This window comes from Diabrotica virgifera, chromosome 1, assembly GCF_917563875.1.
Source record: "Diabrotica virgifera virgifera chromosome 1, PGI_DIABVI_V3a".
NCBI lineage: Eukaryota > Metazoa > Arthropoda > Insecta > Coleoptera > Chrysomelidae > Diabrotica > Diabrotica virgifera.
This window is the reverse complement of record NC_065443.1, coordinates 249,350,910-249,422,998: the sequence shown is the minus strand read 5'-3', so window position 1 is coordinate 249,422,998 and position 72,089 is coordinate 249,350,910. Positions and strand designations below refer to the sequence as shown.

General features: G+C 33.4%; 2 protein-coding genes across 3 annotated transcripts; both read left to right on the top strand.

The window, feature by feature from the left end:
• Positions 1-13,265: 13,265 nt before the first annotated feature.
• Positions 13,266-39,879, top strand: LOC114329567 (bifunctional purine biosynthesis protein ATIC). The gene is made up of 8 exons (XM_028278718.2): positions 13,266-13,461; positions 22,934-23,150; positions 25,376-25,651; positions 29,365-29,701; positions 29,794-30,042; positions 32,393-32,792; positions 39,295-39,455; positions 39,699-39,879. Exons 1-8 carry the CDS (start codon positions 13,431-13,433, stop codon positions 39,816-39,818), a joined length of 1,791 nt encoding a protein of 596 aa, XP_028134519.1. The 5' UTR covers positions 13,266-13,430; the 3' UTR covers positions 39,819-39,879.
• Positions 39,880-45,093: 5,214 nt separating this feature from the next.
• On the top strand, positions 45,094-54,230 carry LOC114329569 (SUMO-conjugating enzyme UBC9-B). Of its 2 annotated transcripts, none has more exons than XM_028278719.2 (3): positions 45,094-45,259; positions 46,091-46,359; positions 53,928-54,230. In XM_028278719.2, the coding sequence occupies exons 2-3, from the start codon at positions 46,092-46,094 to the stop codon at positions 54,140-54,142; spliced, it is 483 nt and encodes a 160-aa protein (XP_028134520.1). In that variant the 5' UTR covers positions 45,094-45,259; position 46,091; the 3' UTR covers positions 54,143-54,230. The 2 variants fall into 2 exon arrangements, with proteins under 2 accessions (XP_028134520.1, XP_028134521.1); XM_028278720.2 differs by having other exon boundaries at positions 45,125-45,415.
• Positions 54,231-72,089: the final 17,859 nt, after the last annotated feature.

The following is a 72,089-nucleotide window of genomic DNA, read 5'->3' as shown; positions in this document are numbered from 1 at the left end:
ACGGAACACCCTGTATCTTACTAGTCTATCGCGTAGAAAATGTACTTAGCTTTCAATTTGTACTAGGGTTTCCTATACCTATCTTTTTACAGGGCGGTCAAAATATTAGATTGTTCTATTAACAAATTCAAGCTGTAATAACTTACTTATTTTAAATGGAACACCCTGTATCTTACTAGTCTATCGAGTAGAAAATTTACTTAGCTTTCAATTCTTATTAGGGTTTCCTATACCTATCTCCCTTCATTTTTTAAATATTTAAAGATTTCCTAATTTGTAAGCTTTAAAAATTAGAATTACATAAGTACCTATGTCGTGTTTATGTACAACACATCACCAACACCGGCAATATACTTAGACAAGATACTGTCATTAATGAAATTTTCAGTGTTATCATGTAGTCACACAGAGTGTTGTATTATTTTAGTTGATTTTGGCCTGCATGTGAAATTGAATAATACGTTTATTTTAAACTGCATATCCTATATTATTAGATGCCGTATTCTGGAAGATATTTAAATTATATTTCATTCCGTATAAGTATTTTCCATATCTTAACCCAACGGTTATTAAGTAAATTTAAGAACGCCACTTTTTGTTTGAATCTTTAAATCGCAATTACAAACAATTAAATGTAATGGCTATTTTGACGAAAATGAGCCTATTGTACAAAAATATGTAAAAATGGGTATTTACACAATAACATGGGAATTTATATCTACAGAATAACATGTGTATTGAGAATGTTAACATGGAATTGAAGAGATTTTAAATATCTTCCATTATAAAGAATAGAATATTGAGTATGTCATTTAAAATAAGAACACTCTGTGTGATTAAATGATAAAAATGTGAATTTTATTAATGAAACTATCTTGACTAAGATATTTAAGTATATTGCCGGTGTTGGTGATATGTTGTACATAACCACGACATAGGTACTTAATTCTAATTTTTAAAGCTTACAAATTAGGAAATCTTTAAATATTTAAAAAATGAAGGGAGATAGGTATAGGAAACCCTAATAAGAATTGAAAGCTAAGTAAATTTTCTACTCGATAGACTAGTAAGATACAGGGTGTTCCATTTAAAATAAGTAAGTTATTACAGCTTGAATTTGTTAATAGAACAATCTAATATTTTGACCACCCTGTAAAAATATAGGTATAGAAAACCCTAGTACAAATTGAAAGCTAAGTAAATTTTCTACGCGATAGACTAGTAAGATACAGGGTGTTCCATTTAAAATAAGTAAGTTATTACAGCTTGAATTTGTTAATAGAACAATCTCATATTTTGACAACCCTGTAAGAAATTTTGTTGCAATAAGCATCGGTTTAAGTATGCTAAATAATCTATTATTAAGATCCAAGAAAGAATTTGTTACTGCCTCTTAGATTCGTAGATATTTATTTTTTTCTAAAACCTTACATTTTTATAAAAATCGAAATAAATCAAAACACCCTGTATTTAGGTATAGGGAACCCTTATGAAAGTATAGCTTATTTTTTAAGGTCAATTCAATATTGTCATCAGATATAGGGCATTCCATAAGAAAAAATATAACTTTGATATACCACTCTTTTTTGGAACACCCTGTATAATTCACATTATTTTTAGGTTATAGTATTAAAGGCCCTATATATTTCTGTGAAGAAATTTTTTTAAAATATCAAGTGGTTTTCTGTACAGAGACCGAGGCGAATAAGATGAACCACCCTGTATATATATATATATATATATATATATATATATATATATATATTGTTGTGATCTGCTTCTTATTTATTTTATATTGATTATTATTTATTTAATTAATCATTTAATTGTCGCAAATCATATATCAAAATTGAATAAAAAATCTCAGGGTGCCTTTTAATATATAAAAAAAACCAAATTATCTTACGTTATATTTTTCTTCTCTCGTGGGTTCAGTATCTCTGAATTGATCCTAATCGGGATAAAATAGGGAAAAGAAATAAAGCAAACTATTAAAATAAAAATACAGAATTGTCTTTTATTTATCAAATTAATACTCTGAAAACTATCGAATCTAAAAAAACCTGTGGACACAGATGTCCGAATGAAATTTATACCACTTAAAATTATTATCTTTACAAAAAAACAATTTATCGGTTTGTTCCCGATGACTTTGGTAAAACAAATTAATCCAAACAAATTTATGTCTTCGCAAGGTTACCTATATTTACTATTTATATTTTGAATATATTGGAACTTTAATTCATATGCTTTTTACTCAAAAATTTATTTCCCGAACATAAAAATCTCTTTCACATAAATTGACTGACCTTTTGCTTCCCTCACTCGGATGTCTTCTCGTGACCCCAAACAGCTCTCCCTCGTTGATTATGTTAAAGGCTACTCATCAAAGCCTCTCTCCGTTGTCCAGCTTCAAAACTGTCAGCATACCAGCACTAATTCTCCAACAAACCGTGTTTCTTTGACACGTTCTCGATTCACAACAAAACTCCAAAAATTCTCTGCTCTCCTTCTCACAATACTACAGAATCAAAGAGGTATTTCGTCTCGATTTGATTTGTCTCTCGTTCCACTTTTCAACACTATTCTCCACTATCAACCAGCCACTGATATATGCTAACTATCTACTCCACTGAACACATCGAAACCGCTCTTTCTCGCTGCCAACAACATAATGAATAATTTTTCAACCTCTCTCAATCATCCAATCCATCTTTTCCCCTTCCACATTCCAAGAATCAGAACATTGACTTTTCCATTTGACAAACAACAGTCACCCTCAAATTTGTTCCGACAATCCTAATTACTTTCGGAGAAACTCTCCCACATATACTCGTATTGAAATGAAGATATTAAAATTCCAACTTTCTTTTCAATTATCAATTTCGAGAAATTGATAATCACCTATACAGTAAACAATTTTTTTTCCATTTTAAATCTAAATACATAGTTCTTTTCACTTTAATTATTCACAAAAGTCTTTAATGGTTCCTCGGAAAGCTCGTTAAAAGAGAAATCTATTTACATCCTAACTAAATTCTAATAAATTTTAAAATAGCTCAATATACAGGGTGTATCAAATTTATGTGCCCGCGTTATTAAAAAAATTTAATTTAATTTTTATTTTGCTTTTGATTGATAAAATGCAAACACAATAATATATATATATATATATATATATATATATATATATATATATATATATATATATATATATATATATATATATATATTGTAAGAAAGTATGTATTGAAAGAATTGTCACAGCAAAAATTAAAATGGAAAAGCAAGATCTGAACATCATCGGAGTATACGGCCCAGAAAATAACAAACAACAAATATCAAACATTAAACAACAAGGTAAATCTTTTATGACGAATTACAAGTAGTAGATCAAGTTAGAAGGAAGATGATAATACTGGGGGATTTTAACGCTCGAATAGGTAAAAAAGTAATACCCGGAAATAAGGCCATCAGTACATAATTCGCAAATATTTTACGGGTATCCTTACTTTTTCTGTCTTTACACGGTAAATTACGTGTAGTAAAATTCACACTGGTATGGATATGTAAACATTACTAGAATGTCATTCTACTTGAAAATGCCATCATTAATTTAAAGAGATGGCTTTTGAATGTTCTTGGATAACTGTTATTTTTATAATTGCATATTATTAATTCAGTTAATAAATGTGATAATTTTTTCACTAACTATGTATTCAGTGATTGTAATAATTTATATGTACAACAAAAACTAAAACTCAATCCAGAAAAGAGGAAAAGTGTTAAAGTGATTTTTTAATAATATATTGTTACTATGGAACGCTTGCAATTTTGAACATCTTTAACAACAAAATACTTGGATCACAGAATATATTATCCTGATGTATTCTGTGTTTGGATCTTCCACAAATAATACACAATAAATAACTTTTTATTAAGTTCACGTCTTAAATCAATTATTTATCAAATACACTATATATCAATATTATTTAATCAACAACTCAAAATATTCCCGATGCCATGTCAAATATTTAAAATTGTCACTGTCTGACTGACAGTATGCTGACAATATTCTATTCAACTGAGTGCGTTGTATGACAAAGACAGATTTCTAAATATTACCACGGACATTGTGTTCATTTTTTTCGAATCCTGAAAAACCAATAAATATTTTTGAAAAATTTAAACGCAGAATGAAAGACTATATTATTACCGAGGGCCGAAAGTCCCTTAGAATAAATAAAAAGTTTATTTTGAATGAGATATTTTAAATTAAATATCACACTAAATTTTCTCTTAGGTTTTCACCCCTGTAACTTATTAAAATCAACATTATAAAAATTCTCAAGGATTTTCGGCCCTCGCCAATAACGTAATCTTTCATTCTGAGTTTAAATTTTTCAAAAATACTTATTAGTTTTCTCAGGATTCGAAAAAAATGAATCCCCATTTGAATAGCATTGCAGCCGAAAATACGTACCCATCCTCTTAAAAATGAAAATGGAGAACTGATGATAAACTTCTGCACGAATAACGAACTTAGAATAAACAACACATTTTTTTGACCACAAAGACCAACACAAATATACATTCAATAACATCCGTGGACAAAGATCTATGATAGATTATGTTGTAACCAACAGAGATATACATCCATCAAAAATAATTGACGTAAGATGCCTCAACTCAGCAGATGTGGGTAGCGACCATAGCCTAGTATTATATAAAATAGGAATCATTATGAAATACTTCACACCCAAGAGGGCAGCACCAACACAAACAAAAATCAAAGTAGTAGGACTAAATACGGAATCCACGGAATACTTATACAGGAAAAGAATATCAGAGAAGATTGCTGAGAATGGAATATTAGAAAACGATAACATCGATGAAAGCTGGCAAAAACTCAAAGATAACATAATCAACGCTGCAACAGAATCACTTGGAGAGAGAAAAGTAACGAATACGTTACTTTACGTAATATTAAAGAAGAAAACCCCGTGGTTTAGAGAGGAAGTGAAGATAAAATGTGAAGAAAAGAAGAAAGCATTTTTACAATACAGAACAAAACAAACACAACAGGCATACAACCACTATACAAACCAATCAGAAACGAAACGAATACTTTAGTGAAACAAATAAAAAGGGAGCACTGGCAGAGTTTCTCAAAACAGATGGAACACGACTTCTACGGAACACAAAAAGAAGTATGCAGAATGATCAGAGGACAAAGAAAGGAGATGAACGAATTAATAAAAGCGAAAGACATTAAGAAGGAAACACGGGAAGACTACTTCCGATTTCTATTTACTAAAGGCGACGATAATGAACCACCAACACCTGAAGTTACGACAAAGAAGAAATAAACATCGAAGAGGAAGAGGTAAAGGAAGCATTCATAAAATTAAAAAATAGAAAATCTCCAGGAGAGGACAGAATCAAACGAACTCCTAAAGTACGGAGGACAAGATCTGACTAAACAACTATTAAAACTAACACAAAAAATAATAGAACAAAACAGAATACCACAAAAATGGAGATCAAGCATTCTAATACATCTCTTCAAAAAAGGAGACAAGTCGGAATTAAACACATTAAAATTAACAACCAAAGTGATAACAAACAATTTGAATGAAATTATACCATTAGCAGAAGGGGCATAGGTAAATTGAGTCCCATATACAGTCGGAAAAATGAAAGAATACCCATGAACGAACATATAAAACACGCTGTATTTTCCTGTCACCGTGTCACAAAGAAAATTGCCCAGTGCAAGTACATGTAATAATAATTATTACATGTATTTGCGTTGGTCAATTTTTTGTGTGACACGGTGACAGGAAAATACAGCGTGTTTTATATGTTCGTTCATGGGTATTCTTACATTTTTCCTACTGTACCTGAATTAAGAAGGGTCAAAATATTTAGATGGTCGAATTGAGTCCCGGGCATCGTAATCCTTCTAATTACCTTTTAATAGCTTTCTAATTTGTAAGTACTTTCTAATTTGTACTTAAACATATTTAGAAACATTGTTATTACCTGGAATAACAATAGAGGAATAAAATGATTTTATTGGTTATGCATTTATGGTCATCAATTATAAAAAGCAATATCCTACAAAATATTTAGTATGGTGCGATCTATCTGTATACGATACGGTGTTAAGTTGATTGCCAAAATGAGTTCAGTGAAAATTGTTCTTCGTGAAAAAGGAAAACAATTGATTGTGTTAAATGGCTTCAAATATCGTTTTCACAAATATTTAAAGAATAAAGACAAGCGTTGGATGTGTTGTGCGCAGACGAGAGAAAAATGTAAAGCATTTTTAAAAACCCAAGGTGACAACGTAGTGACGGAAATTCGGGATGAACACAACCATAGCGAATTAAACGAAGATGCACTTAACCGTCAAATGTTAAGTAACTCCTTAAAACAAAAGGCCGTAGAAGACATGGGTGAAAAACCTATGAAAATTTTGCAAAAGGAATTACGAAATGGAGATATATAGTACCTTGACTACCAAAGACGTGGCATTGGTTCGAAAAAATATGTATAACGCCCGACGATCTCTTCTGCCTAAATTACCAAAAAGTATGGAGGAAACTAGGAAACTCATGATGTATTAAAAACATTTCCAGTGAAAACCAACAAAAACGAGGATTTTCTAATGGTGAACGATATAGAAAACCAAATTATTATATTTTCCTGTAGCAGCAATTTAGGATTTTTAGCAGATTTGGACACCATTTATATAGATGGAACTTTTGAATATTGCCCAAAGTTTTTTAAGCAAATGTTCTCCATCCATGGTCTAAAAGAAGATATTATATACCTTTGGTTTTCTTCTTATTGCCAAATAAACAAAAACATACATATACACTGGCACTTAAATACCTAACAGAACAAGTTGAGAAATGCAATAAAAACTTGCTTTAAGAACGGTATTTGCAGATTTTGAAGAAGCAATTCAGCAAAGTGTCACTGAAGTTTGGACTAATGTTTCATTGAAGGGCTGCCGATTCCATTTAGGACAATCCTGGTAAGTAGTCATATTTGAATCCTTTTTTGAATGATGATGATGTGTATGTGTGCTTTTTGTTTTTTGGTTTTTTTTTTGTACTGATTTCCCATATGCCACGCTGTTGTAATTTTCCTGGTCCTGATAAGTAGTTATATTTGACATATTTGAATCTTTTTTTTTATGATGATGATGATGATGATGTGTATGTAAACTTTTTGTTTTTTGGTGTTTTTTACTGATTTCCCACATGCCACGTTGTTGTAATTTTCCTGGTCCTGATAAGTAGTCATATTTAACATACGAGTACTTGAATTGTATTTTTGATGATGATGATGTGTATATATGCTTTTTGTTTTCCGGTGTTTTTTACTTATTTTCCATATGTCATACTGTTGTAATTCTAATGATGTTTTTTTCTTTTTTCAGGTGGCGCAAAATTCAGGCACTAGGTTTAACATCCTTATACAAAGACAAAGAAAGTGATGTAGGAAAATATTTAACATACTGCTTTGGAATGTCATTTCTCAACCCAGAAGATGTAGGAGATTGTTTTGTTGAAGCTTTTTCATCAATACAGCCGTAAAATCATAGAATAGTAGAATTTGCGGACTATCTGGTCGATAATTATGTCTCAGAATCGGCTAAGTTTCCGCCAGAAATATAGGCGGAGATGTCAAGCAGTTTACAACGGACGACGAACGCATGTGAGAGTTTTCATTCCAGGTTTAACTGGTCATTTTATTTTGCTCATCCTCATATTTTTCAATTTTTAACAGTTTTAATAGACTTTCAAAGTGAAACGTATGTTAAAATTAGAAGTGTACAAAAAAAAGTAAAAAAAAAATTATTCTGCACAAACCCTTACATCAAAAAAATTTGTAGATGAACAAATTTTAAAATTAAATAATAGATTAATATCAAAATTTGATTACCTCAAAAGTGTAGGTGAAAAATTTAGAATAGTTAAATAAATGAATTAGCATGTAATTCTAACTTATATTGCTTTTTGTAAATACTGTAGGTATACATTTTTGTAATAAAATTATATGCTCTAAAATAAATTATTGTTTTCCTAATTCCTAGAAATCATTACGTACACCGACTAAGCCCCAGGTAGACACGGGACTCAATTTACCCATCTTCGGGACTCAACTTGGCTATTAGAAATACGGATTATAAATTCTGGGACTCAACTAGGTTACTCCGAGCAGAAGAACAACAAGGTTTTAGGTCAGGAAGGTCATGCACTGACGCTATATTTGTAATGAGGCAAGTTCAAAGAAATCGTTGGAACACAACAAGCCGGCATATTTATGTTTCGTGGACCTTAAGAAAGCATTTGACAGGGTCAAATTAAAGGACGTTATCCATTAGTTATACTCGAGAGAGGTACCTCTAGGAATAATTAAAACGATCGAAAACATCTACCAGAACAACACAATAAAAGTAAAAGTGGAAGACGAACTAACTGACCCAATTGAAGCCGGCAATGGGATAAGACAGGGGGATTCCTTGAGTCCTTTATTGTTCAACCTGATCATGGACGAAATAATAAAAAAAGTAAGAACTAAAAAAGTATACCAAATGGGAGAAAAACAACTTAAAATAATCTGATATGCAGACGATGCAATATTAATATCTCAAAGTGAAGATGATTTATAACGTATGCTGCACCAATTTAACATAACCGCCAAAAAATTTAACATGTTAATTTCCCCAAAAAAGACAAAATGCATGCTTATAACAGCAAATCCAATAAGATGTAAATTGGAGCTGGTCAGATAATAGAACAAATGATGGAGTTTAAATACCTAGGTATCACACTATCTAGCTACTGAAGAAGTGGAAGATCAAGTGAATGGAGCAAACAGAGCCGCAGGTTGCGTGAATGACACAATATGTAGAAATAAAAATATCGGAAAAGAAATGAAAGGCAGAATTTACAAAACAGTCATCAAACCAATAATGACATACGCGGCAGAAACACGACCCGACACAGAGAGGACAAAAGATTGCTCGAAACAGCGGAGATGAAAACCCTTCGAAAAATCGATGGTAACACTCTATGGGACAGAGCTAGAAGTACAGATATATGACGGAGATGCAAGGTGGATAACATTAATAACTGGGTAAGAAACATAAGAATAGAATGGAATGACCACATAAGCCGAATGACAAAAATAGAGTAGTTAGGACGGCGAGAGACGGTTCCCTAATAAAAAGACCATAAATGGAAAGACCACAAAAACGATGGAACGACAGCTTACTAGAGGCACATTGAAAAAACAGACAGAGTTATGTCTATACAAAAAGAAGAAGAAGAAGAAACTTATTTCATATCCGTGAAATATTACTAAGAAGAAAACTCTTTCCGGCACGAATAGGTGTGAATGATCCTCTTCAACTTCAACTAAAGAGATAATTCTTGCACGGTCCAACTCAGAAATGAAATTACGATTCATTATAAATCATGTTTTCACAAATTTTACCAGAATAATTTTTTCAAAAATGTTTACCTATTAGGTAGGTACCTACACCTTGGCAAAACCAAATCAATTAAGTGGGCATTTAAATAAAATAAAAAAACCAAAAAAGGTGTATTTTATATGAAAAAGGTATATCAAAAATCAATATTTTCTGACACACTCATAAAATTACCATATACAGGGTGTTTCATTAATAATTGTCCATATAGTAACTGGAGAAACCTTAGCACAAAATACGAAGATTTAACCTAAAACACTTAAATAAAATGTGGTTCCTTACTGAGTTACAGGGTGTTTTATCTAAAATTTTAAAAACTATTTTTGCTCAGCATTTTAAATCTATTCGACGTATCCTTTTCATACTTGGCAGGAGATATAGGTACTGTACAAACTACTAAATTATGTCAAACAAACGTTTCTGGTCATTACCAGAGGCGTACGACGGGGGAAAGTGGATGGTTGACCCTTTCCAAATTCTACACCACTGGCTAAATTGCTATTTTCCAATACTTTCTCTGAAAATAATATACTCCTTAGTCGTAACGATAAAGTCATTAGTTTTCGAGATCTTTGAAGTTAAAAATTAAACGACCCTGTTATTTTGATAAGTGTATTATGTCGCTTCACTTTGAATTTCAAATATCTCGAAAACTAATAATTTGATCGTTACTAATGAAGAGTATATCCCAAGCAACCAAACGACGTTTTTATAACGTAGATAACACGTCATAAAAATGACCAATTGACGTGTTTCTATGACGTAGTACTGACGTTGAAAATGACGTGTATTTGTCTCATCGATTTGACGTCATAATGGTGACGATTTTAAAACGTAATCGTATCTACGTTTTTTCACGTCGAGATCGTGACGATTTTCCAACGTCAAAAAGATGACGACCTTTATACGTCGATAAAATCACGTCTTTAATACTTTCAAAAAGTGACGTCTTTTAGATGTTTCAAAATAGTATAAAAATAGGTAACATAAAACCTATAGGCCTACTTCCCATGTGTCAAAGATATACTACCACTTGTTTAAGATCGCTTGTGCGCTAGAAGCAACATTGATTCTGCATGATTGTACCAGCCCTCAAATTATAGAACTTTCACTAGTTATATATACCTACTTACTGTGTCAAAACTGAAACAACATATATATGAAACTAATAAATAATTTATGATTAATTATTTATATGGGAAATAAGCCACAATTAAAATGAAAAAAATAATTTTATTAACGTTTCGACGCCCAAATCGGGTGCCGTTGTCAAAATACAAAATATTACTAAAATAAACTAAAGTGTTGTTGCTAAGCAAAAAAATTCTTCTAATAATTTATTTAATCTCACTCATTTATATTGGCAATTCAGACATATATTATACATTTTAAAGTAGAAGACTTTAAAATGATATTGCCAATATTTATGAGTTGCGTTCCTGGGACGACTTACTGAAAGATAGTTCATTCGATTACATGAAATTAACCCCAACTCAAGAATATCCGTCATAAAAAATTATAGCATGTGATATGTCTTTAAAAAGACAACCAAATGCAACGACAGTAAAATTCTCGCGTTAGAGACTTCATAGTAAATCACAAGGGAAAACCAGGAAAAACCTGTGATACTATCCTTATTGTATTATTTATTATCTATTATTTATTATCCTTAAATTGTGGCTTATTTCCCATATAAATAATTAATCATAAAAATGCCACAAGGAAATAGCTTCAGAACAACATTAATAAATAATTTATTAACAAATTATCCTAAGTTTTAAGTACCTAGTAAAATTTTACTATTTTAAGTAAAGCAATAGTTTTAAGTACCTAGGATCGGTATTACAGAGTAATGGAGAAATAGATGGAGATGCATGCAGTAGAATTAGGGCTGGATGGATGAAGTGGAAAGAAGCGAGTGGTGTGTTGTGTGACAGAAAAATTCCAATGAAGCTGAAGGGAAAATTCTATAAAACAGCCATAAGACCGGCTATGATGTACGGAACTGAATGTTGGGCAGTGAAAAAGAAAGAGGAACAACGAATGCATGTGGCGGAAATGAGAATGCTTAGATGGATGAGTGGAGTGACAAAGAAGGATAAAATTAGAAATGAGTATATTAGGGGAAGTCTAGGTGTGGCACCAATTGATGCCAAAATGAGAGAGCATAGGTTAAGATGGTTCGGTCATGTTCAACGTCGAGACGTTAATCACCCAATACGAAGAATAGCTGAAGTGCAGATTCCTGGAAGGAGTAGGAGAGGAAGACCAAAGAAGACCTGGGGGGAGGCGATAAGGCAGGACATGTTGGTAAAGGGGATTAACATTGATATGACCCAAGACAGAATTGTGTGGAGAAATGCAATTAGGGAAGCCGACCCCGCATAGGGATAAGGCAAAGAGAATGATGATGATGATGATGAATTAACAAATTATCCAGAATACTTAATACCTTAATTTAACGGTGTCTTAATATCTTCATTTAACGCTTAATTAAAAACAAATAAACATAACCTCAAATAGTTGTCAAGAAGAATTACTGCATTAAACTACCTCACTGAGCAAAAACGCATAAACATCTCTTAATTAACACGTTTCTTCAACTAAATATCTAAATGAAAAGTCTTATTTTATCACAAGACACAAACCGCATAAACAATAAATGAGAAATTTCTTATAAGTTATGAACATTTAGCGAAATTGTTAGAATATACCTAAACGAAATTTGTTTTGAGTCAATACAAACAAGCAATCTAGCTCCTCCCAATTTTGTGACGTCAGACTAACGCTGTCTGAAATTAAAACGTTTTTTAAACGTAATTTTAACGTCATTAATCTTACGTATTTAAAATCACCTACAAAAGACGTCTATATGACGTAATGTTCAAACACGTGTTATATTCAACCAAAAACTGACGTTTCCTCAACGTTATATGACGTCACTTCGTTGCCTGGGATTATTTACAAAAAACTATTTCAAAATCAAAAAATTACACTAAAATAACAATTTCGTTAGTGGCGTAGAATTTGGGAAGGGTTAACCAGCCACTATCCCCTGTCGTGCGCCTCTGGTAGTAGCTAGAAACGTTTATTTATCTTAATTTAGTAGGGTGTACAGTACCTACACTTTCTGCCAAGTATGATAAGGATACGCCAAATAGTTTTAAAGTACTGGGTACAAAGAATTTTTAAATCTTAATCATATGAATCATATCATAAATTAATCAAAATTACTGTGCCGTTTCATGTTTAACTTCAAATATCTCGAAAACTCATGATTTTATCGTTACCAATGAAGAGTACATTATTTACGAAGAAAGTATTGGAGAATCTAAAACTGGCACTAAAATAGTAATTCCTCCAGTGGCGTAGAATTTGAGAAGGATCAACCATTTACCATCCCCTGTCGTACGCCTCTGGTAGTAGCTAGAAACGTTTGTTTATCATAATTTAGTAGTGTGTCTAGTAGTCGCACTTTCTGCCAAGTATGAAAAGGATACGTCGAATAGTTTTAAAATGCTAAGCAAAAATGGCTTTTAAATTTTTAGATAAAACACCCTGTAACTCAGTAAGGAACCACATTTTATTTAAGTGTTTTAGGTTAAATCTTCGTATTTTGTGCTAAGGTTTCTCCAGTTACTATATGGACAATTATTAATGAAACACCCTGTATATTATTATTAAAAACAAGCTGTGACGTTTATCCTGTACTGTTTATCGTTACGTGAGTACGTATCTCTAGCTATTTCCTAACATGTTTATTTCAAAAAGTGAAAAAGTTATCTCGTGTGACCTCTTGTAAGGGACTATAATAATTATAGAATTTTCTAATCTTCATAAAGAGTTATTTAAACTGTACCAGTGTTAAAATAAGCTACTCTTAAATTATTTATTAGTTAAGTGAGTCTCACTGTTTACAATGGCAACAGGTAGTGGAAAAGGAAAAATCGGTAAGTTGAGCAACAGGTAGCATACTTAACCTCATTTTTTTAATTAATTCGCACAAAATTTATTCAATTTGTTTGTTATATTTTCTACTTTGATTAAATGTGTTTAAATTAATTAGAAAGTATGGTAGCAGAAGGTTATTTCTGTGCCAAAAAAGTACTTTTTCGTCATAGTTAAAACACGCGGCAAATTTTTTGGATGTGTCTACGTTACCACCATACGGTTAATTTGACTGTATTAATTTAAAACATGGTTGGGTGTAAAATAATATTGGAACTGGTAATATAATTAAGAATAAAACAAGGGATAATCTTATTTTGTTAGCTTTTGTTTATCACGGTGACGAATGACATTTTGAAAAAGGATAAAAGGTTACTGTGCCTGACATACAAAAATCTTTTTGCCTCTTAACTTGTTGCAAACAAAAAAATAAAAATTGATTACCTGTCTGTATGTGAGGGATATCAGATACATAAATGACCTAGTAGAAACCCTACAAATGAAAGGGCCTCGATTGTGTCAAATTTTGTTTTTGTTTGTCAATGTTTTAGTTCTATTTCTACACATAGAACCTAAAGACATGAAATTAAAGCCTTTTATATATTCGTAGTGGAATGCGTCAAACAAAGATTACTATGCTAACAACAGATTGAAGACATCAAAATTATTAAACATAAAAAGCAAAATGACTATCTACAGAACCTTAATTAGAACCATAGTAACCTTTGATTGTGAAGCTTGTGCAGTGACAAAAAATATTGTTCGTCCGCTATAACTTTTCCCATGCGTCGCGATTCATTTTTAAACAAATTAAGTCAAAACATAAAGTGAAACGTACGCCGTTGTACTTTATGTTTTGACTTAATTTGTTTGAAAATGAATCGTGACCAATGAACTCAATGAACTGTCAACACGGATGGAATGGGCATGAAGCGAATTGAATGCGGCCAGGATGAGAGAGCAATAGCCAGGGAAAGAGGGAAGATAATCGCCATCTTTCGTAAACAAACAAATTGATACTGGTAGTCAGAGTTGCCAGATTGGGGTGTTTTCCTACAATTTTGGAGTAATTTAAAAGCGTCTATGGGAATTTTTCTAAGCAGAAATGGTTGGGGGATTTTTTGGGGGGGAGAGTTATGGAAGATTATAAGGGGTCATTATAACTGTATAATAACTGCGTTCGCGGGTGCCTGTCGGCCACTAGTCGGCGACAAATTAGCAGCAAAACGCATGCGCACTTTAAAATGATATAAATAATATCGTTAATAGATAAATATACAAGGTATATTTACCTAGTATAATTTAATAATTAGTTATTAATATTAATTAAAAGTAAATATACCTTGTATATTTATCTATTAACGGTATTATTTATATTAAGTGAGGTTAGAAATTGTCGGCGACAATTTGTCAACTGTACCCGCGAACGCACCTATTATACTCTCATATAATCGAAGAAGATAGGACCTATGAATTATTTCCAGGGACCTCTGTTGATAAGTAGTATAATTTTGGTTTACTGTTCTCTACATTTGACTACTAATTTATTAAAATGCGGAAAACATTTTAATTTGGGTGAATTGAGCTTAATTTGAGAGAATTTCAGTTTCTAAGTGGGGGATTTATAAAATCACATCTGGCAAATCTGGTGGTAGTTGTAGCAAATTTTCCCTGGCATGCTCTGTCTCTCTCTCTAGGACCTCTCACTTGCATGTTGGCCGCAATCTCGCTTCACTATTTGAATGGGACTGGGCCATTCCATCCGTGTTGACAGTTGATCGTGACGCATGGGAAAAGTTATAGCGAACGAACAATATGAAACCTAACTCAAGACATTCCAGAGAAAGTTACTGACGACACATAGAGAATCAGCAGAAACTACGAAATTCATAAATTAAATGAAGGGTACATTATAAGATTTGTGAAAAGTCAAAGACTCTCATGGCAGTGACATGTCCAGAAACAAGAAAATATAAGAACTACAAAGAAAACATTACAATGGACGGCGATAGGAAGACCAAAAAAAAAATGAAGACCCAGAGCGAGATGGTTGGATGACGTGGAAGACGACCTGAAACCTGTGAATATAAGACAATGGAGGAGAAGGGTACAAAAGAGGAATGAATGGAAGGGCATAGCCAGAGGCAAAGACCCATCCAGAGTTATGATGCCAAAATAAGAACCATTACCGTAGTGTTCGATTTCTAGGAGTAATTACCTGCATATTTATAAGGTAATAACGAGAAAAATATTCTGAGATCTAAAATATTGTAACCTCTAAATAATTTGATATATTAACCTAACTCTCACATCGACGACATATGTTTGACCTTAGACATAATAATACATAGACTGCGACGTGCAATCTAAAATTATTGTTCCCCCAGTGCGACAGAGAAAACTGTTGTAAGCAGGGTATACATCTCTGTCTAATCGAGTACGTGATTTTCTCACTGCCGCCGATTAGAAAGAGATACATACCCTGTTTACAAACATTTTTCTCTGTCGCATTGGGGGAATAGTTTTAGATTGCAGCGCGCAATCTAGGTATTATATTATGTCTATGATTAACTAAAACCTTTTGATTTAATTTAGATAAATTGAATTACGACACATGGGCAAAGATTCGCCGGATCAAGTATAATCCTATTAGGAGTGAAAAACTATATTTAAAAATAATTATATCATAATTCTGATAACCTTCGTGTTCCTCATGTTTAGTTAGAAAAACAATTTCTATTGATTCCAAAAAGATCTACAAAGTCATTTAACATTTTTAAAAACTTGTTTCATTACCTCTCTATTCTCTTCTTTCTTTTTTAAGCAAAAGTAGTCTATTTAATGATCGTCTTACTGCTTTTACTAATAAGATTTTTATAAAATTCTTGTTTCTTGCACATTTTTTTCTTGAAACTATGGCAACGTGTGTAGCGACTAAATATTGAAACTTTTAATATCGCTTTACAAAAATGTTTATTGGCACTTTTTGTGTACAATGAACCATTTCTTAGAAATAACGCAAGGCGACCGGCGACCTTGAATATCAGTTACTTTTTTTTGATCAGAGTGTCCTATCGACAAAAATCAAACTGCGTTTTAAAGGTGAAGAATGCAAGTTTCGTCGACAAGTTTGCATTTTGCCGCATATGAAGTTCGTGTCTATAAAGCTTTTAAATAAATAAGCATTGCGCGATTTGCGGTTTTTACCATTTTTTACGATTCTTATGAATGGTTGGATTTTTCTAAAATCCAAAATCTGAAATTTTGATCAATTACCTAACCCTAGGAAACATATATAAAAACTTGTTGTAACAAATGCAGCATTACTTGGTGTTCTTTTTTCATGTCACTTAGTATATAAATAAATAAGCAATTCACTTTTATATCTAAATCACCGAGATGTGCGCCTTTCACCAAATATACGCAACTTGCATTACAGTATGAAACCAATTTTTGATCACGCCAGCTTGAGATATTGTTCTCCATATAAAAAAGAACATTTTTCCTAACTCTGTGTAAATTTTCAGGAAGTAGTACAGGAAGTATCAAACATAAAAACAGGTAAAGCTGGAGGGGATGAGACATAGACCCGGAAATTTGAGAAGGGATATAATATACAAAATTATTGAAAATATACAAAGAGGCATGAGAAAAGCAGCAAATCCCAAAAGACTGGCAAAGTAACCTTGTAATGCCAATATACAAAAAGGGAGAACACTTCAACTGCGAAAATTATAGAGCAATATGTTTATCATCGGTATGTTTTAAAATATACACAAAAATAATAGAGAAGAGGCCAAGACAAGAGGTAGAAAAAGAACTGGAAGAAGAACAAGCAGCGTTTAGACCAGAAAGACAGACAAATGATAACATTTACATACATCATTCGACTCTACAGAAAGAAAAATTATATGACAACGCGTGAAGAACGTGAAAGTACCAATTATACTGGTAAAAATAATTTAAAGTATATACAGAGTAGTAAAAGGACGTGTACAGATAGGAGAAGAAAGATCTGAAGAATTCAATTCTGAAAGAGGTATCAAACAAGGAGACAGTCTTAGCCCGCTATATTATATACCGATAAATGCAATGGAGATAAGACATCTACGAGCTATAGCCGGAAAGACCAAATGGGATAGAATAAGAAATGCGGCAATAAGAGGGATAACCAATAATAAACAAAATAATAAAGAGACAATTAAACTGGTATATACATCTGATGAGAATAAAACCTAGTAGACTAACAAGAAAAATTCACGAAACAAGGTACATATATTACAAAAAAAAAAGAAAAAAGATAGACCGAAAAAAAAGGGATATAGCAAATTTTAGATGCGGGAAACAGAAATTGTTTTTTTGAAGAAATGAAATTAATAGCACAAGACAACAGAATGGAAGAGATGGGTAAATATGTAGTTAAACTTAACCCAAATCCGACACCTGAAAGAGTATAAGCAAGGGGATAAAGAAAGAAAGTATAAGTTTTCACGTCAAAATTATTGATGTGATGATAATGATGAAATATCCTAAGATTATCAATACTCGTAAGCTTCTACGACAAATGCATTCACAATAATATAGTTGTCGTAATTACATTTTTTGTAAATATTTATAATAACTGAACTGATAATATTGTGGGGGTATTTTGTAATTTTGATAGTTATTTTTAAAAATAATGACACAGATTTATCAAAAATATTAAGGACTACAAGAACAAAACAAGTTTCACAAGAGATTAGACGTTTCTTGATTGTTAAATATGTACATTTAGCTTTTCTAAGAAACAGTAAACAAGACATTTTAGCAAATATCGTGTTTGGTTGCTATAGTGACAAAAAACATGGAATATTACATCAGAAATTATGAAAATATGATAACTCACATGTGATAATTCTGTTGTAATCAAACATCATAATACAATAATACAATTAAAGAGTTTAAATATGTTAACTTATCTAGAAATGTTTAAAAATGTTTTCTCGTGTATTGGAAGTGCAAAACTATCTTTTTTACTTTTGACCAACTTTACAGTAATCTTCTACAATTTTTTCTCAACATTGGAAACCGTGACAATAAACATAATACCTAATTGAGAAAGAAGGGATATATTTCATTTACTTTAAAAGCCCTTGAAGATGGAGCCCTTAGACAATGGAAGAATAAGTGCAATGGAATGGGACTATCGATAGGAAATACGATACTCTACACGCTGCACTATGCACATGACCAAATTGTAATTGCACAGGACAATGAAGATATTGCATACATATATGGCAAGAAAACTAATAGGATATAGAAAATGGAGGTGAATACCAAAAAAAAAACAAAATATCTATGCTTAGGAAGGGAAGAAACGGAGAACCTGAACCTGGAACAGGAGACAATTACAAGCGGCAATGAATACATATATCTGGGAATAAAACTAACTAGTACAGAACGAAACGAAGAAAATATTCAAGAAAGGAAAGTAAAGGGAAAACAGGTGATAGCAGCAATGATAGCTGAATTCGGTACTGTGGCAAAAAATATAAGAACAGAAAATAAAAAACGAATTTACAACACAATATTAAAACCAGTGTTATCCTACGGAACTGAATCTGGCAATTAACCAAAAAATATAAGCTAACCAAAAAGATAAATTACTAGCCACTGAGATGGATTTTTGGAGAAGGTCGGCAAGAAGATTTAGACTAGGGTACATAAGAAACGACGGCATTCGACAACAAATGAAAATAGAAAGAACAATCATAGATGACATCAAAAAACAACAGCGATTACGGTACCCCTACAAAAAAAAATCGAAAACGGGAAAGAACAGCAACGACATGGATAAAGGGCATCTCCAAGGTGATGTCGGAAAGAAATTAAATTTAAGAGAGGAAGACTGTCACAATAGAAAGGAGTGGAACTCGATTTAATAATTATATACTTTAAAAAGACTACATTATTATTAAGACACGCTTTAATATTTTTTGGGAGTTACTTCATCTTCAACCACTTCTCAGTAAAATTCTAAAATACTAAAGATGCGCGGCATTGGTTCCTCGTAGCTGGTGATTACTTGTTACATTAAAAACGCCTACAATGCATAATGAGTTGCCTAGTCATAAGGCCTGTTATTAACATACTGCCATTTATATTAAGTCACTTTACACAAATTGAGTCACAAATAGGGTTCTAAACGAACCCTATTTATTCCCAGAGGTTGTGAACGCCAACAGGCGTTCAGTGGCACCTGACTCAAGTAGCACAAAACTCCTTTTGCGACAGTGTCAGTGAATGTGTTAAATTTCACTAACCGAAGAAAGAAATTTTGAGTCAAGGTCGCTGTAGTTTTCGGTCAAGGATTTTCTTATGTTATATCATTCTTTTAATAACACTACTCGATGTGTTTGATTTTAAAACACCAATCGGTAGAAGTATAGTGACAACCTTCCATAGAGGTATTAATCCGTCAGTGAACAAGCAGAATTGCTTACAAAGAGGAAGAAGAAGTTCAATTGTTAATATTCCAATTCGTACTACCGCACTAAGCACATGCACTCCAAGCAACCTGATAAAATATTAGAGTACATTAAAGCAAACAACACAATGTCTCGTTAACGCTAACAACTTTTGCACTGCGACTAATGTCTTTGAGTTTAAATTTTTGAACAACACATCAATGAATGTTGGATCAATTTGAGTTCAATGCTAAGCAACTGGAACTCTATTATTTACTATCTACGCTTTGTTTTTAAACTAGGAGGAGTAAACTAAAAAGACAGATTCACACCCAAGAAAGTCACTAGAAAAATCACCAAATACATCTTCTTTTTGGTTGATCATGTCGTCCTGCGACGGTAATCCATAAATATTAAATTATACTAATACGTCGCTAGAGAGTTCTAATAACAACTGTTTTTTATATAAAAACAGACTAAAAATTTAAAAATTAAAGGAATAGGTAACGCAGAATCGCGGAAAACACGAAAAATGACCGATATAACATAATTAACCTATGACATGCCAATAGTGTCAAAATTCCATATAAATGTCAATAATGTCAACATTTCATAATAGTGAAGTAAACTTGCCTGAGGTTGGACCAATAGGGAACTTGCAAAAATTTTTAAATATTAAAATGATATTAAAAAACATAAGGTAACATGATCTTAAAACGCTTGCATGCGAAAAAAACAAATATTTTTAACCCGTACGCTAATTACGACGTTTTGAAAATGCTATAAAATTCAAATATCTTAGGAGGCTCTTGAACGTCCTTCTATTGGTTCGACGTCACCGGCCACGGTGAACCGGCGGAAACAACGCGATTAAGGTAGGTATCACGGGTATATTACATTTTAATCGTCTTTAATGAAAAATTCCTAGGTATTATTTATGTTCATCTTATATATTGTAATAAGTAGTTCCCCAATCAGCTTAGTTTTAAACTGAAATTGATAAAGTTGAGTGCTACCTTGTAAAGAGTTTAAAACGCATAATATGACGGACGAGGGTTTTTCAAAAGGTCAATCTGACTAACTTACCTACCGTTGATGTCTTCATCGTGGCAACTTTTATAAAAAGTACTAAAAGCTATTCTATTGGAGAAATGCGAGGTGTCAAGGCAAATAAGTAAGAGTTATTAATAAGCATATTTAAACCGTTTATAACAATAGTTTGGTACCATTATATTATAGTACTTATACGGTTTACCCCGTGGGTTTGATCTACCTACCTCTAATCGAAGGATTTCGTATATCCTGGAAAAGATTACGGTGTAATTTGCATTATAATAAAGATTATATTTTATTGTAATGTTTATTAGTACCTACTGGAGCCTTTCATTATTGTGTTCAAAGCCTTCTGAGAAAATATTATGGTGATTAGCAGCAACAAAATCCTTCTTTACAAAGTTAATAATACGCATAAATAAGAAGAATCATTATTGTAATTTTACAAGTTAATATCTTTATCATCTCAGCTTATACTTACACCGCATCCCTCGGTAGACCGCAAGCTATAGTAGAAACCCGACTATAGACCGCATACTATAGTAGCACCAATACTTTTTAGTTACTCTTACTTTTATTACTAAAAGTTTTGTTTATTTTTAAATTACTTGTTTCTTCTTTGTTCTTCAACACAAGAAACGAACAAAGTAATTTCATAAAAAAGAACTTTTTGATACATGTCAACAGAGATAAAATGTTAATATTTTGCCTGTCACAGAAAAAATCATTTTTGCCACAGTAAAACAAGATATTTCAACTATATTATTTATCTATGGGCAAACTGCATTAAATGCAATGGCCCACCCCGAACGGACAAACGATACGAGTGGTCTGTGACGTCAGACCACAGGTCTCGCTTTTGAAGTTGTTTAAAACGGAAATTTTAGGCGCGGAACTTTGATTAGATGTTGTACGTACACTATTCATTGTTAAGACGTAATATTTTGAATATAACATTTTAAAACATAAATTAACAATTTTATGCAAAAAAAATTTTTAGTGCAAGTTCCCTATTACACACAAATATGATGGCGCTGGAAATTTAAATTATTCCTCCTGGTTTAAAAACAGAGTATAATGCATTCCAATAAAAAATGTTGTAAAGTGTCTAGTCTAAACTGTCACTGATTTGTATTTATTCCTTCCAATAAGACGTAAATTGGAGCTGGAAGGTCAGATAATGGAACAAGTGATGGAGTTTAAATACCTTTGCATCACACTATCTAGCTACGGAAGGCTCGAAACAGAAGTGAAAGATCAAGTCAATAGAGCAAACAGAGCCGCAAGTTGCCTGAATGACACAATATGAAGAAATAAAAATATCTGAAAAGAAATAAAAGGCAGAATTTACAAAACAGTCATCAGACCAATAATGACATACGCGGCAGAAACACGACCCGACACAGAGATTACAAAAAGATTGCTCGAAACAGCGGAGATGAAAAATCGATGGTAAGACTGTATGGGACAGAGCTAGAAGTACAGATATACGACGGAGATGCAAGGTGGATAACATTAATAATTGGGTAAGAAACACAAGAATAGAATGGAATGAACCACATAAGCCGAATGACAAAAAATAGGGTAGTCAGGACAGCGAGAGACCGTTCCCCAATAGGAAGACATCCAGTGGGAAGACCACGAAAACGATGGAACGACAACTTACTAGAGGCACATTGAAAAAACAGACAGAGTCATGTCTATACAAAAAGAAGAAGAAGAAGAATCTAAATAAATGTACTGCAATCCTGCAATTTCCACTCCTCATACGACAACTTTGTTGTCTTCTATTGCTGCTTTATATTCGCAAACATCAAGTGAATATTTGAACATAATCGTCCCAAAACCAACAATAACCACTCTACATTGTTTACAAAACGATCTGTGGCTAATGGATTAAGCCCGAAGCCAACCCCCTCTCTACACACACACACACACACACACAATTATTTACAAATCTTTTTTTTTGTTTTAGCATTATTATCAGTATCAAACAAACTAGGCCTTGTTGAGTTCGGTAAAAACTTACACAGTCTTGGATTCACATTGGTTGGTAGTGGAGGCACAGCTGCCATTCTTCGAGATGCCGGTCTCAAAATCAAAGATGTCTCAGACGTGTCAGGAGCCCCAGAAATTCTCGGAGGAAGAGTGAAGACTCTACACCCTGTTGTCCATGGTGGAATTCTAGCTAGGTAAATAAACATAAACATTTCGGGCATATAAGGGGGCACGTGATGAAGATTCATTGTAGATTCTCCTATTGTCTGCTATTTATCAGCCTGTAGCTTTATAAATCTCTAAAAAGCTCAGGCAACAGATATAGCCCAGTAAATGAACGAGAAATACGGCGATACCGTGTAATTTTCAGGGGCAACTCCGAATTGCATGAAAATTTGGATTTAGGTTCTACTTACCCTCCACTTCAAAGTTGAAATTGTGCCGTTGGTTGCTTTTACTTGGGGGTTGACAGTCACCCCTTCTCGGGGGTGAAAAAACATACGTTCAAGATAAGACCGGAAATGGATAAATTGACTAATTTTATGCAACTTTTGTTCTATTCAGTTTTTTATGTAAGTCAATACTTTTCGAGTTATTTGCGATTGAAAATGTTTAAATATGTTTTCAGACGGTTTTTCGCAAATAACTCAAAAAAATATTTTATCGAAAAAAATATCCTTAGCAAAAATGTAGCATATAAAAAACCAAAAAACATGCTGTATCAGAAAAGTCTATCAATCGAGTAAAAACAAAGTTGTAGCTCATGAAAAATATGTTCTTATTCGTCTAATATCAAATCTAATATTTCAAGGTGAAATCACCGGAAAATTAAGCACTTTTCGGGAAAAAGCCATTCCAACTTTTTTAAAGTGTTTACAAAAAGATTTATTTTAGTTGTTTATAAAAGTTACTAGCATCAAAAATAAGCGAGTTACGCTCAAAATAACATTGCCTTCTGTTTTTTGGTAAAAAAAATCATGAAAATCTCCCCGTGTTTAGCTCCCCAAATGAAATTAATCGCTACCGCTTTACAAACAATTTACTTACTAATCTATTTTTTATATGATCTGTCAGTCTCACCGGTCTAAAGTGCTTATTTTTGAAAGGGTTATAGTTGAAAAAGCTTGAACGGGTCACTAATCACGAGTGAATGCAAATTTTGAACAGCCGTATCTTAACTAATTTTTGTCTTACGGAAAAATAAAATGAAACTAACATATTTATAATAGAAAAACTTACATTTTTTTACTCTTTAAGATTTTTCTTATCACTAATACTTTTTAAGTTATTTTGAAAAAAAGAAATTTTTAAAAAAATTCAGAAATTTTTTTTTACTATAAAACCAATTTTTTTTTAAATAAGCACTTCAAACTAATTAAACTTACAGATAATATAAACAATACACATACAGTTAAAATAAATGGTGAAGCGGTTACGATTAATTTTATTTAGGGTGCTAAATAAAGGGAGGTTTTCACGATTTTTCTTACCAAAAAAGGGGCAAACTTTTTTTTCAGTGTAACTCGTTTATTTTTGATGCTAGAAACTTTTGTAAAAAACAGATTTTTAGATACTTTAAAAATGTTAATAAGCTTTTCCCGAAAATTGCTTAATTTTTAGGTGATTTCGCGTTGAATTATTCGATTTGGAATTAGACGAATAAGAACGTATTTTTCATGAGCTACAACTTTGCTTTTACTCAAATTATAGACTTTACTGATACACCATTTTTTTTTGGTTTTTTTTTTTATAAGCTACACTTTTGTGATTTCGCGTTGAATTATTCGATTTGGAATTAGACGAATAAGAACGTATTTTTCATGAGCTACAACTTTGCTTTTACTCAAATTATAGACTTTACTGATTACACCATTTTTTTCGTTTTTTTTTTATAAGCTACACTTTTGCTAAGAATATTTTTTCGATACAGTATTTACTTTTTGAGTTATTTGCGAAAAACAGTCTGAAAACGTAGTTTTTTGTCGAAAAATTAATATTTTCAATCGCGAATAACTCGAAAAGTATTGACTTAGGTAAAAAACTTTATAGAAAGAATGTTGATTATAATCTGTCAATTTATCCATTTCCGGGCTTATTTCAAACACGCGTTTTTCAACCCCGAGAAGGGGTGACTGTCACCTCCCAAGTTAAAGCACCCAACGGCACAAATTCAACTTTGAAGTGGAGGGTAAGTAGAAGCTAAATCCAAATTTCATGCAATTCGGAGTTGTCCCTGAAAATTACACTCCAAGACGGTCATTTATTGGGCTAATAGTCACCAATCATTCTACATTCCGACCTATAGAGAATGTTATCTTTCTCTAGATATATGTCGCGTCCGTACATATGTAATATTTTATTATGTTGCCTATAAACATTTCACTGGACCGTTGTTTTATCACACACTTTTATTTTTAAGATTGTTACCTTCCGACCAAGAAGATCTCAAGAACCAAAAAATAGAAATGATTAGAGTAGTAGTTTGCAATCTATATCCATTCGTAGAAACTGTATCAAACCCTAAAGTAACGCTAGATGATGCTGTAGAGAATATCGACATTGGCGGTGTGACACTCTTGAGAGCAGCAGCCAAAAACCATCAAAGAGTTACAGTTATTACCGATCCCAGTGATTATAGTAAAGTCATTAGTGAATTAAGAAATAATCCAGAGAAAGACACCTCATTACAAACCAGGTAAGTTGCTGTATAGATGTCAAAGTCAATGAAAGAAGTAGGCATCTGTAATATATCAAAATTATGTCCTATCATTTGAATACTATGAAAATTGTGATTATATAAACAATAAATACATATTGTATTATTTAATAATATTCTTTAACTTTGTACTTTGAGTATTATGTCCTTGCATATTATGTGGTATCATTTTTTTCTAATTTCTTTCACTATATCACAAATGATGCATTATAATATGATAATAACATATTTTTAATCGATATAGTTTATAATGTCATTGAACATATAGAGTGCCCGGAAAGTCCCTTTACACCAGTGGTGCTCAGACTTATACTGCGTAGGATCTACCACATAAACTTCAAGCTTCCAACGATCGACTGATAGTAAAAAAAAACAATTTTGAAAATGAAACACTTTATTGCACATTTCTATTTGATAAAAAGTTGTAATTACAGAGAGTCGTAATTAAAATCATGTTTTTCATCTTAATTTTATTTGGATGTTGATGCATGGCACTGCGTATCATCCACAAGGTTTTCATATTATGATGGTACGTAATTACCGAGGACCAAAAATGATTACGAAAATGATTACCAAAATCAGTTAGCCAATTACGATACTTTGATTTTACTACTTTAATTTGGGGAAATGCAGACTGACACAAGTATGTTGATCCAATAATGTTGTGAATTGCAGAGCTACTTGCCTCAAAGACGGATATTTGTCTGGCGATATAAAAGGCAAAAAAATTTCGTATTGGTCGCTCTGGATTGAAGATATATATCCGACATTATTTTCAGTACCTCATTTTGGACGGAAATTAGCTGATTGAATCTAATTGAAAGTAATGGAGATTTCAGTGGCAATTTTTTTCATCTCTTCACAAGAAAATTGATTAGACATAAATATTACAATATCTGTGTTTTTTAAAATCAGCGAAGCGTCTATCAAACTATCTACGAACTGCTTGCAGCTCAGTCTCCTAATAATAAACATAATTCAAATGAGGGTTACTCTTTTTTCAACGATGGAAAGTTATTTAAATCCTTTCTGTTCATTTGATTAATCAATAATTTCAATTTGTCGATAAAAGAATGTAGGTACTGTGCTCATCACATCGATAATAATTGTTTTATTTTTATCCTGTAGTTCTAAATTAAACAGGTTCAAATAATTTGCTAAATCTGATACAAAAGCTAGATCACTGAGCCATTTTTGGGTTTTGAAGTAGATGAGCGTCGTTCCCTCGTTCTTCTAGAAAACAAATTATTTCGAAAAGTAACTCCTGGAACCTATCTAAAAATTTTCCACATCTCAACCACCTCACATCTGTATGCAAAAGTAAATCAGTGTGTTCAGCAGAGTCGCTAGCTTTCAATTGCGCTTTAAAAAGACGTCGTTGCAAGCTTCGCCCCTGATTGAATTCACAATTTTTGTTGTCATCTTCATGACGTCTTTCATATTTAAAATTTTAGAACACAAAAATTGGTGGTGAACGATGGAAAGTCATCGTTAGCTCGACACAGTGCAACACATCCATTGTTAATGCCAGTCATGGATAGTGCACCATCTGTTTTAACACACACTAGTTTGTAAATCGGTAGCTCCTATTATTTTACAAAATTAAAAAACAAAACGTTGTATATATCTTCTCCGCAAATTTTTTCTTTCAGATGCATTGTTAACAATTCTTCTTTAGCCAACATATCAGAAAATACCATCCGAATAAAAATAACAACTGGGCGGTATCATTAATATCAGTTGAGTCGTCAAATTGCAAAGAAAAGTATATTATACACTTCATAGTATCACTTTTAACTTTGCTTTCCAAATCTTTCTCATGATTTAGATACGTCTATAGAGCGTTTCACGTTAAGTATTGAACATTGCGGAGATAGCCGCATGATAGTAACCGTTGCACATTACAACAGGACTTCTTTGATAGCAGACATAATATCTTTTCCATTTGTATTTTTCCTTTGAGCACCACTGCTTTACACTAATTAATTGTTTTTGTTATGCTACAGAGGGAAAAATAATAACACAATTTTGTTTGCAAGTTACTTATTAATTATTTATTTATCTAAAACATCGGTGTGCATACCTCCATTGCCCCAACACAACTTCGTACAATCCGACAGGCGAGAGCTGGCGGGTGGCCTTCTCGTATTGTGTATTTCTCGTTGTGTATTTTCGCGCAAGGTCACAGCAGATCCTGACTTACTCAAACAGCATTGCGAACTCCATTTCGCAAGTCCTTATTTGAAACATATAGTCGGTTCGCTAAACTCAGACACAACTGGCTAGTGATTTTAGTAAGTAATTTTGCCAATTTCGTAAAATTGGCAAAAAACTAATTACTAAATAGTTAGTATCCATTACTTTTCCAAAATATCCATTATTACTGCATTCTATTGTTTTCTTGGTCTACCACGTTTTTTCCTTTCTATATTTCTGCTTTCCCAGATTTTCTTAACAGGTATATTATCACTCATTCTTTGAAGGTGTCTCCACCAACCCAGCTGTCTTTCTTCTGTATAAGTTTCTAATGGTTTTATTTCTAATTCTTCTCTTATTTTTATATTCTTAACTCTATCTCTTCTTGTCACTCGCATTACTCTTCTTAGATATTTCATTTCTATTGTCTGCAATTTACTTTTATCCCTTTTTGTCAATATCCACGATTCACATGCATATGTGAGTACAGGTCTATACACAGTTTTATATACATGCATTTTCGTTTTTCTTGTTATTTCTCGTCTATTTACAAATCCACTGTTAATTGCATAATATATGTAGTCTATTTGTTTTTTGTATCCTATAATTTATATCTATTTCTTGTTTTCCGTTTTCTTCAAATATTACACCTAGGTATTGGTATTTACTAACTTGCTATAGGAATAGTTAGTAATTTTGCCAATTTTGGTAAAATTGGCCAAAAACAAAAAAATTATCAACTAAAATCACTAGCCAGTTGTGACTTAGTTTAGCGAACCGACTATATCTGCGTTTTCTAACCCCCTCTTTAATGAAATCCCACAGTGCATTGTCCGGCGTTGCCAAGTCTGGGCTTTTTGGAGGCCAGAGAATTGGAGAACCTCGCCAATCCATCGGTTAGGGAAGATTTCATTCAGGTGTTTGCAAACAACGAGAGCAAAATGGGGTGGGGCGCCATCTTGTTGAAAATAAAGTGTCAGCAGTGCCCTGAGCTATAAATTGCGATAGTAACCACTCGTTGATTATCTGCAGATAAGTGTGTTAATTTATGAAGTCTTCAAAAAAATATCGCCCAAGCAGATAAATTGAAGTAATTCAGACCCATATCATAACATAAGGCGGGTTTATTTTCACTTCCTCAAAAAAATGAGGGTTGTCCTTGCCCAGAAATAAACATTTCAATTTCGAGAAATTACATACCTACTCATCGGTGAACAGAACATTTTGTTTGTCACATGCTCTCGGAAAGCGTTGAAGCAGTAATTGACATGCTTCAATTCTATACTCACTTGTGGCCACCATCATGTCTCAATCGCAACAATTGTTGTCTGTCTGCGTGAGCAGACAGGTGCCATTGACGATGCGCATGCGCTGGAACGTAAATAAACATTGGCGCGGCATTGATACATTATTATTAAGAGTCTAAAGGGACTTTCCGGCCACCCTGTACATAGTTTCTCACAGTTTGAAAAATAGACAACACCTTCATTTTTCAGACAAACCTTAGCTCTAAAAGCCTTCACCCATACTGCAGAATATGATGCGGCAATTTCTGACTATTTCCGAAAAGAATTCTCCAGTGGAATCTCCCAATTGACCTTGAGGTATGGTATGAACCCACATCAAAAGCCAGCACAGCTATATACAACCTTGGAAAAGCTACCTCTCACCGTCGTTAACGGCTCTCCTGGTTTTATCAATCTTTGCGATGCTCTCAATGGTTGGCAACTTGTAAAAGAGTTAAAAGCTGCTCTTGGCTTGCCCGCAGCTACTAGCTTCAAGCATGTTTCGCCCGCAGGAGCAGCTGTTGGCGTTCCTCTCGATGAAACTCAGGTTAGTGCATCTACTCTGTTGCTAATACTTTGAAATCTTCAGAAAATGGGTTTCAGCTCCGTTTTAATAGCAATGTAATATATTTATTGTAGGCAAAAGTATGTATGGTTGATGATTTAGCTGGAAAACTGACACCACTTGCAATCGCCTATGCCAGAGCTAGAGGTGCTGATAGGATGTCTTCATTCGGAGACTTCGTGGCTCTTTCCGATGTTTGCGATCAAGTCACAGCTCGTTTGGTCTCCAGAGAAGTGTCAGATGGTATTATTGCTCCAGGATATACACCCGAAGCATTAGAGTTATTGAAAAAGAAGAAAAATGGAGGCTACTGTATTTTACAGGTTAGAAAAATATTTTTATTAAAGAAATACGACTCACCACTTTATAAATGGGTCATTTTTGATGTAATTTCCTACACCTGTTGTCCGATTTAAGTGATTTTTTTTTCAATATGTTATAGCATTATTCTTTAACAATATCGCTCTAATGATATTGATGCTATAATTGCTATACAGGTAAATTATTGTCATTGTATACCAGGTATACCAATCAAACTGTGTTTTTTTCTCAAAGTTCGCAACACCCTGTGAAATATTCTAGCATTTATAAAATACTAAAATTAAAACCCAACTATAGCTTCAGATTTTCTTAACATTTTGTTTTTTTTATTTATTCTCTTATGTTGGATAATGAAAAGGTCAGACAGATACTTCAACAACTAGCCATGTTTTGGACATCTTGGATATTAGTGCACCCGATGTAACGCACAGCTGAGTCTTATGTCTGTGCGTCACAGTGTTGCCATGCCATTTCTTTCATAATTTCAATCAATGTTAAATGTACCTACAAGAATAATAGAATAAGAACGTTTACTTCTGCGTCATTATACGAGGTAGAATGACAAATGAGGTGTCAAATGAAAGCTTATAATACAATGATAGTACTAAAGGTGAGAAATTAGACCTAGATTGTCCGTCGACCTAGATTAGACCTAGATTTCTAATGTCGACATTAAAAGTTGCACTATTTTTTTTTTCTATAAAACATCTTTATCTAAAACTTACCAGAAAACTTCTTTGTACTCTCTACTTTCAAATAAACGTGATTAAGATGCAAAATTTTAAACTTCGTCACACAACTTTTGCGATTAAACTTTCCAATGCACAAATCCGCACCTTTTTCTTTGAAAAATTCATAACCTTTATCATGATAAGAATAAAAACTTGAAGCAGGCTCCTTTGTCTTCAGAAATGTTAGAGCTATATACTGTAAAAATTTCAAAAAAAAATATTAAAATGGAACAAAGTTGTAGCGAGGTAAACGCAAAACCCGTGATTTCATTTTTTGTTTTATTTTCAGGTTAAAATTGCGATTTTGACAATGTTCCCCCACATAAAATTCAAAATAAACCTCATTTTCGTTTTCAGCACCCTCGAAAATATAAATTAGCCATTCACCCCTCCGTGGTCAGGATCTCGAAAACTAAGCGCTTTTTTGAGGGTGTCCCGATCGTGTATAATATCACAAAAAATTGTAACGTGATAGTATGAAAAAATAGAGGATACGGCAACGGTGTTACAAGTGATGGTCGGATCCAATACCAAAATCTACACAGACATTAGGGTGCACTAATATCGAAGATGTCCCATGTTTTTCATCAATATATCCTCATTTTCTGCTTAGTTTAATAAACAAGCCTGAAATAGGCTATGAGAAATTAACAATTCGATAAATATCAAATTGTTAATAGTCAAAGAGTTTCTATTTTGTTGTGAAAATTATGAGATTTATTGTTTAAAGTTTCAATTTGACCTATAAGGAATTTGACCCTCGATGAGTGTGTTCAAGCAGTGACCTTACATAGCGAAATACCTAGCTACCATGCTGTCGGCTCTTTATATTGGTAACAATTTTTTGCTTATGGACGATAGTGCAAGACGATAGTGTACGAACTGTAATCGAATATTTACAACAGGTAAACCTTTGGACTTTGAATTGGCCACCGCATAGTCCAGATCTTAACCCGATGGAAAATTTGTGGGACACAATTGGCAGAAGAGTGCGACAGCGTTACTCCTAGAACCTTACAAGAGGTAGAAACAGTAGCTCTCGAGATTTGGAATGATATTGATCGAGACCAAAATAGCATACCTCATTTGTAATATAAAAATACATAATATCTCTTTTATTATATAACATAAGCGAATGAATCAAAAAACAAAATGTTAATAAAGCCTAAGGCAACAATTGAGACTTAACTTCAATATTTTATAAATGCTAGAATATTCCACAGGGTTCACGAGGAAAAATTTCCTGTAGTTGGCTGTATACCATTACAAAAACATAAAATCTTTTATAAAAGGTATATTATAGGGATTTTAACTAATATACCTTTTATAAAAGATTTTATGATTCCACAGGGTGTTCCTAACTCTGAGAAAAACGCGGTATGATTGTTACAATAATGTAAATGACATTAACCTGTCTAGCAACAACATTATTACAGCGATACTATGTATTAAAGAATAACGCTATAACATATTTAAAATATCACTTAAATCGGACAACAGGTTTAGGAATTAAGTGCGTTAATTTCTTGGAGTAGTGTAATTCACTTATTAGTACTTATAATACTTATCCGTTTTTATGATTTTTTTTATAAAATCTTATAACAATTTGTTTTTGTTTTAGATGGATCCAGACTATGTACCTAGTCCCATCGAAAGAAAAATCTTATTCGGTTTAACCTTAGAACAAAAACGTAACGATGCCGAAATAAACAAATCGATTTTCACCAATATCGTCAGTGAGAACAAGAATCTTCCCGAATCTGCCGTAAGAGACTTAATCGTCGCTACTATCGCTCTTAAATACACACAAAGTAACTCAGTATGCTACGCCAAAGACGGTCAAGTTATCGGAATAGGCGCTGGACAGCAATCTAGAATTCATTGCACCAGATTGGCGGGAGATAAGGCTGACAATTGGTGGTTGAGACAACACCCCAAAGTGCTCAACATGAAATTTAAGAAGACTGTGAAGAGAGCAGAGATCTCTAATGCCATTGACAACTATGTTAATGGATCAGTAGGTAAGAAGATGCTTTTTGTGTTTTGTGACTCTCACTATACAGGGTGTTTCATTAAGAATTGTCTATATAGTAACTGGAGAAAGCTTATCACAAGGGCGCTCACACGACGTGTACAATTTACAAGTACGCGAGCGTAAACATTAATTTGGCTTATCGACATAAACAATTGAATCAGTAGTGTGATTGCTAATAGTCCAAGTAATGAAGCTTAATACAGAATGGATCAATTTGCTTGAAAATTTGAGAATAAGTAGTGGATAATCCTAGGATCAAAATCTATATGATGCCGAAAGGCGCTTTTACCATGGGGGTGGTTGCCACCCCATCTGGGGGGTGGAAATTGTTTATTATATTTTGACCACAAAAGTTGGTAAAAACATTCATTGTAAGTAAAAATAAGTTTTCTGCTAATAACTCCAAAAATTTTCGGTTTATCAAAACAACTTTACTTAACAAAAATGTAACTTTTTAAAAAAATAAACAAAACCGTTTTTTTTTTATTTTCTTTAAGACCAATAGTAATCGAGCAATTCTTTATTATATGTTAGCTCTTCTTCGTCAAATGCTAAATATTGTAGATTCAAAGTCAAAAGAGGGGAAAACTATGCATTTTTCGAGGATAACTTGTTGAAACTAATTTAAAGTATTTAAAAATATCTATCTCCAGAAATAGAAAAAAATTCTCTAGCTCAAAAATTAAGTGACTTATAATGAAAAGAATGTCAGTACGTATGTTTTTCAGCGAAAAAATGATCGGAAGCAACCGACCTAATCACCACCCTAATTAAAATTAGTCCTTGACCTTATTTGGTCTTCTTTATTTATGTATTATTAATAGATTCTCGAAGTTTGAGCGGCTTAAAATGATTAGTTTTTAAAAAACTAGAGTTAAAAGCTAATAACGAATTTTTGTAGTTTGGTAAAAAATGCTATTTTCTCCAGAATAGAAAGATTAGCATCAGAGATACGAAAAAATGTTTAAATATGAAATTGTAGGTTATTTAATTCCCAAGAACATTTTTTGCTTAGAATGAACGTTTATATCAAGTTTTGCGGCCAAAATATAATAAAGAATTTCCACCCCCGAAATAGGGTGGCAACCACCCCCATGGTAAAAGCGCCTTTCAGCATCATATATATTTTGATCCTTGGACTATCCACTACTTATTCTCAAATTTTCAAGCAAATCGATTCATTCTGTAAAAATTGCCAGGTGATAAGCTTCGGTTCCTGGACTATAATAAATAGACCAGGGCATTTAGAAAAAAATAAACCGATTTTTAAATACAGGAACTGGAACGTTACAACTTTTTTCATTGTATTCAGAATGATGGCAGTAAAAAGTGCATAAACATGTCAAAATAAATGTATTAAAGCCAGATTTTGTCACTCGGGGTTTTTGGGGTCGCTGAGGACAAATACGCCATCAGAACCGACCATCGGAGTACCTGGTGTCCAGGTTCACTGCTAAGGCACGTCATCTGGTGTTTCGAGGGTTTTCGGCACTAAATTGATGCAAACAGAACGGGGGTTTTTGGGGTCGCTGAACAAGAATACGCCATCAAAACCGACCCCCGGTGCATCTGGTGCCCAAAAACCCTTTAAACTCCAGAAGGTAACATGCCTTAGCAGTGACTTTGTGTACCAGGTGGTCGGGGTTCGGTTCTGACGGCGTATTCGTATTCAGCGACCCCCAAAACCACCTAGTAATCTATTCGCATGCATTCAGTGCCGAAAGCCTTCGAAACAACAGAAGATGGCCGCGGGCACACGGTGCTCCGGGAGTCGGTTCTGATGGAGTATTCATGTTCAGCAACACCAAAAACCCCCGTGTAATCCGTTTGCATTAATTTAGTGCCAAAATCCCAATAAACTCCAGAAGATGATGTGACCCTCAGTGGCGACGCGTGACTTTTTCTGAAGTGTTACCAAAATCAGATGCAAAAAATCTTTTAAAAAAATGAAGATATGGCTAAATGTATATATAGCTTCAATAATATCATTCTGTATATCACTTGAAACTCTCGAAAAAACAGTTGATGCTTCTAGATGTTGGCAAAATTTTTGATCTTTTTTAGCAATTAATGTTAACAATACCCTGTAATTGCCTCGATTGTCAGAGTCGTCGCCCTCAAAATGACCACGAAACGCTATTTCTTGTTTGGCCAAAAAAACATACGGTATCTATTATAAGTGTGCTAAGGATATACCTTATTATTATTATTACCAAATCGGCACCCGATTTGGGCGTCGAAACGTTAATAAAATTATTTTTTTCATTTTAATTGTGGCTTATTTCCCATATAAATAATTAAGGATATACCTATCTATTTTTTTAACAAACTCATTATGTTTAGCAATATTTGCTTTAAAAGTTTGGTTAAGAGAACTTTCTATTCTTGTTTTCCCAAACTGAATCAAATTGGGTATACATCTTACATGTAGGTAACGGAGAAATTTCATGTCTCCTTTTTAAAACTCTAACACTATTTAAATCGTGAACCTGGCCCACCCATTTTTATGTAGAAACCAGAAGACATGGACAACAATACAGTTGTATAAATTTCGTGGGGCTCAGTGGAGGCTGTTCTTCAGAGAGAATGGAAACACCAAATAGTAATGCGAGAATTTATTAATGAGACCTACACTAAGGGTGGTTACCCCGGGAAAACTTTGAGTATTGACTTATGACTTATTCGCGTTTTAGTTGAAGACTGTTTTTCTAGCTGAGATATTGTAGTTTTATAGAAGCTTAATTTGGGTCATCGTTGACACGATGCCCGCTTGATTTGTATATCTAATTAAGGTAAATAGTTTTACTTTCGTCAGCACTTTGTATCATTTCCAAATTATATTGTTGATAATTGACCTATTTGTATCTAAACTAATAATCCACATGTGTGAATATAATAACAAATAAATTCGTGCTATCTACTGGGCGATATTATTATATTGTTCAATATCGGATATTAATTCTGAATATTTGGTATTGGACAACAGTCTATTTTTCTTGCAACCACATAACCAAGGATTTTCACTGTATCAACTAAATTTAAAATATCGAACTACTTTTTTTTATTCCTTTTTTAAATTGTTTAAAATAAATCTTTCATTTTCAATAATCTCTTTTTTTCTTCAAAATTATACAAGGAGAATTACTTTTCAAGTAGATGATCGATTACGCAGCGACACTCATCCATGGTTAACTGCACGCACACTTTTTATAGGTACTGTAACCAATTTTAAATCTGGTAAGAGGGCTACTGATATACACAGCGCGCTTACGCCGTCGCTTCTTCAAATTTTTCAGACACTAGCCGGTCCCGAGCGCCAGCGCGGGTATAAGCATTGTAACCACAAATGAGACTGGTAACAGAGATAATGAAGTGCAACTAAGTCACATAAACTCGCCAATATTTTCGTGTGTCTACGAGTAGTTGGCTATTTACTGAGTTACTATTACCACATAATACATAATATAATAATATATTTCTATTGGTAACAATATTGGTAAATGGAATTATTCATCGTCATAAAATATTTATTTGCAAGATTTTTAACTGTTACCAATGGTAACAGTGGTTACATGGAAGCTTCGCCAGTGGTGACCCTAGAGACTAGGTGTTCCGGGTGTCGGTTCTGGTAGCATATTCGTTTTCAGCAAACCCAAAAACCTCCGAGTAATTTGTTTGCATCAATTTAAGGCCGAAAACCCTCGAAACTCTAGAAGATGACGTGCTATAGCAGTGATACTGGAGGAGTCATGTTCATCGACCCCAAACCCCAGAGTAACAAAAGTTGGCCCTTAATATGCTTATTTTTACATGTTTATGCACTTTTGGATGCATGTTATGCACTTTAAAATGCAATTATTAATTATGCATTTCGACCCATTTTTCTATTGTAGACTTTTTTATGACATCATCCTGAACACAATGCAAAAACTAGCAAGTCTCTAGGTGGTGTATTTAAAAATCGATTTATTCCGGTATTTTTAGTGCTAAATTAACTGGTCTAAATGAATAGTCGCAGTAAATGCCAATTAATTACACATTTCGCCATGATCCCTTTGACTCGGGCCATTTCTACCGAAAAGAAATGGAAAACCAACGAGTGGCAACAGTGACAAATAATTGTACGAGTAACCCACTCACACGACATGGCAAGTATACGCAAGTGACGATTATTATTCGCCAAGTACACGAGTCGTTTAAGTGCGGCTTGATATAAAATATTCCCCCTTTCCGTTTTATTATTCGGTATATATTTGTTTCTTCTTCCCTAGTATCAAGTTGATCACATAAATTTGTATATTATGCTTCTGCTTTAGCTTTTGCTACTGCTACTTTCGCTTTCTTTTTGGCTACCCTGTAGTTTTGAAGATATCTATCTGACCTATTTTTTGTCACTGTTTATATAATGTACTCTTCTTTATTTTTTCTTAAACTTCGGTTGAACACCACTAGGTATCCTTATCCTTTACATAAGTTTTTCCATGTAATTCAATAGCAATATATCTAATGATACTGGTCATCTTAGGACTTCCTTTCATGTTCCAACACATTGTTTCTACTATTTTTGCCCTGAATAACCCTTCTATCTCATCTTTTAACATCCACCACTTGATTTTTTCTGGTCCTCTCCGATATTTCAAATGATTCTGTGTACCTAAGTTATATCTACTATTTTTAAAAGATTAACTTGTAAAAAGTCATTATCTATTAACAAATTATAACAAATTTACTTTCCTTTCTCTCTTTTTTGAGTATTAAACATCTCTTTACAGGGTGTTCATTTACAGTTTGATTTTTAGACCAATTAATATGTAATAGTGGTCATATTTTAAATGGAACATCATTTACTTTAGTAATCCATTCCGTTTACCTTGGACAGCAATTAAATTGTAACGCAGAAAGTCACGGCGAAATTAGATCTAGGATAGAGCAGGCTAGAGCCGCTTTTAAAAGGATGTCCAAGGTGTTATGTAACAGAGACCTAAAATTGGCATTGAGGATCCGCTTACTTCGCTGCTACGTGTTCTCGGTCTTACTTTATGGTGTCGAGTCCTGGACTGTGAATAAAATCGATCTAAATCGCCTTGAGGCTTTCGAAATGTGGTGCTATAGAAGAATTTTAAAAGTTTCCTGGGTGGAGAGGATTCGAAACTCCACAATACTAGAACGTCTCAGCAAGACTACTGAGATCATAAAAAAGCATCAAGCAGAGAAAGCTGGAGTACTTCGGATATGTAATGAGAGGTCCCAAATATAGGTTACTACAAAATATGATGCAAGCAAAAATAGCAGGCAAACGTAGTCCAGGACGAAGAAGAACCTCATGATTGAAGAACTTGCGAAATTGGTATGATATTGATAAAAGCATGCTATTTAGGGTGGCAGTGAATAAAATTAAGATAGGTATGATGGTAACCAACGTTCTGAAAGGACGTGGTACATGAAGGAGAAGAATCCATTCCATGATGTTAAAAAACCATTTTTGGCACATCTAATCTAGTTAGGTGATGTCATTATCATTCAAATTAAAAGTCGTAGATCCATTCTAGATTGTGTACTGTTAGGTTTTTTAAATTTTTGGCTGGACGCGTGACTGGCACCATGTTCCCACTAAACTACATACTCGTACAACAAAATGAGTATGCTAGTCCACTGGGTTATCGAGGAGATACTATTGTTTTGATGTCTTGTTTTATTTAATTCGATTTATTTTAAATTATACAGTGCTAGTCAAAAGTCCGTACCCCCCTCGTATCTTTTGAACGGTTATTCCTATAATAGTGAAATTTGGAGGGAGGAAATAAACGGACGTAAGATTCTTAACTAGTTATGACAGGTAACGTAATAGTAACAGATGACGTTACAGAGCCACTGTGACCGATAATTTTAAATAGGACCTTATGACAAGTGATACCTCGTTTGAAAGGTATTTAAAATACCTATTCAGTCATACTAATTTTTTTGGATTTAGGTTGATTTTGATTTTGGTGAATAAATTAAATAAAGGTAATATTGTAGTTTCGAATTTAATTAATAAAAATTCAAATGTCCGCCTATGGATTTTTTGTCAAAAAAGTTGACGTTTTTTAATTCTCTAGTAGTTTTTACGTCAACGTCAACCTGTTTGACAAGTAATCATAGGCGGAATTTTGAATTTTTATTAATTAAATGCGAAACTACAATTTTATATTTATTTAATTTGTTCATCAAAATTAGCTTAAACTCAAACAAAATTAGTATAACTGAATAGGTATTTTCAATACCTTTCAAACGAGGTATCACTTGCCATAAGGTCCCATTTAAAATTATCCGTCACAGTGGCTCTGTAACGTCATCTGTCACTGTTACGTCACCTGTCATGACTAGTTAAGAAGCTTACGTCCGTTCATTTCCTCCCTCCAAATTTCACTATTATAGGTATAACCGTTCAAAAGATACGAGGGGGGGTACGGACTTTTGACTAGCACTGTAAACTTAATATTTTTTAGGTAAAGATATGGATAGATCCCTTTTCGAATCAATGTACGCAGAAGTTCCTCTAGAATTAACGCCAACAGAAAGACAAACATGGTTGAGCCACTTGAATGGCGTTGTTGTATCTTCTGATGCATTCTTCCCCTTCAGAGACAATGTTGATAGAGCAAGACTGGTAAGAAATGGTTTTAATATCTAACGGTAACCTCTAATAACATTCTGATATAATATCTTTATTTCTAAAAAAATGTGTGAATGGCAAAATTCTTTTAAAAAATCTCTTTCAAAACCAGTGCTCACTAGCTAGGAAGAACCATCTTCTCATTTGCATACCGGCCTAATCTGAAGGTTGGTTCTTCCCAGCTGGCGAATACGGTACTAATTAACAGAATGAAATTAATATACGTTCCCATTTCAGAGTGGAGTCTCATACATTGGCAGTCCATCAGGTTCCACGAACGATGACGAAGTTATCAAGGCTTGCAACGAACACAAAATCGTCTTGGCCCACACTAATTTGCGGTTGTTCCACCACTGATCTGTTAGCTATATACATAACGTACTATTTTTATAAAATGTAATAAAATATTGTTTTGCTATCGGTTTGTTTTTGCTTAGGTAAGAAAACTTTGACCACTTAGAACTTTCTGCAAAATGAAATTTTTCCAAAAATGAAATTAAAAAAGCCATGAAATCACCATGCTAAATGACCTAACGTTTATGACTTGAAATTTTCAACGTAAAGATGCATAAAAAATGTAAAAGTAAACAGCTTGAATAAGTTTTTAACGAAAAAGTGTGAAAATTAGAAATACATGGACAAAGTATGTTTAGTTTTTCAGGGAGATAGAGATAGCAATGGGTAATTTTTTTTAATTTCGCTGTTCTTAAGACTTGTTTTAACACTTTCAAGTCCGCCGATACGGCTCCCGTGTTCACACTGTTATCCATCAGGTACTACCTGGCTACTAACTGAACCGAAAGTAGACGAAAATGAAAAACGGCACATTATCTTAATTAACTGAGAGAAAAAGAAAACTCATAGGATCCTAGATGTTAAATGGGTTGTTTAAAAGAATATAACAGATAGGTTTAACCTTTTTCAAAACCATTATACAACCAAAGAAAAAGATACTATCACTTACCGTGTATAATCTTTTAGTAAACTTGTTTGAATTATTTATTAACTGTCCAAGAGAAGGCAAAGATTTTTTGGAAAAATAAGAAATACAATGTTGTTTCCTACTGACTATGAAAAGTATAGTATAACACTGAATGTATTAAAAAGTTGGACAGATCTAAGTTACGTATTACTGAAACAGAAATGTCCATATTTAAAAGTTAGATTTTTGAAACAAATATCTTTACATAACTTACATATTATATTACATATCTTTACAAATTTGACGTAACAATATAACAGATAATAGATATTCCTTATTTTTTAAATTACTAGATCTACAAAAAAATACGCCACAAAAATACTTATAATAAATAAAACTTTACTGGACACGGTCACGGACAGGTTACATTATTTGTTAAAAAGAATGGTTTATTCCTTCTGTCTCCGTAGGAAATTTCAGCTTATGTTAAGCTTTTATGTTCATTTTCTTTAGTAGAAAAGTAAAAAAATACAAGGATCTCAGGGGCGTAACAGAGGCCCCCGCAGCATGAAGCTTGCGGGGGCCCCAATCGATCGGGGACCCCATCTTGTCGTCTGATATTATGTAAAAATCTGTTACTAATATATTATTTTACGTTGTGTGTTTAAATTTAAGAACGTAAATTTCTCAATAGGCATGTTCGGCAAGTGAATTATCTCATATCTATAAACTTAATCCTTTCCGGTTTTCTCAACTTTTATGCTGACGACAATAAACTATAGGTAATGCTTTTTATGTGACCATTGAAAGATTTGCAATTTGCCGAATTTTAGAACAATATTTCTAAAAATCTAAAAATGGGTCTTCTCTTTACATTTAGCATTTCGATACAATATTATCGGCAGTAGTTTACAGAGGCGTAACAGAGGCCTCCGCAATATGGGCTATCAATATTGCGTCGTCTGCATAACAGAGTATTTTTGCTTCTTTTGTTTCCCACTCTGTATTCTCTGCCTTTGTAGATGTTGTTGGCGATTTCATTCATGATTAAATTGAAGAGAATTGGGCTCAATGAGTCCCCTGCCTTATTCCGTTGCCTATCTCTATAGGTTCTGTAAGTTGTCCATCTATTCTACAGAAACTTCTCTATTATACAGAAGATGGATTGCATGTTTGAGTCTTGAAGCTTGCGGGGGACATAATATAAGCACTTTGAACCAGTGAAACTTACAGGTCATATAAAAAAAAGTTAAGTAATTTGTAAAAGCGGTAATGATTAGTTTCATTTGGGGTGCTAAATAGGGGGAGATTTTCACGATTTTTTTACCAAAACAAGGGGTTAACTTTATTTTGACCGTAACTCGCTTAGTTTTGATGCTAAAAACTTCTATAAAAAAATAAAAATAAAACTTTTTTGAACACTTTAAAAAATTTTTAATGAGTCTTTCCCGAAAATGCTTCATTTTTTGGTTATTTCACGTTGAAATATTCGATTTGGAATTTGGCGAGTAAGAAGAATTTTTCCTAAGCTACAACTTTTCTTTTACTGGGTCGATAGATATCATTTTTTTATGAGCTACATTTTTGCTAAGAATATGTTTTCGATCAAATGCTTAATTTTTGAGTTATTTGCGAAAAACCGCCCGAAAACGTCGTTTTCTTGTTGAACAGTAAACATTTTCACTCGCAAATAACTTGAAAAGTATTGTCTTGACCACTTCTGTGGTGACACTGAAAATTACACTGTATCTCCGTATTTCACGTTCATGCAGTAGGCTATATAAGTTTTTGTTACACAAGTCGTATTTAGTAACTTCTTAAAGAGGGCCCCATTTCCAATTCTGCGGGGTGGCCCCTTCGGAGTTTGTTATGCCACTGAAGGATCTACAGTGAATTCTGGTTTTTATACAATAGTATAAAATATAAAATACACTGCAATTTTAGTCTGTATGGACTTATTTAATGACGAATAACTAGATGACCTGCTTCCCAATGGTTATGCACTAAGGCTGTCATAGGAAATCATTGACCTGAGGGACACTGTGTCAGTTCTGCTTCTGAATAGACATGTTTCACCATCTTGTTAACAAAAAAAAACAAAAATTTAGAAAATAATAATATACTTCTCACCAAAATTAAAATAAACATAAAAAATAAAAATGTATACCATTTTTATTCAGTTGCAATGCGAAGGCAAAACTGTCTTATTTTTCACTTAGAACAGGGAGCGCAAACCAGCACTCTAAATCGACGATTTTAGCCTCTTATTAGAGCCATCATCAGAGAGACATAGGTTTGCTTATCTGTGCCCCAAGCAAGCCCCAAGGAAAATTTTCCGCGAGCTTGTCCTCGCATTGCAACTGACGTTATGGTAATAGGTGCCTAGCGACATCTGCTAAATAAAAGTCAAAGTTTTTCAACCTTATATAAATATTTTTAAAAGATATTTAATTAAAAAACTTATTGGTCCATTTTCCGGGTAACACCTCAATGGCTTATAAACATTGCAAGCCAGATGGATGCTGCAATGAAGACAAGAGAGAGTTCTAAAAGTTGCAATTCACAACCCCGTCTGCACAGCTTGATAAATTCCAACGGAAAATGGACTTAGTTACTCGATAGGAGTAATACTAATTGAAAATAAAAATAAAAATGTATACCATTTTTATTCAGTTGCTATGCGAAGACCTAAGACGAAGTTACACCTAAGACAAGACACAAAAGCAAGAATCTATAAAGCAGCAATTAGACCTATATTGACATACGACTACTAGAAACAAACAGAGATGAACATACTCCGACGAATATCAGGGAAAAGTCTGTTGGATAGGGAGAGAAGCGAAAACATAAGAAGATCGTGCAATATAGAAGACATATCATGGATGGGTGACAAAACGGAAACAGGAGTGGTACGAACACATTGTAGAATGGCAGAGGATAGGATAGTACGAATAGCACGAGATAAGTCACCAAATGGACGAAGTATTGGCAGACCAAGAAAAAGATGGTGCGATAATTTAAACAATTTAGGAGGCTAATATTGAAGAAGAAACAGACTTTAAAGCCTACATACAAGAACGAAGAAGAAGACAATGCGAAGTCAAAACTGTCTTAATTTTCACTTAGTTCAGAGAGCGCAAACCAGCACTCTAAATCGACGATTTTCGCCTCTTATTAGATGTTCCCTAACGACTTCACCATAAGGGCTACCCACTGCTTCACCATACCTCCTCCAAATATTTCCATCTTCTTTTGCTCTGCTCCTCTGCTATCCAATTGGTCAAAATTATTTTGAGGTCGTCATGATCAAGGCCGACATGATCAACCAAAAAAGAAGATGTATTTGGTGATTTTTCTAGTGAATTTGTCTTTTTTAGTTTACTACTCCTGGTTTAAAAACAAAGCATAGGTTTTGAGAGTTTCCAGATTCAATTACTCCTTACAGCATACTGTTGCTGTTGGATTCTTCAAAATACAAGTTTTCTATTAAGGCCGTCCGCACATGGGTCGACGCTCGAAGTAGTCGAACGCGATTCCAGTCGCGTAGATCTCTCCCCACCACTCAAGTTCTTTCGTTGTGAGTTGTGGCATTGAGCTCCGTAGACGGGGCGTTTAGGATTGCAAATCTCCTCTTCTTGTACGACTCTCGTCCCTTGCGATCGGTAGCGCACGAGAAAGTTCGAGTGAGACGTACGTTTCCCAGTCATGGAGCGTATATTTGTGTCCTTCACCATAAGGGCTACCCACTGCTTCACCGTACCTCCTCCAAATATTTCCATCTTCTTTTGTTCTGCTCCTCTGCTATCCAATTGGTCAAAATTATTTTGAAGTCGTCATGATCAAGGCCGACATGATCAACCAAAAAAGAAGATGTATTTGGTGATTTTTCTAGTGAATTTGTCTTTTTTAGTTTACTCCTCCTGGTTTAAAAACAAAGCATAGGTCATGAGAGTTTCTAGATTCAATTACTTCTTACAGCATACTGTTGCTGTTGGATTCTTCAAAATACAAGTTTTCTATTAAGGCCGTCCGCACACAAATAGGTTGTATGGTAACTTTGACATTCGACAAATGAAATATTTTCATCGTGACGTCACCCAGACGAGCAATTTGACGAATGGTTTGTAAACATAATAGGATACGTGGTTTGGAGGCTATATTTTGTTATTAAATATCGTTAGTGTTTTAATTTGTGTTTATATCTTGAGATATAATGTATCTATAGATATCATTAAGGGTCTATTTATGAACCTTGGTCCGCACATGGGTCGACGCTCGAAGTAGTCGAACGCGATTCCAGTCGCGTAGATCTCTCCCCACCACTCAAGTTCTTTCGTTGTGAGTTGTGGCATTGAGCTCCGTAGACGGGGCGTTTAGGATTGCAAATCTCCTCTTCTTGTACGACTCTCGTCCCTTGCGATCGGTAGCGCACGAGAAAGTTCGAGTGAGACGTACGTTTCCCAGTCATGGAGCGTATATTTGTGTCCTTCGTTTTTTTGTTTATATAAAAAATGCGTTCACCCATGTGCGGACGGCCTAACTATCAAATATTTCTATTAGCCCAATTCAATAACATAATCGTAATAAACGTTTATATTTACGTCATTGGCCCAATAGACCAATAACAACTAGCGATAAAAGTGGTATGGTGTAAGTTGGGCGTAAGCTCTTGTTACATGTTACGTCTTACGTCATTGCGTGTTACGGTTACGTCAAAATTTCCGTTCTGTCCATGTCCTTGTCACTTGTCACGCATTTTCCCTCGGCTCCGGCTCCTGCTCTGTGATTATTAACTGTGATTTTTGGTTGTAGTCGGAAATTAATAAAGAATCTTCGAATTTAGTGTAATCGGTAGCTTTACTAATTACATATCCAAGTAAGTGGTATTCTCAAACGTTTTACTTAATTATAAGATGTGAAGAGCCGTCTGTATCTAGTAAATTTTACCTTGTGCGCCAGGAGCGTCCCAAGACGGTTGCCCGCGTTTTACATCGGCAATCGAGGTAGCATGAGAAATATTGCATTGTGCTAAGTATGTACTTATCTTTCCTAATCTTAATAATTTACACACAAAGAAAATGTATAAACAATCGTCACTGACAGTTACTAGTTGTCAGCTGGATAAAAAAAATTCATAACTATTTGAATGTAGCTAACCTTTCTATGTTTTATAAATTTTTCACTTAGTTAATTGTCTATTTCTATCACAAGCTTACGAAAATTGAACCCTTGAGGAAAAGTAGGATGAAGATCATGTTCACTGTATATATAGATTCACTGCAAAGATAGTTAGATTCAATGATATGGCTCTTGGCCTATTTCACTGCCACCTTTTCAGATCTGTTGTGATTATCTTGTCCAAGAATCTAGGTTACATCCTCTAGCCTGACCCTTTTTTAAATGGTTTGAAAAAAACTGCAGATTTGCTAAGCTGTCACACTGACATAAATGATCTGTAATGAACTGTTTCGTCTATATTTGTCCTGGTGAGTTCCTCTACCTTATCCAGAGATTTGTGAGCTATTCACTATAACAGATTTATAGCTGTTCTTGTCACTGCCTTTGCAATGCCATAGCAGGGTTCTGGTACAATGAATGCCATTGATAAGACTCGTTTCTGCATTTCATCTGCTTTGTTATTGCTCTTATGATAATTATTTTATAATAAAAGAAGTTTAACCACCTGTATTAATTTTACTACTTGCAGAATGTCTGGTATTGCGGGAGCCCGTTTAACTGAAGAGAGAAAAGCCTGGAGAAAAGATCATCCATTTGGTTTTGTAGCCCGACCTTCCAAAAATCAAGATGGCACACTTAACCTAATGAATTGGGAGTGCTCCATTCCTGGAAAAAAAGGGACACCATGGGAAGAAGGACATTACAAATTGAGAATGCTGTTCAAGGAAGATTACCCTACTAGCCCACCCAAATGCAAATTTGAACCACCATTGTTTCATCCCAATGTATATCCATCGGGTAAGGTTTAATAGTTATTTATGATATAAGTGTTAAAAGTACACGTTTTAAGGCACACATGTGAAAGTTTGCAGAATGAGAGAAGCGAGTGCCTTAAAAATGTACTTTTTAACACGCATATCATACAATATTTTTTCTACAAACGTAATTACAGGACAATATCTACAAAAACTTTTACTTGAACTTGACTGACATTCCATTTTTATATTTTTTTGACAATACATCAAAATTGCCTATACAGTCAATACGAACTGCAGTGCCATAAAAATTTTAAAGCACTAGTGCCTTAAAGTAGCATTTTTAACGCTCGTATGGAGTGCTAAAAATTGAATTTTTAACACGGTTGTAGAAAAACACTATTAATGCCCTATAAATAAGTTACTGCTATATGCAGCATTTTACTGTCCAACACATCCTTATTTTTACAGATTTTTATTTTATTAACAACTTGGCTGCGAGATATTTATAAACTTACGTTGAGATATCTATAAACTTCATGTAGTGAACCTTTGCCACTGTGCGTTAGGACACAGACGATGCAGCCAACCGTTAGTGTAGTACAAGGTCTATTTGTCCCTTAACGCAGCCAAGGTGTTAATTGGATAACCCAAAATAACAGAAAAATACAATAAAGAAAAGGTTAGGTTCCATAAATAATAAATCTAGACAGAAATAATAAACTTTGAATGTAGAACTAAACGTAGAACAGTACACCTAAACACATTAACAGTATAAGTAGAATATATTGTCTATGTCTTTCTAATACCTCGTAACCCCAAATTCACGATTGTTCAGCAGACAAGAAAAACTATTGCTATTGATACACTCAGCAATGGGTACGCGTTATTCGTCCCCTTACTAACAAAGAAACGTATCTCGAATTTCACTGTTTTTGAGATAAATCCATGTTTGATTAAAAAATAACTAGTTCTATTTAATAACAAAGCCACGTATCTCAATCTTTCTTATTTAAGAATCTAAACCTTGGTGTATCTCTGTAATACGAAAAATATTTAGAAACAGATACACCTATGTGCAAATACGTTTATGTATTTCTGCTAGGAATCTGCTATGCTTAGAAATAAACAAACGTAACTGTTGTACACATTTATTAGTGGCATCAGCTGGCAACACTGGTCGATGTTAGTTTGTAAACTTATGACAACAGGCAGTCACAAGTGACAATTATTCCAATATTACATACCTACATATTTTTTATTTCAATACCTACCTACATTCCTACATATTATATAAAAGTAGGTTCTTATAAAATGTTAATTTAGGTAATCATTAATTTAAGCAATTTAAGGTTGTGTCTAACGTGTTTCTTGTAGTAACATTCTGGCGCGACAGAATGCGGTGTTGCCGGTTATAAAAAGTTTATATGTTTCTGGAGAAATATTTTTCTTTTCAGAATATCCGACTGGAGACTTTTCAAATGATGATTCGTCAGAATCTTATATCGCTTCTGGTGATTCTGATGATAGCACAGATTCTGGGAGTTCTAAAAGACGTGTTTACATTTCATTAAAACCTAGAAAAAGACGCCAATCCATTCTAAAAAAACATTCTGTGAGTAGTGCTAGTAGAGAAGAAGTTCCTTCAACGTCAGTACTTCAGCCAATGATTGAATGCCCTGGTCAATCGAATGATATACTTACAGACGAAGTACATTTTGCGAGTAGTTCTAGTAGAGAAGAAGTTCCTTCAACGTCATTATTCCAGCCAATAATTGAATGCCCTGGTCAATCGAATGATACACTTACAGACGAAGTTCTTACTGTGTCAGTTGAACAAGACTTGTTTCAATATCCTAATCCATCAGTAGAAGTCTCTAAGAAATCTCGAAACACACGACCTGTTCCTTCTCAATAGAAACAAAATATTAGAAAGTGTTTACGACAATCTGGAAAAGCCTATATTCCAATGAAGGGTGCAGAAGTAAATTCCCGTGTCGTAAAACAAAAAGATTGTTCATAGTGCCCCAGAAAATGCAGTCAAGTTTTTTCTGAAGATCACAGATTAGAAATCCATAATGCTTATTGGGCCTTAGGAAATTCGGAAAAACAAAGGCAATATATATCAACGTTGGTTGATGTGATGAACAAAAAAGTCAAAACTACTGGCGAAAATTCAAGACGGAACAACTCGTGGCAGTTTTCCCTGTTCAATGCTGGTCAAAAAGTGACAAGTATGTCAAGGTTTCTTTCTTGCAACATTAGATATCTCTGAAGGATTCGTGCGAAATATTTTAAATAATAGAAATGAGGCTCATATTGTTGTACCCAGCAGACGAGGACATCACCAACCCGGTATCACTAGACCGACTGAAGCCAAAGAAATGATAGAAAATCACATACTATCATTTCCTAGCGTGCCATCTCATTACTGTCGAAAAAAAAACAAATTATAAATATTTAGCAGATCTTTCTCTTTCAACAATGTACAATTTTTACGTTGATCTTTGTAAGAAGCAAAATTCTATAACAGAAAAAATATGGCACTACAGGCAAATTTTTAATAATTTAAATATTAAATTTCGTAAACCACGCAAAGATATGTGTGATTCTTGCGTCAAATACAAAAATTGTGCTGTAGAACAAAAGCCTACGTTATTCCCATTACACATGGAACATATCCACGTAAGATTGCAGCACGCAATTTTCATGACGATAATAAGTTGCTCGCAGATAGCAATGTTAACAACTTTATACAAATAGATTTAGAGGCTGTGAGATATTGTCCAAAAGTATCATCAAAAGCAATATTTTATATACGTCGACTTGCTGTGTATAATGCCACAATCTATGAGGTGAAGTCAAGATGTGCATCAAATTATATGTGGCACGAGGGTATTGCTGCAAGAGGCTCTAATGAAATATCCTCATGTTTGTATAAGTATTTATCAGACCATGCTAATGGTAAAAAATTCGTCATCATGAGTGATACTTGCAGTGGTCAAAACCACAATGTTTTTTAGCAGTGACTCTTATGCCGTACAGGATTTGGATATTCCTGAAATTGAACATGGTTATTTTGAACCAGCTCATTCAATGATGGAATGCGATTCGGTCCACGCTCATATTAAGCAATCGACCAGAAACTTGAATATACCTATATCATCCTTCTGGGTGGTATGCAGCGGTCGGAATGGCATCAAAACAATCCAAATACAAGGTAATAGAGATGAATCAAGCTATGTTTTTTGATGCTGCAGCTTTAAAAAAAGAAATTATTAAAAACAAACAATTTGGCACTGATGGTAACAAGGTTAACTGGCTGAAAATAACCATATGAATACTAAAATATATTAAAAATGATCCAAATCATATTTATTTTAAATAAAACAAGACGTGCCCCGAATTCAAAAGAATAAAAATTGTACGACGAATGACAAGGGGAATTACCAATTTTAGTAATATGAAACTTCAACAAGTATATACCCATCCTATGAAAGTGGCTACTGAAAAATTGGAAGACTTAAAGTACCTTTGCGATCAAGGCGTAATACCACCTCAGTGTCACAGTTTCTATGAAGAGCTGAATAGTGGGATACACACAGTGAGGCTGGATTCAGACATCTCAGACAACGAATAAACGTTTGTTAACATTATTATAATTGGAATAACTAATTTTTAATTTTAGTATATAAGTATTTAGATGTATTTTTTAAATTTATATATTTTTATAAATAAATAACACTAGTCTATTGCCTAACGTAACTTAGTATTAAGAAAAAAAAATAAGTAATACATTAATAACACATAAACGTATCTCAACATTAACACAAAAAACATTTTTTTTGTCATATATAAAAATATTCAAGCCTCCATTTGTTTACAGTTTTATGACCATGAATAATGTATAAAAACTATTGTAGAGTAATAATTTATGAATTTTTGAAATTAACAGTAATATCTCTCGTAAAACAAAACTAAAGGGTGTTTATCAGTGTTTTTCCAAAATCAATAAAATCGAGATACGTTTATTTGTTAGTAAGGGGACGTATTAGAAACCCATTTAATAATCTTAAGAATGAAGTATGGCTTACAAGGTTTTTTGAACATGCGAGTTTAGCTTTACATTGTACAAATCTGGAAAAAACTTATTTTTCAAATTTTTGTGGGTTACGAGGTATTAGAATGACACAGACGATATATAGAAAAAGTCAAACAATACCTAAAGGTTGCACATAATTGTCCGCTTGTTGCCATATTCTAAATTTCAGAAACATTATAGGGAATAGGTAATCAGATTCTTTTGACATTTCATTCCTATTACAGCCAGTATTTCATTGGCTAGAATTAGTGATGAGTTTATAAGATTATTATATTTCATAAGATTGGAAATTATAACTGACGTCTCTCATAATATTTGAGGTTAAATATATCAAAATATTGTTTTCAAATTACAATGTGGGAAGACGAAATACAGATGATATCATCATCATAAGTGGCCCAACAATCTGTTGTGAGTCTTGGCCTGCTCGCAAAGAAGTCACCACTCCTGTCGATTCCTGGCAACTTCTGTCCATCTTCTGACTCTTAGTATCTTTAAGTCTTCTTCCATAATATCATCAATACATCTTCTTCATAGTCGTCCTCTACTCCTTGTGCCACTGGTTTTGAAAATGTTCTCTTATAGTCCAAGTAATGAAGCTTGACAAAACTTCGCAATTTTTACAGAATGGATCGATTTGCTTGAAAAATTGAGAATAAGTAGTGGATAGTCCAAGGATCAAAATCTATATCATGCTGACAGGCACTTTTACCATGGGGGTGGTTTCCACCCCACCTCGGGGGGTGGAAATTTTTTATTATACTTTAATCGCAAAAGTCTGTAAAAACGTCCATTCTAAGCAAAAAACGTTCTATACATTTTTTTGATAAAATTGATAGTTTTCGATTTATTCGCTATCGAAAGTGTTAGTTTTATATCGAAAAAATCAATGTTTTTAATAAGTTTTCTGTTAACTCCAAAAGTTTTCGTTTTATCAAAACAACTTTACTTAACAAAAATGTACCTTTTGAAAAAATAAGCAAAAATGTGTTTTTAGATTTTCTTTAAGACCAATAGTAATCGAGCTATACTTTATTATGTGTTGGCTCTTCTTAGTCAAATGCTAAATATTGTAGTTTCAAAGTCAAAAGACGAGAAAACTATGCATTTTTCGAGGACAACTTGTTCAAACTGATTTAAAGTATTAAAAATATCTATCTCCAGAAATAAAAAAAGTCTAGCTCAAAAATTAAGTAACTTATAATGAAAAGAATGTCAGTCCCTATTTTTTTCAGCGAAAAAGTGATTGGAAGCAGCCCCCTAATCACCACCCTAATTAAAATTAGTTAATGACCTTATTTGGTCTTTTTTTATTTATGTATTATTAATAGGTTCTAGAAGTTTGACCGGCTTAGAATGAACAGTTTTTTAAAAAATGGAGTTAAGCAAATAAATAATTTTTGAAGTTTGGAAAAAATTGCTTTTTCTTCATAATAGCAAGATTAGCATCAGAGATACGAAAAAATGTTCAAATATGAAATCGTAGCCGATTTAATTTCCAAAAACCTGGTTTGCAAAAATTTTTTCTACGGCAAAAATTGAGTGGGCTATCGACAATTAAAACTTGTAATGACATGCAAAAACCACCTTTACCAACCCTTTCAAAGTCACCTCTTTTTGCGCCTGAGGATTTTAACAATAATTTATATTAATAGCCTTATAGACCTTATAAAAACCTACAAAATTCTTTTTTACCAAACTTCTAGGATCAAAATTAAAAATGTTAGGGTTAAAAAATAATATATTTTTTTGAAAAAAAAAAAGGAGAAATCCAATTGGAATCATAATAATGTAAGTTAGCGGTGTTAGTCATTGGCCTTATTCATTCTTATTTATTTATGTATTATTAATAGATTCTAGATGTTTGACTGGCTTAGAATGATTAGTTTTTAAAAACAGGAGTTAAAAGCGAATAACGAATTTTTCTTCTAATGCCATTTTCTTCAGAATATAAAGATTAGCATCAGAGATACGAAAAATGTTTATATAAAATTGTAGGTTATTCAATTCTCAAGAACTTGGTTTGAAAAAAATTTTTCTACTGCAAAAATTGAGTGAATCAAATGAGTATACCTATCAAAACATTGATTTTTTCGATATAAAACTAACATTTTCGATGGCAAATAAATTGAAAACTGGTAATTTTATCAAAAAAATGTATAGAACATTTTTTGCTTAGAATGAATGTTTTTATCAACTTTTGTGGTCAAAATATAATCAAAAATTTCCACCCCCGTGATGGGGTGACAACCACCCCCATGGTAAAAGCACCTGTCGGCATCATATAGATTTTGATCCTTGGTCTATCTACTACTTATTTTCAAATTTTCAAGCAAATCTATCCATTCTGTAAAAATTGCGAGGTGAAAAGCTTCCGTTTATGGCCTATTAGTGTCTAAGTCTCTTCACTTTAACGAATTTCACAATATCTAGATCCTTGTGTATAAAATATACAGTTGAACCCGCTTATTTCAATAGCCTTCGTGCCAGGCAAAAATATTATTAAAGCTGGGATATTCTACTAACTGATTATTGGTAGCTATTAGAAACATTTCAGGACCTCAAATTTCTATTCCTTAAAGCAGGATATTCCTATAACCGGTATTCTAATAAGCAGGTTCGACTGTAGTTGAAAGTTGCACATTCAATGCCATAGTCCATTTTCATTTATGGCCCCAAAAATTTTTCTCTCAAAAATATCAAGAAGACTTTCATTATTTTGAGATAAGGCTTCAGCCCCATATACAGTGCTAGTCAAAAGTCCATTCCCCCTCATATCTTTTGAACAGTTATACTTATAATAGTGAAATTTAGAGGGAGGAAACAAACAGACGTAAGCTTCTCAACTAGTCATAACAGGTGACCTAATAGTGAAAGATGACGTTACAGAGCCACTGTGACCGATAATTTTAAATGGGACCTTATGGCAAGTGATACCTCGTTTGAAAGGTATTCAAAATACCTATTCAGTCATACTAATTTTTTTGGATTTAAGTTGATTTTGGTGAATAAATTAAATAAATATAACATTGCAGTTTGGCATTTAATTAATAAAAATTCAAATGTCACACTGGGGGCAGCACAAATTGCACATGTTAATTTCAAAATATGTAATATTTTTGTCCATGAGTGTATTTTAATTTATCCACAACAAATATTCTTTTTGTCTCGAAATTTCGATACATTTTTGGCAAAGTAACGTAAGTGACATTTTTGGCGAATCATGTTTTTCCTTTAAACAAACGCTCTTATTGTTTAGAAGGTACTGCCGGAGTGTTGTAAGCCTAGACATATGTTTGAATTAATTCTAGGCTTACTACACTTTGGCAGTACCTTCTAAACAATAATAGCTTTAGTTTAATGGAAAAACATAAAATGTCACTTACGTTACTTTGCCAAAAATGTATCGATTTCTTCACAACAATAGGTTCCTTCTGTTGTACATGTTATTTCAAATATACTTACTAAATAATTTTTGTATTAGAATATATTTTTAACTTTTATTTCAGGTACTGTTTGTCTGTCGCTATTGGATGAAGAAAAGGACTGGAGACCGGCTATTACAATTAAACAGATTCTTTTGGGTATTCAAGACTTGTTAAACGAGCCAAATGTGAAGGATCCCGCACAGGCCGAAGCCTATACCATTTACTGCCAAAATCGCTTGGAATATGAGAAGAGAGTAAGAGCTCAAGCTCGAGCCATGAGCCACCAAGAAAGTTAAATTATTAATTGTATGTGTGACGTTTCTTTTTTAATAAATTCATTTAAGACATATGTAATAGGGTATTCGTAATAAATTATAAGCTTTATCAAGATTGTTTTTCTATTGTAGACTTTCCCATAATAATTATAAACAGTATGAGTCAAGTTTGATGATATTCGGAATAAATATGAAGAGCCAATAACCAAAAAAAATGCAAGCACAAAAAGAAAGGGGCGCAGAGGGGCATGGGAGCCAGCCTAAACAAATAATAACAGATACGGCTGATGAAGTTCTGGGAGATACAAGCAACTATGAAAACAGCAAAGAACTGTTTTGTCAAGTATGTGAAAGAGCCAGAATCAAGAAAAACGAAGCCAGAATAAAATGGAAAGCACAGAGTCCGAAAGAGATAGGAGAGATAAAACGGCAAGGAATAATGCTAATGCCATATAGGCATTGGCATTATTGAATAGGGAAGAAATAGAACATGACGGATGCAACAACAAATTAAAGCAGTTCTATAAAAAAATAAAATCATTTAACACTAAAGGGACACCCAAAGTAAGAGGGATGAGAGATAATGAAAAAAGAATTCCAGCATGACCCCATAAAAATAGGTAAAATATGGCAAGAATATTTCAACTAAACACTGAATCAAGAAAACAAACTACGAAGCAAATGAAGAAAGCGAGGAGGAAAATGTAGCGGAGGCGCAAGGGGAGTCTGAGGGAAGCATAAGATGCCCAAACGCGAAATAAGTAGAGCAAGAAATGGTAAAGCAGCTGGAGAAAACAAAATAGTAGCAGAATTAATAAAGTATGGTGGTAAGCATCTGCATGGACAATTACAGGAACTAGTGAAACAAATATGGGACAAGGAGAGATTCGGGAGAATGGACGACAGGGACAATCACGCCAATACACAAAAAAGGGTACAAAGAGAAATGTTACAACTATAGGGCTATTACACTAGTTAATAGCCTACAAGATTGTAGCCATCTAGTAAATCTTCAACTAAAAGCATAGGCAGAGAATATAAAAGATCAGAATGGTTTCTACGGATTATGAAACTAAATACAGGGATACATGTAAAATCATTACATGACTAATAAGCAGAGTCAGGCAATAGTGCATATGTATTTGCATATTTTTTTAGTTTCTTTTGAATTTTGCATATACTGGTATATTTAAAAATAAAGTGCATATAATAGGTTTTCAAAGCGAATTTATTTGTTTATTCATGTTTCAAATACCTTCGTATAGTCTGTTCGCTAAACTCATACACAACTGGCTAGAGATTTTAGTAGGTAATTTTTTTGTCATTTGCCAAAAATGGCAAAATTACTAACTATTTAGTACAGTAATCCCTCGTTATCCGCGGATTCACTTATCCGCGGTTGTAATATCTGTTGAATCTTTAATGAGAATATTTTATTATTTTTATACATTTTTTAAAATTTGACCAGTCGCGTTAAATTACTCATGATACGCCTCTGGCGCTTGTTATTAGTAGTAAGACTATGGCAATTAGTTTATAATTCGGAAGGTTTAAAACGCCGTCTACACTCTCGCTGAAGTCAATCGAGGTTCAAGAAGTACGAGAGTGTAGATGGCCACCTTGTGCAATTTGCCTCGCTCGTTCTACTTCCGTTCTCTGTCTGTCTCGAGCGTCCGAGTCAAAGGGATCTTTGTCGGTATCGCACCACTTGAATGTGTTCCTCGCGAAGTAGAACGAGTGTGTAGTGAGGTACTTCGGACAACTTTGGCGAAGTAACTTCGCCGAGAGTGTGGTGCGCGCATATAAAATACCGGCGAATTAGACGCTGATCTCAGCGTCTTTATTTTTATTGATATGATAATACTATTTCACAGATATGCAATTTCATCATATTTCTTTCTATGTACATACAAATATATGTACATACGTATCCAAATTGGGATTATGTCACATTCTTGTTTGGATCGTGGATCCCTCGCCAACCACGGTTTCACCAACCACACCTTTCTCTTCGGAACGTAACCCCCGCGGTTGAAGAGGGATTACTGTAATTATTTTTTGCCAATTTTACCAAATTGGCAAAATTACTTACTAAAATCACTAGCCAGTTGTGTCGTGAGTTTAGCGAACCGACTATACCTGATATTTCTGTGTGGATCAAGGCATCCAGAATTGGTCATTGATATGGGAAAATTATTATGCTCAGCATGCAATAAGTAAATACAAAGTAAACCTAAATATTTTAAATTATATAAAAATAATCAGAACCAAAAAATATACATTTTTAATTTAAAATGCTTTAAATAACTCCCGATCTAAAAATTATATTGTTTACTGTAGGAATTTTTTGCAGACTCCATGCGAAAAAGAATTCCAAATAGTCCGCATTATTGCCAAACTGCTTTACACACCGGTAAAAAAAATAAATTAGAATCGGGAGAGAAAAAGCAAGATTCAATATCTAGGTGCTTAAAGTTGTTCTGAAGCTATTTTCTTGTGGCATTTTTATGATTAATTATTTATATGGGAAATAAGCCACAATTAAAATGAAAAAAATAATTTTATTAACGTTTCGACGCCCAAATTGGGTGCCGTTGTCAAAATACAAAATATTTTGTATTTTGACAACGGCACCCGATTTGGGCGTCGAAACGTTAATAAAATTATTTTTTTCATTTTAATTGTGGCTTATTTCCCATATAAATAATTAATCATAGGTGCTTAAAATCAACTAATCGGAAATCAAGTGAGCAAGAGACATTTAACGACGTTCTACACCTTCGTTGCGGGGTATGCCTCTCAGAGGAAAGGGGGGAAACTTATATGCAAGCGAAAGTTGGTAACAATGCATTTATAACAAAATACTCAAATCATGTTTCAGTATTGAATACTTTATAAAAATAAATTATAATAAATTACGGAATTAATTATAATAAATAAATTAAAAATAAATTGTACGGTAAACAATCCTCATTTTTTAATATGTTATTCCTTACGAAAAAAAAACCTTTAATTTAAGCACAATTAATTAAAAATCATAAATTTGGGTCAAAAGTTATTAACTTTTTAAGAATTCCCATAAGAGCCCATGTTAAAACTTAACTTTGACCCTTAATAGTCAGTGCCGGTTTATCCACTGGGCGCTTGGGGCGGGCGCCCAGGGGTCCGGGCCCCGGAGGGGCCCATTTCCTTTTAATTATAAAAAAATAAAGTCGCTAAATAATTTACATAATCTCCGAAAAAAATATCATACGCAGATACGCCAATACACTGCAAACGCCTTTGTTCTATTGTTACATCTCTTCACGCCTATACACAGTGCTGTAGCCTAGCCCCACAGGGGCCCCGTGTCAGTGTTTGTGGCGGGGCCCTTTTCCAAAAACTACAGAAAGTTGTCAGATTTCGTCATGTCATTGATTAAAAACTACCCAGGTAGTGGGTAAAAACTGTGTAGGTTATTAATCAATGGCCATGTCTCGAATTGTATCCAAAATAATCGCACAAACGGAGTTTTTTTAGTTTCTAATAATTTCTTTTTGAATTGTGGGGCTTAAATAACAATTTATCTCACTTTTCGGCTTTAAACTAAGTTCTTTTAAAATAGGAACAAAATAAGTCCTTTTAAAATAGTTAAACGAAAGACAATACTAGGTATACATAAATCTAATTTATAGATAAAGAATAGATTATATTCTCGAAAATGCCAATACCCAAACAATAGGTACACACTCTTTCAAACATTCAAAAGTAAAGCGATTACAAAAATTGCAATTTGGCTTTATACAGTGGCATCTAGGCTAGCACTCCACTTGCGACTTATAATGGCAGCGACAAAAAAATCGCTGTTACAGAAAATCTAGAGTCTAGAAAATTAGTCGCTGTTTTCAGAATCGCGAATTGAATGCTACAAGGATGTATCATCAGCTTTTAGATGTTTTGACGATGCTAATGAAACCAAAGAGAACTTGCATAATGAAATTACCCATTTTGTAACGTTATGCTAAAATTTGAATAAACATACAATTTATGAAAAATTTGATTCTTCCAGGATGTAAAAGCAACTTTTCCCAATATTTTAACTTTACTGCAAATTTATTTGACGATACCAATTTCTAATGCGTCAGGCGAGCGGTCATTTTTGGCTTTAAAACGAATAAAAACATATTTAAGGCAGTGGCGGCTTTTCTTTATGTGCTGCTGAGCTGCAGAACTACCAAACAACCATAGCAAATCTTAATTATTAAAGAATAATTAATATAGTTTTATTTCAAATCTGCCATATTATCATATTAAACATCAACTGTTAATAATAATTCACCAACAACGATGATTAATATTATTTTTTTTACGTATTTACTCCTCTAGTGAAACCGTATAATTTTTTTACGTATTTGGTGCTCCAGTGAAGCAATCTTTTTACGTATTTGCTGCTCCAGTGAAGCCGCGTCGATAACAACCGAAACACTGGCAGCGATAAAATGCATTTATTAGGCAAACGGCGATCTTAGCCGATGTGCTTCGGCAATCGGCTGATTAACGGCCTCGGAAATGTGTTTGCGAGCTGCAATTCACGACAGTTATTCGTGACCGTTGCATCTGTGCTGTTATGAGTGGGATACATGGCGGAGTGCAAACAATAATTAAGAGAAAATATGAAACTGCTCATTTTGTGCACTGTTACGCCCATCAATTGAATCTAATAATGTCAAGAGCATGTTCTATTAATTCCCAAGTACGCGTATTTTTTGGAGATTTACATGATATACCTGGATTTTTTAGTCATTCACCTCAAAGAATAGCTGTCTTAAATCAAATAGTTGGAAAAAATATTCCTCGTTCAATCCCTACACGCTGGAATTTCAATATTCGTACAGTAAATGTCGTTTACGAATATAGAGACTTTATTATTGAGTGTATGGAGCAACTAGAAGAAGAGTCAAATGCTATTACTTCCAAGGAAGCAAGAGGACTTAGACGTATTCTGGAAGATCAAAATTTTACTTTCTGGCTGACTGTTTTTCATTATATTATGCCACATGTTGACGTTTTGTACAATAATCTTCAAAAAAAGAACATGGACCCAACCGAAGCACAGAAAGCTATACATGTTTTTGAGCAAAGTATTAACAATGTCCGAAATAAAATAGACCCTATCATACATCAAGCTTCAAATTTAAATGCGGCGCCTAGTGTCCAAAAAAGGAAACGCCCAAATAACAGCCAACAGGATCACCGTATTGCCTGTCTAGAAGTTTGTGATGTTATTATAAACAATGCAAAAGAACGGTTTGCATATACAAATCATCTAGTTGCCGCAACACTTTTATCTTCAGAACATTTCGAAAAATATAATAATAAGTTTCCTGAAAATGAATTGGATTTAACTTGTACAGCTTATAACTTCTTTGATAAAAACCGTTTGCGAACAGAACTGTCAGTTTTGTATTCCAATATCGAGTGTAGAACATTAAAAGGTGCAGTGCCTTTACTAAAATTTATAATTTCTAATAATTTAGAGGACACATTAACAGAAACCAAAAAGTTGATACAAATTCTGGTGACTACGCCAATGACCACAGCAGAAGCTGAACGTAGTTTTTCAACTTTAAAACGGATCAAAACATTTTTAAGAAATTCAATGCGCGAAGACAGATTAACAGCCCTTTCCACACTCTCGATAGAAAAAAAGTTCATCGCTTCAATACCGAACTTTAACGATAAAGTAATCGAAAAGTTTGCGACAAAAAAGGACCGGCGTATTAATTTCCAATTTAGAAAAATGCAATAAATGTAAGTTAACACCTTGATGGACAGAGACGCTGTGCAGCGTCTTTTTTTAAAATTGTGTTGTGGCAGAACGCTGTGAAGCGTCCTTAACAAAATCTAATATCGTGGCAGAACGCTGTACCGCGTTATAATTATAATATAAATACATGGTAACACGTAAGCCACTGTCATAGAATACCTATCTATACCTTCCAATCTGTTACCCGTCTGGTAAATTCCACCTCTCTATTTCACCCCACCCATTTAAAGTATCTAACCGGCTAAGTCACACGCGAAGCTGTACAGCGTCGCCAGTTATATTGAAGTATGCGGTGTGTGTTGTACTGTGCCGCAGATAGTAAAACACGTGGTTAGGTTAGGTTGAATACGAGTTTTACTCGAAAAATGTAAGTAAAAAATAAATTTATTTAGTGTGATATTTTTGTGCCTAATATTTTATGTTATTATAGTAGGATGTATAATTTAAAATATATTATTTTGCTTTCAGATGGCGGACCGTGACCCGTATAAGAGAGAACAGCAGCGGTTGATTCAGCTGTATGACGATATTACGTCGGATGAAGAGAACTCAGATGCTGCTTATGAGGGAGAGTTCAGCTCAGATGAAAACTATGTACCCAGTGAGTCGTCTGCCTCGCAGTCAGATGAAAGTGAAGACTCTGATTTAAACGAACTCCCCGAGCTCTCCAATGTAGAGACGTCTAATAATACTCTTCACAATCCCCAGCAATATAATCTGCCAGAGGAAAGTGAAGTAGAAGAGCCCGACGCATTGGACCAGGATTCCCAGAAAATTATTCAGAAATCTCAAGACAGTATACCCCTACAAGCACTGCAGAATCAAAATTCTGATTCTTCAGATGACATAGATACAGAATGGGAGTTTACAACTGCAGATATACCAGATTTCAACTTTGATGAATCCACTAATCGTCTGAAAATTAATTTAAATGCAGAAGATAGTCCAAAAGATGTTTTTGAATACCTATTTACCGATGACATAATGAGCTATTTGGTGGAATGTACCAACAATTATGGAGAAGATTTAACAAGATCTAATAGACCCAAAACAAGGAATGCTCGAGATAATAGTTTTAGACCTGTGACTATCGACGAAATGAAGAAATTTTTGGCACTGTGTTTATTGCAGGGTCAAATTACAACTTCAAACATGCGCAGGTTGTTTTCATATGGAGATGTATTGTACTTTCATCCAATTTTTAGTTACATTATGTCAGGAAGAAGGTTTGAAAAAATATTGAGAACTTTAAATTGCTCTTCGAGAACCGCAAAACATAAAGAAAAGATTCAAGCATTCTTAGACATGCTTATAGCCAAATTCCACAATGCTTATGGACCGTCTAAAGAGTTGTCTTTAGATGAATCCCTCTTACATTTTCGTGGCAGGCTTGGATTTAGAGTTTACCTCAAAAATAAAAAGGCACGTTACGGCATTAAGTTTTATGAACTGACAACCTCCGATGGGTATCTTTTAAATACTGAAATGTATAGTGGGGATATTCAAAACGCTTCCGATGTGGGAACTACAAAAGTAGAAGCTATAGTTATGAGGTTGATGAAGCCTTACCTCATGAAAGGACACGAACTGTTTATGGACAACTTTTATAATAGTTCTATATTATCTGAAAAGTTATTAAGCTTAAAAACTCATACTAATGGAACTCTCCGGTCAAATCGCAGGAATAACCCCAAGGAACTTATAAAGAAAAAACTCAAGAAGGGTGAACATTTCTGGATGCGTAAAAAGAATGTCTACGTTTCCAAATGGCGTGATAAGCGCGATGTTCTTGTTATCACCACAAGAAATCACCCACGATTGATACAAGTGAAAAACAGATATGGCCATGAGAAAATAAAACCTGAAGAAGTTGATGTTTATAATCGTCATATGTCAGGCATCGACAGGTGTGATCAGATGACCTCAACTTATTCAACGCCAAGGAAAACGATACGTTGGTATAAGAAGGTAATTTTCCATTTATTAGATGTAACTGTATGGAACTCTTTCTACTTATACCGAAAATATTGTAAAAATAATTCCAAGACGTACAGATATTTAGAGTTCCGTGACAGTCTCATTAAATCCTATTTGAAGTTACCACCAGGTTTAGAAGCAAAGAATTTAGTTCGTCGAGAAAAACATGATAACAGGTTACCGGAAAATTCAAACTACGAGCCTGAATGTTTCACAAATGAAACAAACTTAGCAAATCATTGGCCTGAAAGAAATCCAGGCATTCCAAGTGCAAAATCGAATAAGAAAAAAGTGTTTTTGAAGTGTAGACTGTGTGCCAAAAAAGGTCAACGGAAAGAATCAGGATATAGATGTAAAGGATGTCCCCAGAAGCCTCCGTTATGTCCAGACTGTTTTGAAGAGTGGCACGAAATAACAAAAAATCAAGAATAATTTTTTAGATATCTTTGTATAAGTTAGCTTTATGCGTAAACTATGTTGATATAAATTAATATTTTTGACTTCTGAATACGTTTTAAGAATCATTATGTCTTTTTGGTTTCTTTAAATAAATATTGCTTTATTTAAATACGTTTTCTTAATGAAAAATATTTCGCTGATAGACGTCGAGTCACTGCATGTATTAGGTTGAAAACGACAATAGGCACAACGCTGTATGACGTCGAACGCATATCAGCGTTCCGCCAAGATAGACTTAATACTAGTCTTATATTGTGGCAGAACGCTGATAAGCGTTAAAACTTAAACAATATTTTCTGTAAAATTTTAATACTTGGAGTAAAATTTCAGGTCGCCCTAGTTATATTTCATCCTTTTGAATAATAATATCGACAAAAAGGGCACTGTACAAATTGACCATTTTTGAAAAACTTAGGTGTCCGTCAAGGTGTTAATCAGATTTTTATAGCATGTCGTTATTAGTTACTATTAATTAGTATTAAAGCTAATTTTATTGTTTTTGTTTTCGTATGTTATTCTATTTCTATTATTTTATATTGGCCGTGGTTCATGCAGCACACCCTATAGCAGATGTCACGAGCCGCCACTGATTTAAGGTCAAATTTGGGTCAAAAAAACCTAGACGCATTATCAGTATTGTATCTAGAGAATGAAGAACTGGAGAAACTGAATTGTGAGAATATCATATGGCAGTTTGCGAATGGCAAGTCAAGAAAAAAGTGATCTAATTTTTGTCTTTATGTATTTTTTAGAATATGTTTTAAAATTTTTTGGATTATTTTTTACGTTTGCTATTCTTCTTGCTTGTTTAAAAAAATATATTTTATGGAATTTACAATAAACCTTTATAGTTAATGCATGTGTTTTCTTGTTAAGAAACTGACAATGAATAGCAAAGAAGGGGGCCCCTAAACCTCCAGCGCCCAGGGCCCGAAGTTTGGTTAAACCGGCACTGTTAATAGTAATTAAACGGCACGGTAAAACAATTTTTAAAAAATCAAGTCTTAGTTTTTTGACGTAAACTATATACTAAAATTTCATGCAAATCCTTAATTCTTTGCCGAAGGTGTAGAACGTCGTTAACCATGATTTGTTCGAAGCATTGTTAGCTAAAATATATCTTTGTCCAAATTATCAAACGAAAATTTGCGAATATTTCTTGGAAAATACTGCAAATGGAATATTCCAAGTGAAATAAGCTTAAGAAGAAACGATGAGGTCGATTCTGTAGGTATATTCTGCGGTACTGAGTAACATAAAATTAGAGACAATAGGAGACAATTATTTTTATGTATGTGTGGATGAAACAATTGATTGTTCTGGACGTTACATCGCAAATTTATTAATCGGATCTCTTAAAAATGGGCAAGCTTGTAAATCGCATTTAATTGCTTCCAAGAAGTTGAATAAAACCAACGCACTAGGTAACAGTTTTAAGGTTTTTGCAAGACAGTTTAGCAATTTTTTTCTTCCTTTATAGCTGTTCCCAACGAAAAAGTTTTATTTTTTTTTTCATAGATGCTGCACCTTACATGGTTAAAGTAGGAAGCAATTTGAAACATTTTTATCCTCGTTTAGTACATACAACTTGCCTAGCACATGGTTTAAATAGGGTCGCAGAAGAAATTAGAAATAAATTTCCTCTTGTTAATAATTTTATTTCAAATATGAACAAAATATTTCTTAAGGCACATATAAGGTATCAGTTGTATAAAGAACATTTGCCGAATCTTCCTCTTCCACCAAAACCTATTGTTACTGGATGAGAACTTGATTAGAGGCTGCAATGTTTTATGAAGAAATTTTTGCTGAATTGAAGCCAGTAGATTCTTCCGAACCACTTATACTTTTTAAAGAATTGGTGAAAAATAAAATATATTTATACTATAGTACCACAGCAACTTTCATACTTAAAATATTATGTACATACATGCATATTTGACACAAACAATACATGCATATTTGACATAAATAAATGCATATACATGCAGATTTGACACAAATAATATGCATATATATGCGCATATATCTTCCTTTTCAGCCTGCATGTTTGCCTGACTTTGCTAATAAGAAAGGAGAAGAAAGTGAATGAATGAACTAGAAAAACTACAAAAGAAGCATGATTACTTCAACAACCACAAGAAAATTAAAGAAGTGACATGCCAAATAGTATTTTTCAACATTAAGCAATTATAACAGATAATAATTGATTACTGATGAATCAAAAAGACATGGTAAAACATACAGGAATGCGTCAAGGATAACAGAACCACAATAAGAGAACAAAATGAATCTTAACAATATATTATTATCCAAAATATCTCATGAAATAAAACTAACTAAACTTCAAAAGGTGGCAGGTCATGATGACTATAAATATGGCATCCCGACTTTATTAGTGCCATAATTCTGAAATCTCAAACTTTTCAAGAGAGCAAAAACAAGATGTTATGTGAACTCTCATTTTTTTTTCTCTGCAACTTCCTTTTCTAGGTTACCAAATTCCGCACTTGTGTTGATTATGTGTGTAGCTATCTAATGCTACTATTTATTTTTAGATGACATTGCTTTACCCTGAAATTCACCCTTAAAATATGATAAGGCGCTATTGCTAAGGCACCCATATTCAAAATTCGAGGATAAGGGCGTATCAACCTGCCATATCACAGGTTATGGCACTTCCTCTTCTTCATGTACCTCATCACAGTCTCCTAAAGCTTTAGGAGGCTGTGACCTCATCCTTTAACTACATACTTTCAGCCAGTAAATTTACCAAATAGTGCAGTCACTGAAGGTTTTCACCTCCGATTTCGTTGAACCTCCATCGATTTTCATGAAAATTGGTGAGTGGTTAGAGGATATCTCAAGGAACAAAGATGACATGGTGCAAACTTGCGCTTTTACCCTGGGGGTGAATGCCACCCCTACTCGAGGGTGAAAATTATTTTATTAAAAATAATACCGTAAGTCGATAGAGGGACAAATTATAAGCAAAATTTGTTATATAAAGTTATTAAAATAAATCAACACTTTTTGAGTTATTAAAGACCAAAGATTTTATTTTTTCGTAAAAAAATGTATGTTTTAAATCGGTTTTTCACGTATAAATCAAAAACTATAAGCTTTTACAAAAAAGTTATTACTGAAATTGAAGATAATAAAAAATTGAATACACTCCTCACATAAAGAACTAAACTTATGTTAGTTCAAGGTGAGTTATTGGCAATTGAATGTTTATTTTTTTCGACGAGTACTTAAATCTAAGTATTCAAGCTTAAATAACGGGAAAACGATGCAATGTATAAAATATTCCTGCTAAACATTTGCCAAAGTACTTCGCAATACCTATCAAATGAGCTTCAGAACAAGGTAGGTAATAGCGTCAAAATTAAGCAAGTTATAATGAAAATAAAAGAACCGTTTCGAATTTTTTAGGAAAAAGTGAAAAATAAAACATTTCGCCATTTCCACAAAAGTTAAAATTTATAGTAATCCTTACAAGAACTTCTTTATATTAGCATAAGTAATGTTTTCGATAATTTTGAGCGGTTTAGAATGCCTATTTTTGAAAAAATATGTAATTTAAAAAAATCATAATTTTTAAAATTATTGTAATTCTCATATTCTTTTGATAGTAACTCCAAAAATACTCAATATACGTAAAAAATTATATATAACCAAATTTTAGTTTTTTCTGTGACAAATATTTTACCTGTTTTACTATTTCTATAGGGTAAAAAATAACCGAGATAGAAACGTTTAAATCTTAAATTTTGCTGTGGGAACCATGCAACCGGGGTCATTTAACCTTTTATTTTGAAAAAAGTAAGGGGTTTAAAAGATTAGGTTCAACGTGCTTAAATAGCACTTGAAATTAACTTTCAAACAGTTTTTAGATGAACCTGATACCGTAAACATGAACGGAGTTATTAAAAAAAACAACATTTTTTGGAAAAATTTTTATAAGATAAATTTTGAAAAAATTTTGGAGCATAAATTTTAACGCTATTAACATGTTCGGGGGCTCATTTAATAGATATTTTTAAGTACTTTGACAAATTTGACAAGTTTATGTTATAAAATGCATCAATTTCCCGTTATTTCCGCTTGAATACTTAGAGTCTTTTACGCGCCGAAAAAAATATATTTTCAATTATCTATAACTCACTTTTAGTTAACATTAAAAGGTTTTTGTAGTAAGGGGTTTATTTCATTTTTTATTAGCTTCAATTTTGATAATAATAACTTTTTTGTAAAAACTTACACTTTTTGAGTTATTGATGAAAAATTGGTTAAAAACATGCATTTTTCTCAAGAAAAATTAAAATATTTGATCTTGAATAACTCAAAAAGTTTTGATTTATTTTAATAACTTTATATAACAAATTTTGCTTGAAATTTGTCCCTCTATCGAATTATGGGGTTATTTTTAATAAAATAATTTTCACCCCCAAGAAGGGGTGGGATCCACCCCCAGGGTAAAAGCGCAAGTTGGCACCATGTCACCTTTGTTCCTTGAGATATCCTCTAACCACTCATCAATTTTCATGCAAATCCATGGAGGTTCAACGAAATCGGAGGTAATAGCTCATATCTACCTTCAGTGACTCCACTAAAATGTAAATGAAGCTTAACCGGAGTTATATATAACTTTGGTTGTTGTTGCGAACACAACATTTATTAAGTTTATTTTATTTTATTCGCATTTTTGTAAACTTTCATTAAGTTGTTTTTGGGACAATCTGTAATTTGGTTGAAAGAATAATTTTAGTTCTATTAAGTACTTTTGTGTTAGAGTAAACATGTGGTTGCAATTCTTTAGTATCTGCTTTGTAACTTTCATCTTGCCTCTAGAAATAAGGAAAACACGTGTGACGTCCTTTTAGCAGAAAAGTGTAATTATGCAGTGATTTTGAGAAAACAACCTTTTCAGCCGTTCGCGGGCAAATACGCTAGTTTCTCAGTTCGCAAGTAGGTAGGTATGTACCTATGTTTTAAACCAAAACAATGCATCTTTTGAACTAGCTTCCTAAAGTTCACTCTTAATAATTAATTATCGAAGGAAAGTACGCTCGTGGACGTCGTGCTTGGTCCTAAAAGATTAGCCGATGTCCAATTATAAGGGAAAAGGAAATAATTACCCCCCCCTTTCCCAAATGGTGGGGAGAGATCCAAATAAAAACCTCGCCAGTTTTCCCGAAGAATCTATGTACCTACCAAGTCTTAAGACTTTAGGTAAGTTATTGCTTAATAGACGGATAGAAACGAAACTATTTTAAAAAGACGTCCCTCGTCCGAAAGAAAAGTGACACAACTCAAAAAATGTATAATTCCAGTTGCCTTGTTAAATTTATTCCAAAAAATCCTATACTTTTAGGTACCAGGAAAAGTGTCATATAGATATTTACTTATAACTTCGTAAGATGGCGGTAAAATGAATATTTTTATTCCGAAAAAACGACACTTTTCAGGTTATGCTCTGACGTTCGACGTAAACTTATCGTTATTTATCACGAAAACCGTTGGATTTCGAGAAGTACCCTAGGTGTTTTTCGTTGAAGTTTAAAAAAGTGACCAATATTTTAGAAGCAAAGTGACATAACACTCAAAATGTTGATTTTTTCCTTTGTTGAATCAGATATTATAGTTTTTTCAATCAGAAACATTCACTTATTAATATTCTCCGTTTTTAATTCATAAATTTAAGCAGTTTATAATACCGTTTAAAACTTACAGTTCAAGTAATATCTAAAAAATCCATGTTTGTGTCTCTTGAAAAAAGTTGTTTCTTGAGTTGTGACGCTTTTCTTCCGGATGAGGGACTTGTCCGGTCCCTCCCTAACAATTTAATTTCATAATGAAGAAAGAAGAAAGTAATACGGGTAGGTAGCTTACAACAATATAATAAATAATAATAGTCTCCCGTCTTATACCGCTAACGCGGCTTTGGGATTATAGCAGGGTACCTAGTCTGCTATCTCTAGGGCCTACGGTATACAAGGAAGGTAACAGGGCCAGTGCTACGCTTCAACCGCCTATTATTATACCCCTGATTTTACCCAAGGTACTCATTTTATTCAGGCTGAGTCGACCTGCACCTTTAAAAATGTCTATACCGTATTTCAAACTTGCTATTCAGTGTACAAGGATATAGCCCCATGCGAACTAAATGAGCATTTTCTGACAACGTTGCCGCTCTTCACGACAGAGGCCGTGAAAGGTAGTATTAGGCAGGTACTTGTAGAGGATTATCGCTGTTAACTGCGCCTGTGGAATGCTAAAGGAGGATTTATTTATGATAATTCGCAGAATGGCAAACCCGCTTATATAACCATACTGCATATACAACCATACTGATTCTAAAGTTTGAAACGGAGAATAACAGATGTTCTCGCCGGCGCTGTGTTTCGAACCCCATGGAAGTCAGATATCCTATCGCCTGAGCTATCCGGGCCCATACAGCAATATAATTTGGCGATTTAATATACCCAAAGACGAAGAACTATAGACAGAAAGACAGGATAGTGCATAATTTAGACAAAGGTGAAATATGTTACTTTTCATTGTTTGTTGCATAATATACAGTAGATGTAAAAAATGTGAAATTAGACTTTATGAAAACAGAATTATGCGTATAGTATGGACGTACCTAATCATCGACAATTTAAATATTTTACACTACACCACAGTATAAAGATGGAACCTCTTTATACTGTGACTACACCATTGCGTTGGTGGAATTTTATGGTGTCATCTTTTATATCACCTAACATGCATTAAAAACAATTAAAAATAAAAATATCAACTCAGACATACAACTTGAAATCAAAAAACGTGCCATAAAAGAGAAATAAATAAATAAACAAGCTGAAAAAGGAGCATTATCATAACGAAAACTTTGTTTATTTACGTATTTTAATTCATAATATGGAAAATTGCTATTATGAAAAGTTGTTTAGAATTAATAATTATGTTTTAATGTGCAATTATATCATTCTAATTTTTAAATGTTATGAACTATAAAGGCACTTTACTCTTGAGAAATTCGAAACTCGAAATTCATATTTTTTATATACCTCGTATAAAATTAATAAAATTTTATATATGATAGTTGCATCATAAATCTTAGAGCATGTAGAGCTTTTTACGAAGAATAATTTTTCTTCGTCAAATTAAAAATAAAAGAGTTATAAATGAAAATGTTGTTGGTATCCATAATTTGAGAAAAATCTTCAAATATTTTTTTCCATTAGAAGGATGTAATTGCACATATCAGACCATAATTTTTTATTCCAAACAATATTATTTCATATAGTCGATTCGCTAAACTCAAACAACTGGCTAGTGATTTTAGTCAATAATTTTGCCAATTTGGCAAAAAAAATAATTACTAAATAGTTAATAAGTACTAAATAATTAGTAATCTTGCCAATTTTGGCAAAATTGGCAAAAAACAAAAAAATACCTAATAAAATCACTAGCCAGTTGTGTCGAGTTTAGCGAACCGACTATAATAACAATTTTCATTTCATAACGAATGGAACAGTCCATTTATCATTAAATCCGTATACTCGTATAAACCTTTTTAAATCTGTTAATAAATTATTGCTTTTAAAATACACTCAAATTGTATTTTTGAACATCTTATTTATTTTATATAATAATTAAATTCAATATCAAATGCCATTGATATTTTATTAATATATTTAATTTAAAATTTAGTTTGACATTCACGAAGTGTCAAACTCAAATGTAAATAACCTATGCTTTGCTTAATAAATCGAGATTAAAAAACTAGCCTACTTACTAGCAACGATTTCAGCTGAGGTGTAGCGTGTCCAAAGATCTTATACACATAGATTTGGCCAACTCGGAAAAATAGCGTAACGCGGAGCAGTTCTGGTCGGTGGTCTATCTATCTCTATCGGCGCTTAACTTTCTCTCTTTAGCATATGATGGCTGCCGCCTCTGTGTAACTGTCGTTCATACTTCCACCTCTTGGTAGATACGCTCACACTCGCACGACAGACAAAGATAGCTGGACCACCATACTTGATATCGGCGTTACACCCCGATGCATCTATTCTCTTTACATATCTCTGAGCGTGTCAGCAGAAAATAAATGGATTGTGACGTCACATTTTAGACTTTGAGGTCGATTATCTCGAAGACGGTTAGAGATATCGAAATGCCGTTTTCAGATTTGGATTCAGAAGAAAAAACTACATAAGAATCCATGAATAAATATGATCTGAGTATTGCAGGAGCGGCAACGAAATAACACACAGACTTTTGCGAATTTATAAACGAAAAGTTTTCGTTGAAAATCACCAGGAAAATATGGTATAATTACAGACTTGTTGAAATATGGAAGAAAAATAACACTCGAAGTTTTATTGAGACAAAGATACCAAACAACTGGATCGAAGCAGTAACGCTGTTACTATTTAAAAAAGAAGACAGGAAAGATCTAAATAAATAAATATCCCTAACCCTTCTGAGAAACATCTTCTCTTAAGGCTGTATGACACTATGCATTTTCTTGTATCATTTCTAATATCGTTTCTGATATGTCAAAAAAATGTATAGTGTCATACACAGATACAAGAAACGATATCAGAAACGATACAAGAATTTGTGTCAGGCACAGATTCTTGTACAATAACTGCGCCAATTTCTGCGCAAAGAGCAAAAACGTAAAACCTACTGGTAAAACTTCTAAATGTCATAATGGCGGCTGAAAATGAGATCATATGATTTATGTCTTGATGAATTTATTTGTGTTTTGTAGGTATTATTTATAAATATTTTATTGATACTTAATATACCGTTTGGTATGGACTACTGTTCTACTAATAACCATATATTTAGAATAAGTTTGGGTTTCATATTGCATAATTTTTTAATAGAGGAAAATACAATAGTTCCAATTTGGATCAAACTGAAGATAATTATAATGTAAATATTTTAGCACAAATATCAAAACAAAATAAAAAACACAAATAATCAACAGTCAACGTAAAAATTATAGTTATTATAACATTAAAATATTTGTTATTAAAAGTTTATAAAATCCTTAAAATCAGCTGTAGACGCAGTACTACCATACCAATGTAACGTGACAGGGCGACAAACAAAATTTCGACCAATCACGTGCCGAATTTCATACAGTTTTCGATACAAGAACTTGCATAGTGTCATACAGGGCACAAATGTACGTACAAGAAATGATACAAGAAAATGTATACAAGAAACGATATCAGAAACGATATTAGAAATGATACAAGAAAATGCATAGTGTCATACAGCCTTTAGAGTGGGAGCATTTGGTCGATTACAAACAGTATTTAAATCAAACTTACCAAATATTTTAAAGGCAAAAACGTTCGATCAGTACGTGTTGCCAGTTCTGACATACGGAACTGAAACTTGGGCTTTTAACAACAGCGTAGTCCCCAAAATTCAAGTGACTAAGAGAGCTATGGAACGGAGAATGCTCAACATTAAGCTCAGCGATCGCAATATCGCAAGTCCAATGAAGAGATAAGAATATGATCAAAAGTAAACGATGTGATCCAGAAAATTGTCATGTTAAAATGGAACTGGTAGAATACATAAGAAGAATGAAAGACGACCGTTGGACAAAACGAATTCTCGAGTGACGACCAAGGGCAAGCAAAAGAAGTAGAGGTAGACCTTAAACAAGATAGACTGATGACATCAAGC

Excerpts from the sequence above, each read along its gene's own strand:
- LOC114329567 (XM_028278718.2), top strand. The coding sequence starts at position 13,431 with ATGGCAACAGGTAGTGGAAAAGGAAAAATCG. Across the intron at positions 29,702-29,793 it reads TTCCTCTCGATGAAACTCAG|GCAAAAGTATGTATGGTTGA; the intron begins GTTAGTGCATCT and ends TATTTATTGTAG. Across the intron at positions 32,793-39,294 it reads CTATGTTAATGGATCAGTAG|GTAAAGATATGGATAGATCC; the intron begins GTAAGAAGATGC and ends AATATTTTTTAG.
- LOC114329569 (XM_028278719.2), top strand. The coding sequence starts at position 46,092 with ATGTCTGGTATTGCGGGAGCCCGTTTAACTGAAGAGAGAAAAGCCTGG. Across the intron at positions 46,360-53,927 it reads TCCCAATGTATATCCATCGG|GTACTGTTTGTCTGTCGCTA; the intron begins GTAAGGTTTAAT and ends CTTTTATTTCAG.